The sequence below is a fragment of the Medicago truncatula genome, chromosome 7 (assembly GCF_003473485.1).
Source record: "Medicago truncatula cultivar Jemalong A17 chromosome 7, MtrunA17r5.0-ANR, whole genome shotgun sequence".
Classification (NCBI taxonomy): domain Eukaryota; kingdom Viridiplantae; phylum Streptophyta; class Magnoliopsida; order Fabales; family Fabaceae; genus Medicago; species Medicago truncatula.
The window spans coordinates 33,889,126-33,961,214 of record NC_053048.1 but is presented as its reverse complement, the minus strand read 5'-3'; the positions used below and the strand labels follow the sequence as shown (position 1 = coordinate 33,961,214).

At 31.2% G+C, this 72,089-nt stretch overlaps 6 protein-coding genes and 1 long non-coding RNA gene across 9 annotated transcripts; 1 reads left to right on the top strand and 6 right to left on the bottom strand.

Moving 5' to 3' along the window:
* Positions 1–4,378: 4,378 nt before the first annotated feature.
* Positions 4,379–5,379, bottom strand: LOC11432560 (non-specific lipid-transfer protein 2). Its single transcript, XM_024771580.2, has 2 exons — positions 4,951–5,379; positions 4,379–4,741 (listed from the first exon to the last, which is right to left on the bottom strand). Exons 1-2 carry the CDS (start codon positions 5,298–5,300, stop codon positions 4,732–4,734), a joined length of 360 nt encoding a protein of 119 aa, XP_024627348.1. The 5' UTR covers positions 5,301–5,379; the 3' UTR covers positions 4,379–4,731.
* A 10,781-nt stretch (positions 5,380–16,160) lies between these two features.
* On the top strand, positions 16,161–18,440 carry LOC120576869 (uncharacterized). 3 transcript variants are annotated; one of them, XR_005642951.1, is made up of 3 exons: positions 16,161–16,356; positions 16,752–16,984; positions 17,889–18,440. It is a non-coding gene; the product is annotated as an uncharacterized lncRNA (long non-coding RNA). The 3 variants fall into 3 exon arrangements; XR_005642950.1 differs by having other exon boundaries at positions 17,157–18,440; XR_005642949.1 differs by having other exon boundaries at positions 16,752–18,440.
* An 8,579-nt stretch (positions 18,441–27,019) lies between these two features.
* LOC25498835 (non-specific lipid-transfer protein) lies at positions 27,020–27,860 on the bottom strand. The gene is made up of 2 exons (XM_013593790.3): positions 27,423–27,860; positions 27,020–27,274 (listed from the first exon to the last, which is right to left on the bottom strand). The coding sequence occupies exons 1-2, from the start codon at positions 27,776–27,778 to the stop codon at positions 27,265–27,267; spliced, it is 366 nt and encodes a 121-aa protein (XP_013449244.2). The 5' UTR covers positions 27,779–27,860; the 3' UTR covers positions 27,020–27,264.
* A 5,073-nt stretch (positions 27,861–32,933) lies between these two features.
* Positions 32,934–33,810, bottom strand: LOC11432069 (non-specific lipid-transfer protein). Its single transcript, XM_003623553.4, has 2 exons — positions 33,395–33,810; positions 32,934–33,218 (listed from the first exon to the last, which is right to left on the bottom strand). Exons 1-2 carry the CDS (start codon positions 33,745–33,747, stop codon positions 33,209–33,211), a joined length of 363 nt encoding a protein of 120 aa, XP_003623601.3. The 5' UTR covers positions 33,748–33,810; the 3' UTR covers positions 32,934–33,208.
* Positions 33,811–48,049: 14,239 nt separating this feature from the next.
* LOC11428691 (non-specific lipid-transfer protein 1) lies at positions 48,050–48,989 on the bottom strand. Its single transcript, XM_003623548.3, has 2 exons — positions 48,640–48,989; positions 48,050–48,158 (listed from the first exon to the last, which is right to left on the bottom strand). Exons 1-2 carry the CDS (start codon positions 48,987–48,989, stop codon positions 48,050–48,052), a joined length of 459 nt encoding a protein of 152 aa, XP_003623596.3.
* Positions 48,990–55,533: 6,544 nt separating this feature from the next.
* On the bottom strand, positions 55,534–56,692 carry LOC11435832 (non-specific lipid-transfer protein). The gene is made up of 2 exons (XM_003623545.2): positions 56,264–56,692; positions 55,534–55,683 (listed from the first exon to the last, which is right to left on the bottom strand). The coding sequence occupies exons 1-2, from the start codon at positions 56,611–56,613 to the stop codon at positions 55,674–55,676; spliced, it is 360 nt and encodes a 119-aa protein (XP_003623593.2). The 5' UTR covers positions 56,614–56,692; the 3' UTR covers positions 55,534–55,673.
* Positions 56,693–68,119: 11,427 nt separating this feature from the next.
* On the bottom strand, positions 68,120–69,368 carry LOC120577114 (non-specific lipid-transfer protein Cor a 8). Its single transcript, XM_039828114.1, has 2 exons — positions 68,929–69,368; positions 68,120–68,309 (listed from the first exon to the last, which is right to left on the bottom strand). The coding sequence occupies exons 1-2, from the start codon at positions 69,279–69,281 to the stop codon at positions 68,300–68,302; spliced, it is 363 nt and encodes a 120-aa protein (XP_039684048.1). The 5' UTR covers positions 69,282–69,368; the 3' UTR covers positions 68,120–68,299.
* Between the last annotated feature and the right edge of the window lie 2,721 nt (positions 69,369–72,089).

The window sequence follows — 72,089 nt, the reverse complement described above, 5'->3', positions numbered from 1 at the left end:
TTTCTCTATTTTTATGTGTTCGCTGAATCAAATGAGATAGATCTAAATATCTCGTGAAGAACATTCTCTTTGAAACATTCATCAACAAAGAAACTCAAATACCCATAGTTCATACAAACAAATAAATGGAAATTCAATCTCTAACTCTTGTGTATATAGAAAAAAAAATATGGTTGTAAGGGAAGAACTTATTCTAAGTGTCCTACCTAGTAAATAGTAAAACGAAAATCGTGCAATGTTGAATAAGATTTGGGTTATACGCTCCCAAGTTATACAATTCCACATCAGCCGTCTTCATTCATTCATATGGAAAGAGGATCTCTCCACTATTATTTCCCATAGTTTTATTTGAAGGATATTATTTCCCATAATTACTTTTGTTTTCCTAAGACAAAAATTTATTAAAGATAAAATAAAAAAAACAAAAAAAGTAAGAGATAAGCCTCCTAACCCATGAAAAGAAAAAAAAACAATGAAAAGAAAAATAAAAAACTAAAACATTCAATTCCTCAATAGATTTTCTACCATTTTTTAATGAGTGAGTATTACGAATTGGGTTTCCTTTTGCATATTATTTTCCCTATTATCTTAAAAATCTTTTATATCTAAGGCTTCACTTGCAGTGAAACAATTATTTAAATATCTAATAGTTGTCGCTTTCTCTTTCTCATCTTTATATATTGTAAGGTTAAATATGATTTTGTTCTGGGAGTTTTTATGATACATCCTTAAATTAAAGTATATCGGTACACCTATTTCATAAATCAATAAGTTATCGATCATTTTTCTGTAATAAAGAGATATTTATCAACTTTTATATTTTAGAAAATATTATTTTATAAGAAAAAATGTCAATTCATCCTTTATAAGAATCATACTAATTTTTTAACATTTTATCCAAAAATAATAATCAATATTCACTATTATGGGTATTAAAAATTAAAAAAATTTGAATTTTGATTTGCCGACACTTTTGAGAAATAAAATATAATTATTATAATTGTAACCAATAGAAAATATATTTTTTTCTAAAAAAAATAACTCATTAAACTATTCATTTAACATATGGGTGTGCTGGTACACTCAATTTTATTGAGTGTACCATAGAAATTGACTTTTGGTCTTTATAAATATAACAATTTTTCGTTTTAGTCCCTCTTTTTTATTTAAAAGTCTTAGTCCTAAAAGTTTTCAATCATCATTTTTGGTCCATACTATTAAATCAACTCGTATATCTAGCCTTCATATTTTTGAATGAAAATTTACAAAGAGGTTTAGAATATTATAAGAATTTTTTAACAAAATATAAATTAAATATGAATTAATATGAAATATTTATGTTTTGTTAGAAATTCATATTTAATTTATGTTTGTAAAATAATCAATTATTTGGTGAGATATTCTTATAATATTCTTAATTGGCACAATTTCCAACACATAATTTATACATTTGGTCCCTTAACATGTGTCTTATGACGCCTCTTTTGGAATAGGTTGCCTACGAAGGGTAATTTGTTTCGACAGGGGATCATTCACCATGATGATCAGATGTGTGTCGGTGGATGCGAAGTGCAGGAAACTGTTGATCATTTATTTTTAAATTGTGGTATATTTGACCAACTTTGGCAAATGGTTCGACATTGGCTATGGGTTTACACAACTTTACCGTCATCAATTATGAATCTTTTTATGCAGTTAAGTTCAACTTCAGGCTATGGAAATCGGAGGAAGTCTTTTATGTCTTTGATTTGGTTTGCGACATCTTGGGTCGTATGGAAGGAAAGAAATAACAGAATTTCCGTGGTGATGAGAATACTCCTCTTAAGCTATTGAAAAACATAATTTTTTTCCTTCTGGTAGCATAAGGCAAAATTTACAATTTTCCCTTATCAGTTTCATGATTGGTGCCTAAACCCTATGTCATGCTTGGGTGGTGCTTAATTTTTGTTAATATTTTGATTAAACTCTCATTGTCAAAATATTAACACCTTGTGCTGGAGTGTTTAATCAACATATCCCTCCAACCCACAAAATACAATGAGAGTTTAGATGCAACTTTTGATTGTCCTCACAAGTTAATTTTGAAATACGATAATTAGTTGACGATCAAACGGGAGTCAGGCAGTGGCGGATCTCTTTGGTGGTCGGCGAGAGCCACGGTATCCCCAAGATTAAGTTATATAGTATAATAGATGTACTATATTAGTAAGATTTCACTATTGCAATGGTAAGGGGGTGCGAGAAATTGCTTAGGGTCGCGGGTTCAACCCTCCACTCTCTTCTTTTTTACATATTTATTTCCTACTTTTAGATCAAAAATATGGTTAAAACAGAAGAATATTGAAACCTTATGGATCATAGCGGTCATGTTGCTGGTGAAGTAGAAACTTGATGAAACTTTTTATGGTTTTGAGCTTAAAGGATTGTTGTGACATGTTGATTTTTTCAATTTGATTTATTTTGTTGAAGTTCTTTAAATAGATGTATATAATCGGGGATCATCTATATTGGATCAATTGTGAAGGTTGGTGACTTTTTTTATAGGTAACATGGAACTTACTCTTATATAGTTATCATGATGTATCTTAGATGATGACATAAATCTATCTATACAATTTAGCCGGGTCAAGGAAATGTGCTATGCTTATGAAGATTTGTAATTTTTGAAATCAAACATGGATATTGTTTAGTCGCTAAAACTACGCACATTGTACTCGTATTATTATTTTTCAGATGAGGGATGAAATCCTTATGAGTGCTTATTTTTCTAATGAATGAAGCCATCATACTAGAAGAAAAAAGACGGGGAGGGTCTCATAAAATACAAAATTTGCATACGCACTCTTAATTTCTTTGATAACTCAATGGATTTTGGTCTTTAAATGAACCTTCATCCTTCCATGACCGCATCAGGCCACAATTGTGTGTAAACCCACATTACGATGCTGCAACGATTTTAACATAGTCGGTGCAAGAACCACATCACACCGAGTCAAGATGCAGCAACCCGATGTAGTGATCATACAAAGTACTTATCTATCTGACTATCTTCCATTTTTCAGTTTTCTGTTTGGAAAGGAATTAAGAGAGGGTTCAAATTGGAGAACATGAAACTGTGGTAAATGGTTAGTGATTTACGTCATTACTTCAAACTGTATCTTTTTTGAGAGAACTTTAAACTATATTTTGTCTCTTTATTTTTCGTTAATTTTTTTCTGTCCAATTCTTCTATTTTCCTTTCTTTTCATACAAGCGTTTATTTATTTAGGTTAGACATAACAAGTAGAGCATAACATGGCTTTGAGAGAATTAGGATTTGAATTCAAGGTGTTTTGACTAGATTTAATTTGATTATTGCAATTCTCAAATGTGTAACGTATGCTTGCTCCCAACAACTACAACGAATAACTATCAACATCGAAGTAGAGTTCTTTGTATTTTAGTTTTAGTTAACAACATGACGTCGCACTCTATAATGATATACCGATGTAATTCTTTTTCTTTGCTTTCTTCTTCTACTATGAGACTATTTTAAATTTCCTGAATTTAGATTGGATTTTTCATCTAAATGTCCTTTTCAATTCAAACTGTTCAATTGTAGTATTCATTAATGCACTTTTTTTTATCTTATTTTGTTAACCTCATGAATCTTCTTTTGAAAAAAAATCACATGAGTATGCTTTAACAGGGTGATTTATGGCAGTTTCACTCTCTTTCTATTTTACAATTGCTAATGAGAATTGAGGATTGAGCGGCTCTATTGTTTTTCTTCTCAGGACAAAAAAAAAAAAACCAATGAAAATGGGAGTATGGACGTTCCAAATTACAATTGCAAGAGACGTTTCATCCACAGATAAAGACGAAAACATGACAGGGTTTCATCAAGTTTCTATCTTTCTTATCCCTTTTATCATCTCTCAAAGGAATAATGAAAATGCTTGAGAAAATCAAACAAGGCACAATTAAAAAAAAAATGTTGGTCCATTATAATGTAACCCGACCCCCTTTTGATCTTCTTCCCACTAGATAATCCGATTAAGATTGTTAATCTCTTAATTTGTCACTATTTTATAATCTATTAAATATTATTCTAAATAGAATTAACTTGGTGCAACACACAGGTAGGCACTACAGTGATAATTACTGTAAAATGTAACTAATTCAATTCAATGTAAGAATTATGAGAGATGACAGTACATCCTAATGTCCATGATTATTTTGAATTGAAATATTTCAGTTTTTTTTTTAACCTAACAAAGTAGCTAGAAAATACAAAGGAAGGAGGGGATGAAACCAAAACCTCCTTAATGAGGAACAAATCTAAACAAGGGTAACCCTAGCCTATTTTTGCCGTATTCAGCCCTAATGCAATCAGGGATTTCCGTCCAAACTTTAAAATTGCTAACATTAAAGCCGAAACTAGCTAGAGTGTTCGCGCATTGATTACCCTCCCTATAAGTATGAGTAGCCATAAAATTCATGCTAAGGGTTAAATGCAAACAGTTCAGCCATATGTTTCTTAATCTCCAAGGCACTAAAGAGGGATTTTTGAGAGCCAAGAAAATATTTCAGATTTTATTTAATTATATATTTCGGTTCGACTTACAATCGGAGAAATTAAACCATTTTTTTGTAAGAGTAACTTCATCTCCTTTATTCTGTCTATATTGGTTTTACCACAAACCAAGTATTACTTATTCATTAAGCACCAACCCTTCAAGCTGCTCAATACTAGGGTACCCTGCAATTAGTATAGTGAAATTGATATTAGTTTTCGTTATAAATGGTTCTAAAACACACGCGCAAATATATATATATATATATATATATATATGCACACTCATGCATGTGTGAATCTTTTTTAATCACTAACATATATTGTAAATGTATATCAACACGGCATATTGTATATATGAAATAGAAAAAGAGGGTTGATGGTGAGAGATGTACGAGTTGCAGTCCATGTTAGGGCGAATAATATAGCCTATGTTAGCAGCACAGAGAATAGGGACGGCAGCAAAGGCGGTAAGATCGAGCCCAGGTATGCCATTCATAAGGCCTAAAAGGCATTTGCAAACCGCTTGACGATCTTCGCGAGTTACAGCTCGGGCAGTTAGGCCGAGAACCGCAGTGCAACATTCTAGAGGGGGCCATTGAGTTGGGTGTGCTACGTACGGAAGGCATGACTTTAAAGTTATGTCCGCATCAGGACATGTAATGACAGCATTGGCTAGTGGAATGCTCAAAACCAAGCATATCATAGCCAAACAAGTAACCTTGACAAGGATTGAACTAGCCATGATTTGGAAATTTTGGAAGAGGAAATGTAATTCAACTATTTTGGAAGAGGTGAATGGTTGTGTTATGGTGGTGCCTATCTAATTAATGGCTATTTATAGAGATTAGAGAATAGACGGCAACTTAGCTTTCAATATTTAACATTTACTTTGCAAGGTGTGTTTTACCCAAGATCAATATCTCAAGAGTAAACAATCATCAAAATAAAAAATAAAAAATATATTCCCTTTGTATTTTATTGAATGTCATTTTGGATAAAATATTTTTGTTCGTTATATTGATAGTTTTAAAAATCGGCTGGTCGAATCGGTGGGTATGTTGGTTCTATTAAACTGGTAAAAACTACTTGGAGTATAAATTATTTGAATCTATTAATTGGTTACGCAAATCCATAATTGATAAAATATGTAGTTTCTAAATATGGACTAAAATATTATAAAAATTATAAAAAGACTATTACTCTTTTTTATGTTTTTGTTAGACGTCATTTTTATATTTTGACAAAAAAAAATTGATTTTCTTTTTTACATTTTTCGAAGACTAAATAAGTTTCCTTATTTTAGACTAATGTGAAAATTTACTCAAATAGTGAAATCTAAAAAAATAAAATAAAAAATGAAATAGCCCCAATTGAATCTCCTTCATTGGTACAGCAGTCGTCTCCCCCAAGTTATATTGTATATCCATATAAGTGGGAAGGGCCCTCTAGCTAAGAAACACAAAGTGGTTGATCCTCCTCCATCACAACATGCGTACTTAAACTCCATATAAGTTTAGGTTAAAAATCCAATTGAATTAATTCCCTCAAACCCGTGGATATGTCCGCAAAATTAAAAAAAACTAATCAAAGGATAATGAGGTAAAGTAGTGAAAATAATATAATAATAAATCTCCCTTGAGGCACTAATCAGAGTGAGGGTAAACAAATCGCCAATAAAAAAGAAATATTTCGCACTATGAGCTCCACTTTATAACTAGATATGATAAAATAAACATACAATTAAACATAAAATAAAATGGTAAAGACAAACATGTTAGTAGTCGTTTTGATTTGAATCTTCTATGATTTCTTTGTTGTGTGTTCTAAGATCGGTTAACGTATGAATGAATTGGGGAGTGTAGATTTTCTCAAACACGTGTGAATTTATTGATTCGACTAGTATCTATAATACTCTATGCAATTTTATTTGGGTGAAAAAATATTATGCTAATGTTTTTCTTGAAATCAAAACCTCTTAAAAGATTTTTTTTTTTTTTTTTATGGTGGCTGAGGTTCGAACTCCGAACCTTGCATATATTATGCATTGTCCATACCAACTGAGTTAAGTTCACGGGGACACTGAAAGAAATTTCTTATCATCTCAACAAAATATTTAAGGTGAATACATCTTTTACTTTTATTTAATTGTTTTTAATTTATAGGAAGGGTGAATACCAATAACTTCTCATAGCATATTTATTGACCAAATATTGTGTCATACTTGAACTGAACATGAGCGATATATTTTTTTGAGAATTAAATAATAAGATAAAAATTAACGTGATCAATTGCCTCTTTACATTTATGGAGATTTTTATTCACAGGTAATACTTGAAATTTTTATTGTAAATAGTAAAACGAAAATCGTGCAATGTTGAATAAGATTTGGCTTATATGCTCCCAAGTTATACTTCCACATCAACCGTCTTCATTCCTTCATATGGAAAGAGGATCTGTCTACCATTACTTCCCATAGTTATTTTTGTTTTCCTAAGTCAAAAATTTATTAAAGATAAAATAAAAATAAAAATAAAGTGAGAGATAAGCCTAATCATGAAAAGAAAAAAACAATGAAAAAAAATAAAAAAAAAATTCAATGGATTTTCTACCATTTCTTTCCTCTTTTTTTTTTTTTTTTTTTTAAGGAACCATTGTTTTCCTATGAATGAGTATCAAATAATTGGCCTTCCTTTTGCATATTATTTTCTCTATTGTTTCAAAAAATCTTTTATTTATAAGACTCTTCACTTGCAGTAAAATAATTATTTAAATATCTAATAGTTGTCGCTTTCTATTTCTCATCTGTATATATTTTAAGGTTAAATATGATTTTGTTCTCTATAAATATAACAACTTTTTGTTTTAGTCCCCCAAAGTTTTCAATCAGCACTTTTAGTCCCTACTATTAAGTCAACTCATATCTAGTCTTCATATTTTTGAATGAAATTTTTTCAAAAGGTTTAGAATATTATAAGAATTTCTCAAAAAAAAAAAGAGGATTTTTTTAGAAAATATAAATTGAATATGAATTACTTATGTTTTGTTAGAAATTCATATTTAATTTATGTTTTGTAAAATAATATTTTTTTTTTGTTAGAGATTCTTATAATATTCTAAAATATGAAATCTACACAAGAGTTGACTTAAAAGAATGGACTAAAAGTGGTGGTGAAAATAGAGGGATTAAAATTAAAAATTTGATATATTTATAAAGATAAAAACATATTTAACACATAATCTATATGCTTAGTTTCTTTTACATTTTTATAACTCAAAACTTCTTGTTTCTGAAATATCACTAACAATAGCATTTGATAAGGTCATACTAGCTAGCAACCTGCATAGCCATTGGATGTGAATTTATTTCCAAATCAGAATAGAGTTGAATAGCATTCAACACTTCATCACTCCAAAAACCTATAAGATGCATATTTTGTTATTCTTCTCACTATTTTTATGTGTTAGCTGAATTAAGCGAGATAGATCTAAATACCTCATGAAGAGTGTTCTTTTTGGAACAGTACTCTTCAACAAAGAAACTCAAATATCCATAGTTCATAAAAACAAATAAATGGAAATTCAATCTCTAACTCTTGTGTATATAGAAAAAAAAAATCGGTTGAAAGGGAAGAATTTATCCTGTGTGTCCAATAGATTCCTAGTGGAAATATTATGATTGTGGAAATTTAGTAATTATAATATGGTAATAATTTTTTTTATTAGTTTGAATATTAGGACTGTGATAATTTCCCACACACGCATATATATATATATAATTTTCTTTTTGGCAAAGGTGTTTATATATATATATATATATATATATATATATATATATATATATATATATATATTTCTTAATGACAAACGTATATATGTATAACTTTTTTTTTTCGAGGGATAGTAAAAATGGTATATATGTATAACTTTTTTGAAGGAAGGTATATATGTATAACTTAAAAAGTAACTTTTTGGATAATTCAATAATATGTAGGAGTTTGATACAATAGATCCACTCATTTTCATGAAGGTCTATTTTAGCAATCAGCACCTTTTCACTTGGACATAAAGACCTTTATTTTTATTTTTTTTGACGAATTAAAATTAAAGGACACAACTGTAATTGTCAGTTTTTCTTTTTTTTTCTTTCTATTTTTTTAATATCCCTTCTCATCTCGTATATAACGCGTTTCTCTTAGTTTTTGTTATCCCTCTTCCCTCACCATTTTCTCTGTGTTTTTCTTTTCTAATCAACAATCTATCTTCTCTTGAAATCTCCTGAGTTTTTTTTATTTCTTTTGTTCAATCGTATTTTCGATTTCATCTTTACACAGAAAAGGAACCGATGAAACCCTATATTCCAAAATGATATCTAGATTCAGTCGCCGCCATGGGCTGTTTTGGCTCCGCCCATTTCAGCTGCGTCATCTACGCAGAAACGTGTTGCCTTCCTCAACTTCCACAACTCGATTTTAGTTGGTTGGTTGAATTTTATTCAATTGGTTGTACAATTTTTGGAAATAATTCTAAAGTTTGGAAACAAGATCGTGATTTAGGAGTTGCAGTTTGATACTTAACTTTTGATTGATAAAAATAGTGAATACGAAGAATTAGCTAAAGTGATGAATCCTCTAATATCTGTTACAACACCACAACACCTAACAAAGATGCCACCACCTAAACATAAAGCACCAAACAAATTACATGCATGTCACCCATACAATAAAGAGGATGTCTCCACAAATCGTGAAAAGACTCCCAAAAAAGAATAATGAAAAGGTTAGAGAAAAACAAACGAGGATCGTTAAATTTTTTGCTTGTTCAAAACCTATAGAGAACGGTTTTCCTCTCTATATTTATATTTTTTATTAATATAATATAATTGTTCTATTTTATCACATAGAAAAGAGAACAATTTAATTAGTATATGTCATTTAAATAAAAAGAAATTCAACGAGAACGATTTTAAGGTGTAGCTTTAATGGATAAATTATAAAAAAAATCCTATTATAATTTCTCCCTGTAAGAACGAGTATCAACCAATGTGCTGCAAAAAAAAAAAAAAAAAAAAAAAAAACTAAAAATTGATGTATTACAACAATGAAATTTATAACTTTTGTCTTGATATATTATATCAAAAAAAAAAAAAATTACACAAGGAAAAAAAAGGCGTTGTCATATGGTTAAAATGTTGCATGCCACACTGTCACTTTAATTTTAGCGACCTCCACCACATAAACTACTACGTTGTTCAAAATCTTGTCATTTCTAACTTTTCATGTCTCTCGTAAGATTGTTTGCCAAATTAATATCACCCCTTCTTTAACTCTTTTTCGAATTCCCTTCTTCATATAGTGGGTCAAGTGCCCTTACAGTTTTCGCTAGTTGTGGGTTATGCAACTTTTATTATATATTCAATACATTTTTTTTTTTGAGAAGTTAAACTAACCCCCTCAATTTGACATCAGAGAGAATCAAACCTGAGATTTTGAGAATGAGCATACTTTCAAATTCCAAGTCAATATTACTAAGTCAATCCAAGTGGGTTATATCCAATACATTTTATTGTTAAAAAATATAAAAGCCTATATTTGTAGGGAGTATGTCAATAAGGTTATTGAAATTAAAAGCAATATCTAGCAAAGAAGTGATGTTGAATTTGCTATTAAGTTGGGTTCGATTGAAATAGTTACTAGCTATAGCTAAAGCCATTTATTGCAAACGTTCACACTCAAGGTTAGCTAATAATTTTTTTTTTCTGACCCTATTGTTAAAAAAAAAACATATCTGACCCCCTATGAATATTATTCACCAAAATGACCCATTTTTTTTTTTGTCCTTTTCCCCATTCCCGACATTTAAAACGGCGGGAATGAGCCGCCGCTCTGACACATGTCAAATCATGATTGATCGACTGTTTTTTTTATTTTAATTTTTTTCCATTACCGCCATTTCAAATGGTGGGACTGATTTTTTATTTTTTTTTCATTTTTTGTTTTTTTGGGCAACATTTGTTTATTTAAAACACAAATAATAATGATAAATAAAAACATATTAATTTATTTGAACACATAATACATAATGTTATTAACTACCGGTTATTTATACTCGGACAATTTCTCCTAATATGACCGGTATACTGACACAACCCACACTGTCTCGGTGTCGGAGTCATCTCTACCACCTCCTCGTCCATTTCAGTCCTTATGCGGGTACTATTGGGTCGACCTTTCTTTAGTCTTCGCATGTTTGGATTATGACAAAGCACGGGACCGTCATATGGGAGTCAATAACTTTTGTCCTGGACTACTTTGAAGGATGTGTTGTAGATGGAGTAAACACTCTCGTTTTTGAACACAGCTGGAATAAGGGTTGTGTAGTCATGGCAAAATGAAGAACACGCGGCTATGACATGGGAACAAGGCAAATGTAAAGCTTAAAATTTCCCACAATCACACCACCCCGCTCGTAGGTCCACCATGAAAGTTCCCATTGGCCTTCCCTCCCTGTAGTTGACGGTCTCACGGACTGAGAAGGTATACCTTTCTCGGTCAAACTGTTCGACATAATGGATGTTAGACTTAACAGTGTCATCCTTAATCGCATTTTGGCAATATTCACTGAACAAATCTCCGAAACCTGCCCTTGCAAACGCTTTTTGAGTCCTATCAGCAAAGAGACATGCCAGCCTATAGTAGGTTGATTGAACTATAGGTGTAACAGGTAGGTTGTGTGTTCCCTTAAACACAGAGTTCCACGACTCAACGATGTTGCTTGTCATGTGGCCCCATCGTCGACCCTCGTCATATGCTTGAGTCCATTTTTCTTTCGGAATATTGTCCACCCAATCTAATGCACGCTGATTTTCCTTATAGATTACACCACGATAGTAATCAAACAAGGGTACGTTTAGGGCATGTTTTGCACGTTAAGAAAAAACAATTAGTTAGATAGTGAACCTATTTAATAATAACACGATATAAAAAAAAACTGTAACATAATATCCTTACCCATATTATTTACAACATCCTTAAGATCTCCATCCTTGATTGTCCTCATGAAATTCTGCTTAATGTGTCGAATGCAGTACACATGAGCTGTCGGAGACCATGCAGACAGATATTCCTTTTGTGACGTGCCGCCTTCTTAGATTTTTCCAAAAAAACTCCAGCCCTCCTTTGTCTCACCTTCGACAAGCGCAAAGGCGATTGGAATCGTTTTGTTATTTCCATCTTGTGCTACCGCAAGCAACAATGTCCCTTTCTACTTGCCATACAACCACATCCCGTCGACATGGACAATTGGTTTGCAATACTTAAACCCATGGATGCATGGATAGAAGGCCCAAAATAGACGATGAAATTGTGTCTCTCCATTCTCGTCAATTTGCGTTGTTAAATCAAAGACGGTCCCTGGCATTGTCTCTTTCATCACATTCAACCATTGCGGAAGATCATTATATGATTCCTCCCATTTCCCGTAAATAGATTTGATGACAGCGTTCTTTGCTAACCACGCCTTTCGATATGTGGTTGTGTAGTTAAACTTTTCTTTAATGTGCGCAATGATCAATTTTGGTGTTACCGAGGCATCTGCATGCACAAGTGTTTTGATGTTTTGGCTTATAAGTTTGTAGTTGAGCTTGCGATGATCTTGTGACATTAAAGTCGATGTGCAATTGTGTGGACCCATCATGGTCCCAATCTTCCATTTGCCACTCCTTTTTCTAAAGGAAGCTTTCAACTTAAATAGACAAGTCTCGAGGGTACATTGAATGACATATCTTCTTGGATCTGAGTGTATAACATCGTAATCCAGCGATTGTCGGATGTGGAAAGACTTGATTGCATGCGAACAATCTTCTTTGATGTGAAATGTCATTCATTGCTCAATAGCCCCATCGATGCGAACAATCCGGCTGGTCGAATCGGTGGGTATGTTGGTTCTAGCTATATATCTGATCGGCCATGTAATTAAACTGGTAAAAACTACTTAGTATAAATTATTTGAATCTATTAATTGCTTACGCAAATCAATAATTGATAAAATATGTAGTTTCTAAATATGGACTAAAATATTATAAAAAAGACTATTACTCTTTTTTATGTTTTTGTTAGACGTCATTTTTATATTTTGACAAAAAAAAATTGATTTTCTTTTTTACATTTTTCGAAGACTAAATAAGTTTCCTTATTTTAGACTAATGTGAAAATTTACTCAAATAGTGAAATCTAAAAAAATAAAATAAAAAATGAAATAGCCCCAATTGAATCTCCTTCATTGGTACAGCAGTCGTCTCCCCCAAGTTATATTGTATATCCATATAAGTGGGAAGGGCCCTCTAGCTAAGAAACACAAAGTGGTTGATCCTCCTCCATCACAACATGCGTACTTAAACTCCATATAAGTTTAGGTTAAAAATCCAATTGAATTAATTCCCTCAAACCCGTGGATATGTCCGCAAAATTAAAAAAAACTAATCAAAGGATAATGAGGTAAAGTAGTGAAAATAATATAATAATAAATCTCCCTTGAGGCACTAATCAGAGTGAGGGTAAACAAATCGCCAATAAAAAAGAAATATTTCGCACTATGAGCTCCACTTTATAACTAGATATGATAAAATAAACATACAATTAAACATAAAATAAAATGGTAAAGACAAACATGTTAGTAGTCGTTTTGATTTGAATCTTCTATGATTTCTTTGTTGTGTGTTCTAAGATCGGTTAACGTATGAATGAATTGGGGAGTGTAGATTTTCTCAAACACGTGTGAATTTATTGATTCGACTAGTATCTATAATACTCTATGCAATTTTATTTGGGTGAAAAAATATTATGCTAATGTTTTTCTTGAAATCAAAACCTCTTAAAAGATTTTTTTTTTTTTTTTTTATGGTGGCTGGGGTTCGAACTCCGAACCTTGCATATATTATGCATTGTCCATACCAACTGAGTTAAGTTCACGGGGACACTGAAAGAAATTTCTTATCATCTCAACAAAATATTTAAGGTGAATACATCTTTTACTTTTATTTAATTGTTTTTAATTTATAGGAAGGGTGAATACCAATAACTTCTCATAGCATATTTATTGACCAAATATTGTGTCATACTTGAACTGAACATGAGCGATATATTTTTTTGAGAATTAAATAATAAGATAAAAATTAACGTGATCAATTGCCTCTTTACATTTATGGAGACTTTTATTCACAGGTAATACTTGAAATTTTTATTGTAAATAGTAAAACGAAAATCGTGCAATGTTGAATAAGATTTGGCTTATATGCTCCCAAGTTATACTTCCACATCAACCGTCTTCATTCCTTCATATGGAAAGAGGATCTGTCTACCATTATTTCCCATAGTTATTTTTGTTTTCCTAAGTCAAAAATTTATTAAAGATAAAATAAAAATAAAAATAAAGTGAGGGATAAGCCTAATCATGAAAAGAAAAAAACAATGAAAAAAAAAAAATTCAATGGATTTCCTACCTTTTTTTTTTTTTTTTTTTTTTTAAGGAACCATTGTTTTCCTATGAATGAGTATCAAATAATTGGCCTTCCTTTTGCATATTATTTTCTCTATTGTTTCAAAAATCTTTTATTTATAAGACTCTTCGATTGCAGTAAATATATAATAGTTGTCGCTTTCTATTTCTCATCTGTATATATTTTAAGGTTAAATATGATTTTGTTCTTTATAAATATAACAACTTTTCGTTTTAGTCCCCCAAAGTTTTCGATCAGCACTTTTAGTCCCTGCTATTAAGTCAACTCATATCTAGTCTTCATATTTTTGAATGAAATTTTTTCAAAAGGTTTAGAATATTATAAGAATTTCTCAAAAAAAAAAAAAAAAGAGGATTTTTTTAGAAAATATAAATTGAATATGAATTATTTATGTTTTGTTAGAAATTCATATTTAATTTATGTTTTGTAAAATAATTTTTTTTTTTGTTAGAGATTCTTATAATATTCTAAACTATGAAATCTACACAAGAGTTGACTTAAAAGAATGGACTAAAAATGGTGGTGAAAATAGAAGGATTAAAATTAAAAATTTGATATATTTATAAAGATAAAAACATATTTAACACATAATCTATATGCTTAGTTTCTTTTACATTTTTATAACTCAAAACTTGTTGTTTCTGAAATATCACTAACAATAGCATTTGATAAGGTCATACTAGCTAGCAACCTGCATAGCCATTGGATGTGAATTTATTTCCAAATCAGAATAGAGTTGAATAGCATTCAACACTTCATCACTCCAAAAACCTATAAGATGCATATTTTGTTATTCTTCTCATTATTTTTGTGTTAGCTGAATTAAGCGAGATAGATCTAAATACCTCATGAAGAGTGTTCTTTTTGGAACAGTACTCTTCAACAAAGAAACTCAAATATCCATAGTTCATAAAAATAAATAAATGGAAATTCAATCTCTAACTCTTGTGTATATAGAAAAAAAATATCGGTTGAAAGGGAAGAATTTATCCTGTGTCCAATAGATTCCTAGTGAAAATATTATGATTGTGGAAATTTAGTAATTATAATATGGTAATAATTTATTTTTATTAGTTTGAATATTAGGACTGTAATAATTTGCGTGTATAACTTTTTTTTATGATAGAGAGGGCTTCCTCCCATATATATGTATAATTTTCTTTTTGACAAAGGTGTTTATATATATATATATATAGGGCAATGCTACAACACATCCACCCTCTTTTATGAAGGTGTGTTTTAGCATTAAACACCTTGTATGTTTGGACAAAAAACCCCAACATTTCCTTTTTAAAAACAAGTAAAATGAAGGACAATTTTGTAATTCAACTTTTTAATGTCAATTTTTTATTTTTTATTTCACGTCTTCTCCTCCGATCTATTTTCATTTTCTTCACAATCAAATTATTTTACTGCAACGGCACTCCAAAAAAAAAATGTTAGTTTCTGTTTCACTCTCACATCCTCCTTCTCAACTCTCACATCAACATCCTCCATTTCCATCTGCTTCCTCGAAACCGTGAAAAGGCAATTTCTATTGGATTCAATCTCACGGTCATGAGAAAAACGAATTAGTGATCTGCCGAATCCTCCGTCTTCAACGATAAAAACTGGCCTTTCCGATGGCTTTTGTCTGCGATTTGGAATCAGTCCAAGGAAACGCCACCACCACCAACCGGTGATCCATGAAATTGTTCAAATTGCAAACTGTGTGTGTTTTTGGAATTAATAAATATATAAAAAAACAAATTGTGTTTATTTTCATTCAAATGAAAATCGAAAGAAATAAGTGAAAAAAATATAAGATTGTTGAACCTAGTTGGTTTTAGCACATGATATTGGCAGAAATAGATCGGAGGAGAAGAGGTGAAATCAAAAATAAATAAATAAAAATTGACATTAAAAACTTGAATTACAAAATTGCCCTTCATTTTACTTGTTTTTAAAAAGGAAATGTTGGGTTTTTTTTGTCCAAACATGGAAGGTGTTTAATGCTAAAACACACCTTCATAAAAGAGGGTGGGTGTGTTGTAGCATTGCCCATATATATATATATATACCTATTAATAAAGGGAAAACTTAGTTTTGGTGTAGCCTATTTTTTTTCCAATTACACCCTCCCTTTTTAATGAGAATTTCACATTTTACCCTTGAAAACTAAACAACAGTTTAGTAAATTTGAGATTTCCCTTTCTTAATTTTAGTAACCGACTACATCTCCTTCTCTCCTTTCACGTTTAATGTCAAAGACTCAAAGTCTCAATCTTTTCCCTAGAAATTTCTGGTTTGTTCTTTTAATTGATCATTTTAATTTTATGCTGATTCAATTGGCTTCTCATTTTGATTAATGCAATTTTTTGTTATGTTTTTCGTTTATGCTTCTCATTTTAACATATTGTGTGTAGTTTTTCCTTTATGCTTTGTTGATTATGGGTGATGGGTATATGTGTGATACAAACAAGAGATATGAAAATAGGTAAATAGTTTAGAACATGAAAGGGTGTTTGAAATTATGGATCTCTGCAAACTTTTTCTCATATTTTTTAATGGACATAACTGCAGTAGGGTATCAATAAACAGTTTATACAAACTATGAACCATTTATCTTCTTCATTTTCTAGGCTATTGATATGGCTTATTGGTTTAAACTTTTGATTTTTTTTTTTTAATTTATAACAGAGGAGGATTCAGGATATGGTGATGCTAAGTCAACATTTACACCACTCAACAACCATAAATGTCTTGCACTTTGTAATGTTAAAGAGATAAACGAGGGTGCAAGAGAAGAAGATATTATAGAGAAGACAAAAGCAGAAGGATGACTGCGGAACCAGCGAACGCGCATTGGAAATCTGTAGCAGTGAAGGTACATTAGGAACCGCGAAAACAATAAGGGTTACACAAGGAAAAACGTATGTTCCCTCTGTTCAATTTTTTCAGTTGCTTTTTCTATATCCCTCCCTTTTCATTTTTTTTCTCTCTAGACAAATACTCAAATTGCTGTTACAATATACTAATTATACCAAATACGCCATTGAAATTACTTTGTTTTTTCTGTTCTAATATTTACTTTTATATTTGTAGGGATAACTGATATGAGGCCCTTAATCAAACAAAATTAAATTGTCTCACATACAGAATAGAATGTGAAGTTGAAACATAGAGTTTAATCATAAAATTGATTTTCTCATCATGTAGAGGTAGCAATTATTCAAAACATTAATAATCATATGCAACTGGATATGATTTCCTGTATATTTCTCTCCCCAACAATCTCTCTCACTTCTTTCATGTGTTGCAATTGAAGTTTGAATGATAAAGAAATTAGTTCTACACTTAATGCCCTCAGAGACAATCTGCATTCTCAATTTTTCTTAAATATTTGAATCTGAACCATAGTTAAATCAAGTTTGGTGTTAAATTGCATTTCTATTTGCCATTTCGTTGGTTTATTATTCCATTATTCTCAATTTTCCGAGAGCTATACGGGAACCAGTGTGTTTATTTATTTTAATCTCTTGAAGTCATTTACATGATTTCGTTTTCTCGGTAAACATTATCAAGATTTAGTAGTTTGATTGCCACAATCCTTAGAGTAATTTTTTAAGTAATAAATTGCTCACAAATATAGCAGGCGTGGGCGTAATTTTATCACAGGTAAATTAACGACTTCAACAAAAAAAAAAACAATCACATTTTATTTATACTAATTCATCTACCATTATTTGCTACCATGTGTTTTATTTTGTTTATTGTTTACAAATATGACATGCTTCATGAGTGTTATCTTTTAGAAATTATTTGTTTCTATATCAGGTAAATGTCCAGTAACAAACATGTTAAGGCAAAGTATTCATGGACCATTGGAGCTCAATGCAACACGTGTCTGTTTTGATTCATTGTCGTTGATCAAATTCATCTCTATCATTGGATCATTATTGTTTTTTCTTTTCTATTTTTTTCTATAGGTTGTTTCTATGAGAAAATTAAGGTTTGGAAATTATGTAGATTATTTATATGGGACTGCACAATCTCATGGCCTAGGATCCATGGAATAAAATGCGCAAGCAGCAGTCAACAATCAAGATAATAGCAAAAGGAATAAGACGAACACAAAATGCAAGAGATAGAATACAAATAAAGCATTTCGAGTATTTAAAAGAACAGTTATGTGTACATTTGTGTTAGAATCAAAATTGTATAAAGAAGATTGGTAAAATATATACACTTAAGTGCAATAAGGAGATGACAAAGACCCAAATGAATCTTAGCCAAGTGGGGGATGGATAGCTCACTTAGTTGAGTTAAGGGATTAAATGAATTAAAGATATATCATGATCTTCAATATTACTCTATGTTTCTTTCTAATGGTGTTAAATAAATTATTATAGTATTTGTGTATGACATACTATATATCAATTTATACAAAGAAACATAGTCAAGTATATACATACATTAACACGGTAGAAAAAGCGGACAGACGGGCACGAGAGTGTCCGTCTGGATGCTAGTATTTCTTAAGGACAAAGGTATATATGTATAACTTTTTTGAAGGAAGGTATATATGTATAACTTAAAAAGTAACTTTTTGGATAATTCAATAATATATAGGAGTTTGCTGCAATAGATCCACTCATTTTCATGAAGGGTCTATTTTAGCAATCAACACCTTTTCACTTGGACATAAAGACCCTTATTTTTTTTTTTGACGAATTAAAATTAAAGGACACAAATGTAATTGTCAGTTTTTCTTTTTCTTTTTTATTTTTTTAATATCCCTTCTCATCTCGTATATAACGTGTTTCTCTTAGTTTTTGTTATCCCTCTTCCCTCACCACTTTCTCTGTGTTTTTCTTTTCTAATCAACAATCTATCTTCTCTTGAAATCTCTTGAGTTTTTTTATATCATTTGTTCAATCATATTTTCGCTTTCATCTTTACACAGAAAAGGAACAGATGAAACCCTATATTCCAAAATGATGTCTAGATTCAGTCGCTGCCATGGGCTGTTTTGGCTCCGCCCATTTCAGTTGCGTCATCTACGCAGAAACGTGTTGCCTTCCTCAACTTCCACAACTCGATTTTAGTTGGTTGGTTGAATTTTATTCAATTGGTTGTACAATTTTTGGAAATAATTCTAAAGTTTGGAAACAAGATCGTGATTTAGGAGTTGCAGTTTGATACTTAACTTTTGATTGATAAAAATAGTCAATAAGAAGAATTAGCTAAAGTGATGAATCCTCTAGTATCTGTTACAACACCACAACACCTAATAAAGATGCCACCACCTAAACACATAAAGCACCAAACAAATTACATGTCACCCATACAATAAAGAGGATGTCTCCACAAATCGTGAAATGTTGGAACATATGTGGAAATTGAGTAATTGACTAAACACAAATTCCCACAATGGGTAGAACTAGTGTAGTGTGAATTGAAAAAAGTGGAAGTCCCACATCAGATGGATCACACATTAGTAGTGTTTATATAGTGGGGGTGTATCTCTAATTAATGGGGGTACATAATTATGTGAACGAAGTAAGCACTAGAGAAAAATATATATTGATATATATTTTATTATATAGAAATGATAAATTAAATAATTAATTTAATCATTATTAGAAAGTGTTTTCTTAGTCCCCAAGTTTTGCTAAAAATATTTTGGAACGCAATCTAGAATATTTTAGAACCCAATCTAAAATATTTTAGTACATGATCTGAAATATATTTTGATACTCAATAATATATTTATGTATTGAATAATATATTTTTGTACTCAATATGATATATTTTGAGACTCAATTTGAGATATTTTTGTACTAGATCTAATATGAGAATTACTTGCTCCCAAAGTTTCTCACTTATTAGTTGTGAACTTTCTCTATAAATAGAGAGCTCACATAGTGCTTTCGATACACCGAAATTCACAGTTGATGCTTCCTGTGCTTTTCCTCTCTTCTCCCTCCTTCAACTTGTGTTGACAAGTCCTTCTCCTTTTTTCTACTCCTTTCTGTCCCTTCAGAATTAAGAGTGTTCTTAAGACCATAGTCCATCGTCGGTTTATTATCCTTTCGGAAATAAGAATGGTCTTAAGAGCATAGTCCCTTCAATTATTTATGTCTCTTTAGAATAAATAATATTTTAAGATCATGGTCCCTTTTTCGGTATAATAAAGATGATCTTAAATATATATTCTTCTTCAATTCTTGGAGAAATTGGATGTTAGAATGGTAGCAATATCATATATGAGTGGTCATAGTACCATAGTTGGAGAAGTTAAAATTAGAATGGTGGTAACACCATATTTGAGTGGTCTCAACACCATAATAGAATGGTAATAATACCATATTGGTTTCAGTATTAAATAGTGGTCTTAGTACCATATTAGAGGGTGTTATTTCTCGAACGATCATATACGGTGCAATATTTAATCGAACAGGTGAACTGGGCTGTTTTATCCTGGAGGCACACGGTTGTTAGTCTACCTTGCACAATTTCGGGTAGTGCCGTGATTTGTCTTAAAGAAAGCGACCTGGTCGTGACTCAACCCGGTAGAACTTCAAGAAGACTCAACATGGTAATATCTTCGGTGGTGATTTCGACTTTATTAAAAAGGTACGCTTCTGAACTCGAAAAACAACAATTTACAACATGAAAAGACTCCCAAAAAAGAATAATGAAAAGGTTAGAAAAAAACAACGAGGAACGTTAAATTTTTTGCTTGTTCAAAACCTATAGAGAACGGTTTTCCTTTCTATATTTATATTTATTATTAATATAATATAATTGTTCTATTTTATCACATAGAGAAGAGAACAATTTAATTAGTATATGTCATCTAAATAAAAAGAAATTCAACGAGAACGATTTTAAGGTGTAGCTTTAATGGATAAATTATAAAAAAATCCTATTATAATTTCTCCCTGTAAGAACGAGTATCAACCAATGTGCTGCAAAAAAAAAAAAAAAACTAAAAATTGATGTATTACAACAATGAAATTTATAACTGTTGTCCTTCATATATTATATCAAAAAAAAAAAAAAAATTACACAAGGAAAAAAAAGGCGTTGTCATATGGTTAAAAATTAAAATGTTGCATGCCACACCGTCACTTTAATTTTAGCGACCTCCACTACGTTGTTCAAAATCTTGTCATTTCTAACTTTTCATGTCTCTGGTAAGATTGTTTGCTAAATTGATATCAACCATTCTTTAACTCTTTTTCGAATTCCCTTCTTCATTTTAATTCATAAATATAGTGGGTCAAGTGCCCTTACAGTTTTCGCTAGTTGTGGGTTATGCAACTTTTATTATATATTCAATACATTTTTTTTTTTTGAGAAGTTAAACTAACCCCCTCAATTTGACATCAGAGAAAATCAAACCTGAGACTTTGAGAAGGAGTATACTTCCAAATTCCAAGTCAATATCATTGAGCCAATCCAAGTGGGTTATATCCAATACATTTTATTGTTAAAAAAATATAAAAGCCTATATTTGTAGGGAGTATGTCAATAAGGTTATTGAAATTAAAACCAATATCTAGCAAAGAAGTGATGTTGAATTTGCTATTAAGTTGGGTTCGATTGAAATAGTTACTAGCAATAATAGCTAAAGCCAATTATTGCAAACGTTCACACTCAAGGTTAGCTAATAATTTTTTTTTTCTGACCCTATTGTTAAAAAAAAAAACATGTCTGACCCCTATGAATATTATTCACCAAAATGACCCAATTTTTTTTTGTCCTTTTCCCCATTTTCGACATTTGAAACGGCGGAAATGAGCTGCCGCTCTGACACATGTCAAATCATGATTGGCCGACAGTTTTATTTTTTATTTTTTTTCCATTACCGCCATTTCAAATGGTGGGATTGAATTTTTTTTTTTCGTTTTTTGTTTTTTTGGGCAACATTTGTTTATTTAAAACACAAATAATAATGATAAATAAAAACATATTAATTTATTTGAACACATAATACATAATGTTATTAACTACCGGTTATTTATACTCGGACAATTTCTCCTAATATGACCGGTATGCTGACACAACCCACACTGTCTCGGTGTCGGAGTCATCTCTACCACCTCCTCGTCCATTTCAGTCCTTATGCGGGTACTATTGGGTCGACCTTTCTTTAGTCTTCGCATGTTTGGATTATGACAAAGCACGGGACCGTCATATGGGAGCCAATAACTCTTGTCGTGGTCTACTTTGAAGGCTGTGTTGTAGATGAAGTAAACACTCTCGTTTTTTAACACAGCTGGAATAAGGGTTGTGTAGTCATGGCGAAATGAAGAACACGCGGCTATGACATGGGAACAAGGCAAATGTAAAGCTTGAAATTTCCCACAATCACACCACCCCGCTCGTAGGTCCACCTTGAAAGTTCCCATTGGTCTTCCGTCCCTGTAGTTGACGGTCTCACGGACTGAGAAGGTATACCTTTCTCGGTCAAACTGTTCGACATAATGGGTGTTGGACTTAACAATGTCATCCTTAATCGCATTTTGGCAATATTCACTGAACAAATCTCCGAAACCTACCCTTGCAAACGCTTTTTGAGCCCTATCAGCAAAGAGACATGTCAGCCTATAGTAGGTTGATTGAACTATAGGTGTAACATGTAGGTTGCGTGTTCCCTTAAACACAGAGTTCCACGACTCAACGATGTTGCTTGTCATGTGGCCCCATCGTCGACCCTCGTCATATGCTTGAGTCCATTTTTCTTTCGAAATATTGTCCACCCAATCTAATGCACGATGATTTGCCTTCTAGATTACACCACGATAGTAATCAAACAAGGGTACGTTTAGGGCATGTTTTGCACGTTAAGAAAAAACAATTAGTTAGATAATGAACCTATTTAATAATAACACGATATAAAAAAAACTGTAACATAATATCCTTACCCATATTATTTACAACATCCTTAAGATCTCCATCCTTGATTGTCCTCATGAAATTCTGCTTATTGTGTCGAATGCAGTACACATGAGTTGAACCAGTTTCTTGTCAACCATTCCTTGGGTCATTGAATGCGCTTTTAATTGATTCATGTATGTCGGAGTCCATGTAGACAGATATTCCTTTTGTGACGTGCCTTCTTAGATTTTTCCAAAAAAACTCCAGCCCTCCTTTGTCTCACCTTCGACAAGTGCAAAGGCGATTGGAATCGTTTTGTTATTTCCATCTTGTGCTACCGCAAGCAACAATGTCCCTTTCAACTTGCCATACAACCACATCCCATCGACATGGACAACTGGTTTTCAATACTTAAACCCATGGATGCATGGATAGAAGGCCCAAAATAGACGATGAAATTGTGTCTCTCCATTCTCGCCAATTTGCGTTGTTAAATCAAAGACGGTCCCTGACATTGTCTCTTTCATCACATTCAACCATTGCGGAAGATCATTATATGATTCCTCCCATTTCCCGTAAATAGATTCGATGGCAGCGTTCTTTGCTAACCACGCCTTTCGATATGTGGTTGTGTAGTTAAACTTTTCTTTAATGTGCGTAATGATCAATTTTGGTGTTACCGAGACATCTGCATGCACAAGTGTTTTGATGCTTTGACTTATAAGTTTGTAGTTGAGCTTGCGATGATCCTGTGACATTAAAGTCGATGTGCAATTGTGTGGACCCATCATGGTCCCAATTTTCCATTTGCCACTCCTTTTTCTAAAGGAAGCTTTCACTTGAATAGACAAGTCTCGAGGGTTCATTGAATGACATATCTTCTTGGAAAGACTTGATTGCATGCAAACAATCTTCTTTGATGTGAAATGTCATTCCTTGCTCAATAGCCCCATCGATAGGAACATTCGTATTCTAGTGATCGTCGGTAGGCAGAGCATCATATGCATCCACGTCAACGTTACGCATATGCAGCGGGGGACAGTGAGCGGCTCTAATCGGCACTGCTTATAGCGGTGGTTGTGGTTGTGGTTGTGTGCCATACATAATGTTCCTCCAAATATCTTCTTCTTCATTTCTGTTTTCGTGTTCGTCTTCTTCATCTGCATCATGCTGAAGTGTCTCGTCTTCGTCACTTTCACTACTAGCTTCTTCTTCTTGTTCTTGAATGTTGTCTGGGATGTCTTCAAACTGACGAGTGAAAATATCTTCTAGGCGGGTTTGTGTTTGTGGCATCATACAGAGTAAGGCTTCAATTTGGCTTACCATAACAGCCACTTTCCTTACCAGATAATTTGAAAGATTTCCACAAAATTAATTTGACAAAAGATAAAATTAAAGGTTCGTGGAGAGATAAGCATCATCGTCAAGTTCAAAACTGAAATCAACGTCATCAATTAGCACTTCAATATTTTGCATGGTATTGAGAATTTTTCGGAGATCATCTGATTTCTAGAGAAGTATTATTGTCAAACCCAAGACAAGCATTTGCAAGAATTTTACTAGGATTGTCGCGTGACTAGCCTGTAGTGCCAGAAACTTATACGGTGCCAGATGAAAATATATGGTTAAATACACCTCCACCCTATAACCAATTCATGACACCTCCACCCACTAACTTTGACCAAAGCTTTAACCTATCCACCAACTACAACTACAACCAAACTTACCAATTACCGCCACAACCCACAAACCAAATCTTACATAACACCGCAATCTCATATCCAAGCTATTCTTAACAAAGTCATCATGGAGAAAGCTCCCGAACATCAAACTATTCATTTGATGACTTCAATCCAACTCAGTACACCACACAAACCAGTTACCCATATCAATCACAATACTCCTCATTCAACCTACCAACCCCTCCACACATTGTAAACTATCCCCAAACAAGCTACGCACCTCAATGGCCAAATTCACAAACTAATACCATAGAAAGTCTGGCAGTAGGGTTTAATGACGATGACTTCGTTAATGAAATCTGGACCAACTCAGCTTCATAAGTTCAAAATGAAGTCACTATTGAAACTAATGATGATGATGTTGAAATTCCTGACGAGGATGTGGAACAAGAAGAGAAGGAGGAAGAGCAAGAGCAAAATCAACGACCCGTACGAAATAAAAAAGATAAATTATGTGCTACGGGAGGTCTTCTTATGAATAAAATAATTAGTGTTTTTAAATTAAATATATCATCATTATCGTTACTATGTTTTTATTTATTATTATTTATGTTTTTAATGTATATATGTTGCCCAAAAAAACAAAAAACGAAAAGAAAAAAAAATTCAGTCCCGACATTTGAAATGGCGGTAATGGAAAAAAAAATCAGTCGGCTAGTCAGGATTTGACATGTGTTAGAGCGGCGGCTCATTCCCGCCGTTTCAAATGGCGGGAATGGGGAAAAGGACAAAAAAAAAAAGGGGTCATTTTAATGAATAATATTCATAGGGAGTCAGACATAGAATTTTTTTTTTTGACAAAAGAGTTGGAAAAAAAAAATTCTCAAAAAGGAATAATAAAAATGTTACAGAAAACCAAACAACAAATTTCACTGGTTCATTATAATGTAAACCCCCTATCTTCTTCCCTCTAGACAATCCGATTAAGATTGTTAATCTTTTTTTTTTGGTCGCTATTTTATATATTTTGCCTAAAAGTACATTGTATTATAATTTAATATAGGGTTAATATGTCTTTACCCCCCTATAATTTGGGCGAGTTCCGGTTTTCCCCCCTGTAAAAAAAAAAGTTTAGATTCCAACCCTGTAAAATAAGATTCTTTGATTTTAGCCCCTGACCCATGTGACTGTGCATAATTGCTGACGTGGCGGGCTGAGTGGCATGCTGACTGTGCATATTTGATTATGTGGCGTGCTGACTGTATAATTAATTTTTTTTTTATTTATTTAAAAAAATATATAAAAATTAAAAAAAAATCAGGATTTTCTTTATTACGAAAAATATTTTCTGAAATATTTATTTTTCGAAAATTCCAAAATTTATAATTTACAAAAAAAATATTTCAAAATTTTTTAAAATTATTTTCGAAAATTTGGAATATATATTTTTTGAAGTTTAAAACAGATTTTTTTTCGAAAAATAAGTTTTTAAAATTTTCTCAACAAAAAAAAAATCTGGATACAAATTTATTTAAAAATTTAGGAAAATTTAGATTTTTATTACGATGTGGTACAGATTTGAGAATATTTTTTAATATTTAAAAATTGAGGATAAAAAAATCTGGAAATTTTTTTAATATTTAAATTTATTCTTATCTATTTGTTATATGTGTTATTTGTATTGAAATTTGTGGGCATTTTTGAAAAGAAACAGCCAACCCAAAAGCTGAAAGGGGTTGTTTTCTTTATATATATTTCCAAAAATATTATATATAAAAAATTCATACACTTACTATATTTTGAAACTTTCAAAAAATTAAAAAAAAAAATCCAAATTAAATTAAAATTTTAAAAATATTCGAAAAAAATAATATAAGCTAATTTTTGAATGTTTTGGTAAAAAAATTAATATTTTTATTTTTTGAAAAAAAATCCATTTTTTTTTCGTTTTTTAAAAAAATTGTTTTTTTTCTTGATTTTAAATTTTTGAAAATTAATTTTCAGTTTTTTTTTATCTTTTTAAAAATAATTTATTAAACCATTACACACATGTCAAATTTAAAAAAAAATAAAAATAAAAATAATTACACAGTGGCGTGCCACATCAGCGTCTGAATGGGGTCAGGGGTGTTTTGTGAAGAATCTTCATATTACAGGGGTGTTTTGTGGAGAATCTTTATATTATAGGGTTGGAATCTAAACTTTTTTTTTTACAGGGGGGAAAACCGGAACTCGCCCAAATTACAGCGGGGTAAAGACATATTATCCCTTTAATATATTAAATATTACTGTCAATATAATTAACTTCGTGCATCATACAATTACAAGTACACGCTAATGTGATAATTATTGCAAAATGTTACTAATTCAATTCAATGTAAGAATTAAGAGAGATGATTGTAAATCAAAATGTCCATCATATATTGAATATTTCGATCTGAAAAATTTAAGGTTTAAATTTAATTATACACAGTGATCCATAGTGGGGATTCAGTTACAACTTACAACCGTAGAAATTAAGCTATCCTTTTTTTTTTTTTTTTGTAAGAGTAAAGTCATCCCTTTATTCTGTCTGTATTGGTTATTACCACAAACCAAGTATTCCTTATTCATTAAGCACTAACCCTTCAAGCTGCTCGATACTAGTTTACCCTGCAATTAGTAAAGTGAAATTGATATTAGTTCCTAAAAAACACACAAACATGTAATCTAGTCCCTACAACACAGCAGATTATATAAATTTTACGCGTAATAATGTACATATGAAATAGAAAAGGAGGGTTGATGGTGAGAGATGTACTTGTTGCAGTCCATGTTAGGGCTAATAATATAGCCTATGTCAACACCACAGTCTTTAGGGAGGGAAGCAATGGCAGGAAGATTGAGTCCAGGTATGCCGCCCATCATGGATTTGAGGCAACCGCAAACATCTCGACGATCTTGGGTAGTTTTGGATTGGCCATTTAAAGTCTTAACCGCATTGCAACATGGTGGTGGGGGAGAGATGGGTGGACCTGGGTGTGTTACGTACGGAACGCATGGTGCTAAAGTTTGTTGCACTTCAGGACATGAAGGAGCAGCATTAGCTAGTGGAATGCCCAAAACTAAGCATATCATAGCCAAACAAGTAACCTTGACAAACATTGAACTAGCCATGATTTGGAAATTTTCGAAGAGGAAATGTAATTCAACTATTTTGGAAGAGGTGAATGGTTGTGTTATGGTGCCTATCTAATTAAAATGGCTATTTATAGGGAATAGGTGGCAACTCAACTTCCAATGTTGTACTTTGTAAGGAGTGTTTTACCTACGATCAAAATCTCAAAAGATTCTTTCCATCATATAATAGATGACCTATTTAAATATGTGTAATATTGAACTAACATACTTTGATCAGATTTTTCTACTAATATACAAAAATAATTAATATCATATAAGATATTGTTGGATTCGTCTCGATAAATATTTTCAAAATATCAAATTTTTATAATTTTTTCTAATAGATTAGTTAAGTTATTTAAGATCAAAATTGTGCATTAGTATATGTGACAAGGTCAACTGTATCACTTAATATGGGACGAAGTGAGTAAATAGTAACCAAAATACTCGTGTATCCCTTAGAGAAATGCTAACAATACTCTCATTAACACTCATTTTTATTAGTTAAAATCATTGTATGTCCCACCATTTTATGTGATTTTATTAATTTTCAAAATGTAGACCCACATCAATTTAAACAAATAAGAGAATGAATATTTGAAATAGAGTTTAAAAGATATTGTTTTATCACTACTCATATCTCTAATCATAAGACCATTTACAATAAACTATCTTGTCACTATCATATGTAAATTTCTAGATGCTTTTATTTAGGGTGTGTTTGTTTCAAGTTATAATTGTTGATTCCCGGGAATAAAATGATTGGAATGTATATGCCTATGTTTGTTACAAGTTTACTAAATTTTATTCCCAGGTATAAAATGTTACTGGGAATAGAAAAAATTTCCCAAGGAAAAGGGTGGGAATAAAGTTCCCATGGAGATGGGAATAAATTCATAAATAGTTTACCTATTATAATCCCTATTTTTATAGTTCATAGGAATATTATAAAGCTAACCAAACATATTTTTCCTAAATTCCTTGGAATAAAATTCCCATCTTTATATTCTAAGGAATGTTATTCCTAGGAATAAATTTGGTAAACTTGAAACAAACACATCCTTAATACTTGTATGAGTATATGAAAAGTTAACATTAGTTGTATTTTTAATTAAGGATAGTTTATTAACAATAACACATTTAAGACAACTTTATTACTCTAACAACTTTTCTTAATACCACAATTCTTGTAAAGAAGTATTCCTATAGAAAGGGACTCATTAAATGCTTAATTGAGGAGGTTTGTTAAGAATTGTATGTGAAACTTTGGAAGCATTCAGCAACTTTCAACCATATTAACAGAAAAGGAATTGATCAAATAATGTGTCGTATTTCAACTTAACGTGAACGATATATTTTTTGGTGAATTAAATAATAAGATAAAAATTAACGTGATCAATTGCCTCTTTACGTTTATGGAGACTTTTATTCACAGGTAGTACTTAAACGAAAATCGTGCAATGTTGAATAAGATTTGGCTTATACACTAATGAAAGCTACTGTGAATGTTACTTCCACATCAACCGTTTTCATTCCTTCATATTGGAAAGGTTCTCTCCACCATTATTTCCCATAGTTATTTTTGTTTTCCTAAGCTAAAAATTTATTTAAAGATAAAATAAAATCAATAAAAGTGAGGGATTAGCCTAACCCATGAAAAGAAAAAGAAAAAAATTCCTCAATAGATTTTACCATTTTTTTTCCTACCATTTGAGTGAGTATTAGGTAATTGCGCTTGCTTCTGCGTATTATTTTCTCTTTGTTTTAAATATCTTCCTATGTTTCAGGCGGTTAGTAAAATAATTACTTAAATATCTAATAGTTGTCAATTTCATTTTATCATCAATATATATTCTAAAGTTAAATATATTTTTGATCTCTATAAAGATACCAATTTTTCGTTTTAACTCCGTTATTGTTTTTTTTTTTTTTAACTTATAGTTGCCTTCATATTTTTGAATGAAATTTTTTAGAAAGGTTTAGAATATTATAATAATTTCTCCAAAAAAGAATTAATTTTTTTTTTAACAAAACATGAATCAAATATGAATTGTTTATGTTTTTGGCGCGTAGAAATTCATAATTAATTTATGTTTTGTTAAAAAATTCAATTTTTTTGGTGATAGAATCTTATAATATTCAAAAATATGAATGCTATAAAGAGGTGACTGAAATGTAGTGATCAAAAGGAAACTTAACCACAGATCAGTTCAACAACACATGCGGATAAGATAAAAAAGAAGCAAATCCACAAAAGTGGAGGAAACAAACTTATTGGATATGAATGAAAGAAAGATAGGAAATTCGCTTAAATTCTTATTTTTATCGCAACCAACATAAGCTAAATTTATGAGAAGTGATATCCACGAATAAAAATAATAATGATTATTAGTTTTATCATTATCAAGTATTTATGAATAAATAGCGCAATTTAAACACTATTAATGTGTGTTCTATTTTATGTGAGACCTCACCTCTCTATTTTTTTTAATTCACATCACACTAGCCCAAAGTCTTATTACTTGTGTTTAATCTTCCAATTTTCTTCCAACTTTACACCAATGTTCGAACATATACATACGTGTTGCAGTCAATGGTGGGACTAATTTTATAGGGCAAGTTGACACAACACTTTCTAGGAAGAGCAGCAGCGCGGCAGGAAGATTTAGACCAGACAAGCTGAGTGCAGTGGACTTCAGACACCTACAAACACTTTGACGATCATGAGTGGTTTTAACTTGGTTATTTAGACCCTTAATCCCATTGCAATATGGTGCAGGGACAGATGGACCAGGGTTCCTAAGATACCCAAGGCATGGTATGGTACTATAGTGAGTTGCACCTGAGGACATGAAAGGGCAGCATTGGTCATGGATATGCCCAGAACCAAGCATATCACAGTCAAGCAAGTAACCTTGACAAACATTGAGGTAGCCATGATTGTTTTGGAAATTTTTGAAGAGGGAATGTACTTCAAGTGTGTGAATGAGTGTGGAGGTGATGATTGTGTTATGGTGCATATAGCTAAGGACTATTTAGAGAATGTTATACGAATTAACTTTGCTTCCAATGTTTTTTAACATTTAATGTGTGAGGAGAGTTTGCCACCTAACAAAATCCCAAGAACATATTTCCTAAAAAAAAATCTCAATAATAAATATCCAACACGATAAAAGCTTGAATACCTATTTAATTTACACAAAAAAAAAATAAAAAAAAATAGGCGTTTTCATATGGTTAAAATGTTGTATGCCACGCCGTCACTTTAATTTTAGCGACCTCTACTGCATAAATAAATTACTACGTTTTTTCAAAAAAAAAAAAAAAAACTTAATTATACTTTTGGTCTTACCATTTTGATCAACTCACGAAAATGGTCCTATCTTTTTTAAATCGAACAAAATCGTCCTTAAATTATATGTATTTTGCAATTTTAGTCATATCTCCCTATTTCCAACTCCAGAAACGCACAGAAATCATAGTTTTAGTCCAACCACCTATGCTCAACCATGAAATAAACAAATAATAAAACATGTGGGTACAAGGAATCTACTTTATTGAGCACACTAACCTAATTTCCGAGACATGTTACATACTTGAAACATGTCTTAGAAATTAGGGTTTTTCTTGGTTTGTGTGCTGAACAAAGTAGATTCCTTATACCCACATGATTTATTCCTTGTTTATTTCATGGTTGAGCATAGGTGGTTGGACTAAAACTATCATTTCTGTGCGTTTCTGGAGTTGGAAATAAGGAGATAGGACTAAAACTGCAAAAAAACATATGGTTTGGGGACGATTTTGTTCGATTTAAAAGAGGTAGGACCAATTTCGTGAGTTGGTCAAAATGCAAGGACCAAAAGTGTAATTAAGCCAAAAGAAATAAAAAATAAACTACTACGTTGTTCAAAATCTTGTCATTTCTAACTTTCCATATCTCTCATAGAATTATTTGCCAAATATCCCCGTGAACTTAGCTAAGTTGGTAGAGATATTGCTTTTATATGTAGAGGTTGAGGTTCGAATCCCGGACACCCCAATTCTCCACAATTAAATTATAAGAGTTCTAACCCCTAAATTACTTCAAAAAAAAAAACAATCGTTTGCCAAATTAATATCACTCCCTTCTTTAACTCTTTTACAAATTCCCTTCTTTATTTTAATTCACAAATATAGTGGGTCAAGTGCCCTTATAGTTTCCGCTAGTTGTGGGTTATGCAATTAAGTTTTGATGTTAAAAAATATAAAATAAAATCCTATATTTGAAGTGAGTGTGCCAATGAGGTTATTGAAATTAAAAGCAACAGCTAACAGAGAAATAATGTTGAATTTGTTATTAAGTTTAGTTCGATTGAAATAGTTACTATCTAGCTAAATCCAAATATTGCAAACGTTTACGGTTATGGTTACCTAATATGATTGAGGGGCAAAAACATAAACGAAAAAGATGATTGCTCACAAGTACACGTTTCGAAGAAAAGACTAGAACAATGGGAAACGACTCTCAATAACGATTAATGAAAACCAAACAAGATAAGATGAAAAAATTTCGTTGATCTTCTTCCCTCTAGATAATCCGATTAAAGATCGTTTAATCTTATATTTTGTCACTATTTTATATATTTTGCCTAAAATTATATTGTATTTTAATTATAATCTATTAGATATTACTCTCAATATAATTAACTTCGTGCATCACCTAGGTACACTCTATAGTAAAATGACTCGGATGGGAACCATGTCCGCTCTAAAATCATGTGGTTTACTCCAGTTTGCTCTGCCGATGTTGGGGAGGCCCTAGCGTTACATCATGCGATTCGATGGATACATAAACTTCAACTCTCAAATATTGATTTCGAGGTTGACTCAAAAAGAGTAGTTGATTATTTCAACAATGGTCGTGGAAATGTCACCGAGTTTGGTTCCATTATGGATAGTAGTTTACAATTTTGTAATACTTATTTAACAAACTCTCATGTCGAGTTTATTAGGAACCAAACAAATGAGGTTGCACATATGTTAGCTAAGGCAGCCACATCTAGTACTAGCTTCCAGGTCTTTGATGATATTCCAACGTGTATTTCCGATCTAATTTTAATGAAATGATATAATTTACTTTCTCTAAAAAAAAAAAAACTAATACAATTAAATGTAAGAATTAAGAGAGATGGCGCTAAATCCAAATGTCCATCTATATTGAATATTTTGATTTCATATGAAACATTTCAGATTTTATTTAAGGAAAATTATATATTGTGATCCCTAGTGGGGATTCAGTTACAACTTATAACCGGAGAGATTAAGCCAAACTTTGTTTTTTTAAGAGTAAAATCTTCCCCTTTACTCTGCCGGTATTGGTTATTACCATAAACCAATTATTACTTTATTAATTATTTATTAACCGCCAACCCCGCAAGCTGCTCAGTACTAATTTACCCTGCAATTAGTAAAGTGAAATTGATATTAGTTTTCTTTACAAATCTATTACTGTTTTTCTTCTAGTTCCTATAAAAAAACACACACATGTAGTCTAGTTACACAGCATATTATATAAATTTTACGAAATAGTGTGCATATGAAATAGAAAAGGAGGGTTGATGGTGAGAGATGTACTTGCTGCAATCCATATCAGGGCTAATCTCATAGCCCAAGTCAACACCACAGTCTTTAGCCATGGAAGCAGCGGCAGGAAGATTGAGTCCAGGTATGTCGCCTATCATGGATTTGACGCAACTGCAACAATCTCGACGATCTTGGGGAGTATGGGTTTGGCCATGTATAGCCTTAACCGCATTGCAACATGGTTCAGGGGGAGGGGGTGAACCTGGGTGTGTTACGTACTCAAGGCATGGTGTTAAAGTTTGTTCAATTTCAGGACATGAAGCGGCAGCATTGGCTAGTGGAATGCCCAAAACCAAGCATATCATAGCCAAACAAGTAACCTTGACAAGCATTGAACTAGCCATGATTTGGAAATGCAATTCTAGTTTGTTAGTGAGCGTAGGTTGGTGAATGGATGTGTTATGACTAATTAATTGTTATTTATAGAGAATAGACGACAACTCAACTTCCAATGTAAGGAGTGTTTTACCCACGATCAATATCTCAAGAGTAAACTATCATCAAAATAAAATATACTCTCTCCGTCCCATTATAAATAAGTATTTTATTATAAAATTTTGTTTTAAAATAACTGACTTATTTCACTTTTCAATGTAGTATTAATTACCTTTTTCTAATTATAACTCTAATTAATTTTATTTTCATCATTCTCAATTCAATATATTTTATTTTGCATTTATGTTAATGGTAAATGCACCAATACTTGAAAAAAAGTATTTAAAATCATGTTTCTCTATCCTCACTAATAAATTTTTCTTAATAAGTACACCATCTGGGCACTATTATAAGCAAAAATCTACATTTTGAATTCAATCTATTAATGTTGTATGTGATCTTTATTATAAACCACATACATCATTCAATGAATAAATGTAAAATGTAAATTTTTGCTTATAGTGACCGGAGAGTGTATGAAATGAGCAAAAATCCATGTTTTAGATTCATTCAATAAATGATGCATGTGGTCTTTATTATAGACAACATACATCATTCATTGAATGAATCTAAAGTATAATTTTTTGTTTAAATTTGTGACTGAAAGGAGTATATATTTCCTTCGTATTTTATTATATGTCATTTTGGATTAAATATTTTTGTTAATCATGGCAAGTAAGTTTTGTGAAAATTTGTGCATTCAATTCATCGAAAATTAAACCGAAGAACTAAGTTTTTTTAATAAATAGTTTCTTAATTAGAAATTCTTAAAGAGTGTCCTTAAGGTATTCGTTAACAAGACTCTTATGTTTTTTTATTGTTTATTATTTGTTTAATTTCTCTTTCACATGTCATTTATGAAGGATAATTTTATAAAATCATACATAATTTCATGTTCTAATACAAAATTAACTATATATTTTCTGATATATGTGAAAATATGAAAACAACTTATAATAATATACAAAGAAGTAGATATCTAACGCGGTTTTGTATTTTGGAAAAATAAAATTCATTCTTCGGAAATTATAATCAGCCTACAATGTCTGCATGCACCAATCAAATAAAGTCAGACAAATGATTTTTTGGATAAATTTTTAATTTTGATTCCCTGAAAATTATTCTTTAATTAAAACTCGTTATCTATGTAAAAAACAAAAACTCGTTATCTATCGTAGTATAATTTTATTTTTTTTACAAATATTTGAATATATAAGGGTGAATGCTGCTTTATCCCATGTAATATAGGTCATTTCTGATTTTTCTCCCTGTGAAATATTTTTTATGATTTACCCCCTGTAAAAAATAAATTTGGAATACCCCCTAATAGGTCATAAAAAAATGAAAAATTTTTGCAAAAAAAAAATTGTTTTTTTATGACCTATTAGGAGATATTCCAAAAAAAAAAATTATAGGGGATAAATAAAAAAAAAAAAAATTACAGGGAAAAAACAAAAAATGACATATATTACAGGGGGTAAAACACCTTTAACCCAATATATAAATTGGTTACAGAACAATAATTGATAAAATATTTCCCTTGAAAAAAATAATTGATACAATATTCAGTTTCTAAATTATAAAAATTATCTATACTATATATAAATAAAGCTACCACTTTCAGCATTTTCAGACTGACTTTTTCTCTTTCCAAAAATGCCCTCAATTTTCAATACAAATAACACATGTAACAAATAGATATATATTGTATATAAAGAAATCTATCCCTTTAAGCACTTTTAGGCTGACTTTTTTTCTTTCCGAAAATGCACTCAATTTTCAATACAAATAACACATGTAACAAATAGATAAGAATAAATTTAAATATTAAAAAATATAACAAACACGAAATGAATATATATATATATATATATATATATATATATATATATATATATATGTCTGTTTTTTTCTTTATCATTTATAAAGTGTAATAAACGAAATGAGTATATTTATATTTAATTTTTTATTATCCCAATTATAACCTTAAACAATTTTTTCTATAATAGAGATTGTTGTTGGTGTTATTGAAATAGATAATCATGTTTAATTTAGTTTGTTATAACTATAAAGCAACGAACATTTATATTTTTAGTTTTAATCAAAATCAAAATTTCATAAAAAAAAAAATAACATAATTCATAATTTTCAAATTTTTGCGCAGTAAGAAGAGCGGAAAGACTGGCACATGAGTGCCCGTCTTTTCGCTAGTTTTGACAAAAAATAATATTACTACTCATTTTTATGTTTTTTTTTTACGTCATTTTTCTTTTTTGACAAAAAAAAAAAACCAATTTGATTTGATCATTTTTCATTTTTGGAAAACTAAATAATTTTCCTTATTTATTATAAAGATTAATGTGAAAATTTACTCAAATAGTCAAATCAAAAAATAAAATAAATTTTTTTTGAGGGAAAAATAAAATAAAATAAACCTGTCTCAATTGGATCTCCTTCAGTAACTTTGTATCATTATCCAAAAAATAGTCTTAATAGCAATGTTACTTTTTTGAAATGTGAGATCAACTTATACATTTTTTTATTTTTTTGATCGTATGACCTGTTAGCTGATTAGATGATGAAAATAGTGAATCTTTTATATAGTTGTCTATTAATTATAGGTATCTATTTTTTCTTCCTCTAATAGAGGGTGGGTTCTTTATAAGTAAATATTTCTGAGCACCGACATCATGATACATGAATAAAATTTACTCATTGAAGGCTTAATTGAGAAGATTTGTTAAGAATTGCATGTGAAACTTTGGAAGGATTCAGCCACTTTCAACCATACATTAAGAGAAAAGGAATTGACCAAATAATGTGTCGTACTTGAACTTAACATGAACAATATTTTTTTGGTTGAATTAATTAATAAGATAAAAATTAACGTGTCAATTGCCTCTTTACATTTATGGAGACTTTTATTCACAATGTAGCACTTGAAATTTTTATTGTAAATAGTAAAACGAGAATCGTGCAATGTTAAATAAGATTTGGCATAGCTACTATGAATGTCAATTTCAGAAATTCTAAATTATTCTACGTCAACCGTCTACATTCCTTCATATGGAAAGGTTCTCTCCACCATTATTTCCCATAGTTATTTTTGTTTTCCTAAGCTAAAAATTTATTAAAGATAAAATAAAAAACAAAAAAAAAGTGAGGGATAAGCCTAACCCATGGAAAGAAAAATAAAAATAAAATAAAATATTCCTCGATAGGTTTTTTACCATTTTTTTCCAACCATTTGAGTGAGTATTAGGTAATTGCACTTGCTTCTGCGCATTATTTTCTCTTTGTTTTAAAAATCTTCTATGTTTAAGGCTCTTCCTAAAATAATTATTTAAATACCTTGTTTTCGAAGGACTTGTGGGTTGGTGAATTACCGCTTGAATTATGATTCATAAGACTTTTTGATTTAGCAGATAATAAATTGGTTTTTGTGGCTAAAATGCATTTTTTGGGGTGGGGCGTTGGTGGAAATGTGTGGAAGTGTCGAAGGAGGTTGTTGACGTGGGAAGAGGAATTGGTGAGGGAGTGTGCGGCTCTTTTATCTAACGTGATTTTGCAGGTTGAGGTGTCGGACCAGTGAGTCTGGAAGCTTCATTCTTCCCATCGTTACACAGTGAAAAGTGCTTATAACAACTTAATTGTTGCTGATGTTGATTTTGGGGAGAGATTTAATCATGTGCTTTGGATCAAGGTAATTCCCCTCAAAGTTAACATTTTTATTTGGCGTCTGTTGCTAAATAGAATCCGTACGAAGGATAATTAATTTGCTTAGAAGACATATTTTACTTCTAATGATATTTTTTGTTCAGCTGCTTGTGGTTGTGTCGAAGATAGAGACCATTTGTTCTTTCAATGTCATGTTTATGGGTGCTTGCGGAATTTCATGTATGATAAAATAATAGTAATTATTATTTTTATTCGTGAATATCACTTCCCATAAATTTAGCTTATGGTTGTTGTGATAACAATAAGAATTTAATTGAATTTCTTATATTTCATTCATTCAAATTCAATAGTTTGTTTCCTCCACTTTTGTGGATTTGTTTCGTTTGGTCATATCCACAAGTGTTGTTGAACTGATTAATGGATAAACTCAATTTTAATCTTATCCATTAAACTAACTGCTATTGCAATTTTTGCTAAAACAGTTACAAAATCTCTATATAAATAGAGGACTCCACTCAGTTCAATAAACACACCAAAGAGTTTCATTGAGTTGTCGGGAACTCTTTCTCTCTTCTCCCTTTCTTGACTTGTGTTGACGAGTCTTTCTTTTCCTCATCTCCTTTTCTGTCCCTTCGAAATTAAGAATGTTCTTAAGACCATAGTCCCTTTTTGAAATAATAATATTTCGTCGGAAGTAAGAATGATCTTAAAGGTATATAAATATTCTTTCAATATTTTTCTAATTGAGGAGAAATTAAAAGGTGGAAATGGTGGTATCACCATATTTGAGTGGTCGTAGTGCCATATTGATATTTTGGAGAAATTACAATTAGAATGGTGGTAACACCATATTTGAGTGGTCTCAGCACCATAACAAAGTGGTAACATTATCATATTAAAGTGGTTTCAGAATTAAAGAGTGGTCTTAGTATCATATTTGAGGGTGTAAATCTCGAACGATTTTCTACAGTGCAGTAGTTAAGCACGCAGTTGTAGCTGGACTTGTTTTATCTTGCAGGCGGCGTGATTGATAGTCTGCCTTACACAATTTTGAGCAGTGCCACAAAACGTCTTAAAGAGAGCGACCTGGTCGTGACTCAACCTAGTAACAACTTCCATAGATAATAGAGTTTGAAAAATCCAAATACAATAGTTTAGAAATCCAAAATCATCAGAATATGTTCTGCCTAACCGGCTATACACCGGATTTGCCGCAATGTATAGGATTTATAGGTTTCTTTTCACTCAAACATTTTGGGTTCAATAAGCTTCTTAATTATACTACAAATCTACCAACTTAGTATGAATCTACCTTCTCTTCTCAACGATACTGACTCAACTGAGTCTTTTGAGATGTTCAATGTTTAAAATCTCTCTAGGACAAAGGTGTGACCTTGAATGTAACAATAGATCAACGTATTAAGGCGGCGACGCCTCATCCTACGTATACATAAACAAACCCAACCCTCCTGCACGGAGGAGGGGAAGTTGAAACATGTAAACACAATAGATCTAGTCAGGGCCGGACTTTGGGGTGTGCAAAGAGCTCAATGGAGTTGGGCCTCCCTGAGGTATGGGTCTAAAAAAAAACTATAACTCAATAGCACTAATAAGTACTACCCCACTAAAAAAAAATTAATTTTTCTCTATCTCTCTGATACCACGCGTTCCATCACCATCACTCCATCGGACTTTCCTTTTCTTCTTCCCCGATTTGATTTCCTTTTTCTCTTTTGTTGTCTTGTTTTAGGCCTATTAGAATTGGGTCATCTTGCTTATGGTGTTAGGTGAGTGTTTTTTTGGGAGGGTGGTTTGAGGTTCCTCATGTATACGATAGTGATTTTCACCTTTAGATTCATCACATATATACAACACCTTGTATTTATCTTTTAAAAAATTTAAATAGAACATTGTTCTTTTAAAAAAAATACTTGTTATTTTATTACGGATCTCTTTTCACTTATAGAGACGAGCCTCCAAATTCACAGGAACGGCCCTGGATCTAGTGATGAATCACAAACAACCAACCAGAAAACACCAAACCCAACACAACAACGTGACCTCTGCAAACCTTTAAACGACTGCGAATGAGGATGACCGAAACATGCTGGAAGATCTCGTCGCACCACCACCCTTGTTATCTGCATCTCGGATGTTGAATTTGTATTAAAGAAGAAAAGGGTTTCGGAAGCAGTTTTAGGTTTTAAGTGAGCAGACAGAGATATGGTTTCTTAGAGAGAGATAATTCCTTCGTAAAATTAGTACAAAAAATATAACACTTTTTATTTTTGGTCCTTCATGTTTTGTTTTGTTTTAGTACTTGCAAAATTTGTTCATAGTGAATTTGGTCCATGTAATATTCATTTTAGGTCTTATTTAAGAGACTAAAATCAAATATTTTACGTATTAAAATTAAAAATAGTAAATTTGTATTGAATTCAACAATTTTTTAACTTTTAAGAAGTCAAATCTATCATTTTTCATCATTTTCCATTACAATATTTATAAGTTTGTCCTCTTAACCAATGCTCTAAGGACAATCCTTAGCATTTTCCTAATTATTATTGAAATGCATAGTATATAGTGATCCCTAGTGGGGATCCAGTTACATCCATAGAAAGTAAGCCAGCTTCTTTATTGTCTTGCTTTTATTATCACAAACAAGGTATTACTTATTATTCATCAATTGCAATCCCTTCAAGTTGATCAGTACTTTACCCTGCAATGAGTAAAGTAAATTTGACATTAGTTTTCTTTTCATTTCACAGATCTCAATTGGTTTCATTCACTGATTTTGGTTTCATATGTTTTTAGTGATATAGTCTCATTACACAATTGGTAAGTTGGGGGGAAATGAATTCTACATTACCATAATTCCATAAAAGTTTAGCAATTAGTATTATTATCCCCTACTTAGTTCGTAAACAAATTTTTGTCTCTCTATGCTAATTTTTTTATTTGACAAAATTTTACAAAGTGTATATATATATATGAAATAAAAAAAGAGGGTTGATTTTGTGAGAGATGTACATACGTGTTGCAGTCAATGGCGGGACTAATTTTGTAGGGCAAGTTGACACCACACTTTCTAGGAACAGCAGCGGCGGCAGCAAAATTGAGACCAGACAAGCTGAGTGCAGTGGACTTCAGACACCTGCAAACACTTTAACGCTCAGGAGTAGTTTTAGCTTGGTTATTTAGAGCCCTAATCCCATTGCAACACGGTGCAGGAACAGATGGACTAGGGTTCCTAAGGTACCCAAGGCATGGTACTACAGTGAGTTGCACTTGAGGACATAAAAGGGCAGCATTGGTCATGGATATGCCCAGAACCAAGCATATCACAATCAAGAAAGTAACCTTGACAAACATTGAGGTAGCCATGATTGTTTTGGAAATTTTTGAAGAGAGAATGTACTTCAAGTGTGGAGGTGATGATTGTGTTATGGTGCATATAGCTAAGGACTATTTATGGAGAATGTTGTACCGAATCAACTTTCCTTCCGATGTTTTAACATTTATTGTGTGAGGAGAGTTTCCCACCTAAAAAAATATCAAGAACATCTTGTCAAAAAAAATAAAAAAAATATCAAGAACATATTTCCTAAAACAAAAAATATCAAGAATAAATATCCAACACGATAAAAGCTTGAATACCTATTTAATTATGAGAAATGGAACATCTATCTATCGTTGATAAAATTAAAAGATTGCCATGTACAAAAACAATAAATAAAAGGTTGCAGATATATATGTTGGGGGGAAAGTGCCGATCCACAATTTTCCATGTACTTTCTAATATACTCCCTCAGTTTCTTTCTAATTGTCGCTTTTCTATAAATTTTTTATTTTTAATTAATTAACTGTCACTTTCAAAGTTCAATAAAACATTAGATGTTGTTTTGTCTATATACCTCTTACGGAGAGAGAAATATAAAGAAAACATTTTTATCTCTTACTACCTCATTCAAGCTACCTAAATCCCCCACTTTAAAAATTTTGTCTTGGAAATATAAAGTGTTATTTTTTACTAAATAATGATTACATCATTTTTGTGTGAAAACTTTCTTGTTTTGGATGTTTAACTAATACCTCTAGAGGCACTGTTTAGCATTCCCCTATTAAATATTATTGGTTTTGCTATATCTCTCAACATGACGGTAACCCAAACAAAGAAAAACCTCTCTTGACACATATTTTTTGTCAAGCGCATCGATTAACCATCGAACCATTATTAGATAATTACGAGATTAAAACATCTACCACCTCTATAGCGCTAAATTGATAAAAGTATAGTAATGTGAAATATAGTTATGTGAGGAATAGGTGATAAATTGGTACTCCCTCCGTTGCTAATTATAAGTAAATTTGACTTTTTAGGTTCATTCAATTAATGATATATGTGGTTCATATTGTAAACCACTTACATCATTAATTGAATGAACCTAAAAAGTAAAATTTGCTTATAATTAGAAATGGAAGGAGTAAATATCAATTGGCTTCATTTAATGCACTCTAATGATCGTTAACTACATGTATTTTCTTTTTACAAACCGGTTACGGATCAAACCATTATTAAATAGTTAAGAGATTAAAACATCTACTACGTGTATCACACTAAATTGATAAAGTGTAGTTATGTGAAATATACTTCATCCGTCTCATATTAACTGAGTCATTTGTTCATTTCACACATATTAAGAAAAATGTATAAATGAATGACAGAGAAAATTGTTTTAAGTGTTTTTGTTAAGTATTGATGCATTCTCCACTATCATAAATGCAAAACGAAATATATTAAATTGTGAGTGATGAAAATAGTATTAATTAAAGTTATATTTGGAAAAAAATAATTAAAAAGTGAAATAGGTTACCAATATTTTTGAGACGATATTTTATTTTTTAAATAACTCACTTATTATAGAACGGAGGGAATAGTTGGTATTTTTCTTTGAAATGATGCGAAATATAGTTATGTGCGGTAGGAATTCTTGACAAATTGGTAAATGTCAATTGGCTTCATTTAATGCTCTATTTCTGTATATGTGATCCATCCATGTGGTTTGGAAAATCTTTGAATGGTTTCTGCTTTCCCCAAAATGGTTATTGGGGGACCAAAGAGCAGTTGCCACTTTCCGCTGAGTTAAAAGCTTTGAGCAAAACGAACGTTTTTAGACAAAAGAAGAAAGATAAGTTTTTTCTTTTTCAATTAAAAAAAAGTAAGTTATAAACGTTGGAAAATAACATTTATTATATATTGCACTGAAAAACAACATTTTTTTTTATAGTTAATCTCTCCAAATTTAAAATGGATAAATAGTCATTTTCATCTCTAAATATGTAATGATTAGTTACAATAGTTTCTCAAAGTAGCAATAGTCATAATAATTATTTTCATCTTTGAATATGCACCAATAAGTCAAAATAGTATTTGCCGAGAATAAATAGAATATTTCCGATCAAGAAATGCTTACATCTTTCATCTCGACGCTCTGTTTTAACCTTTCACACATTAACCCATCACACTTCAACCCTCCAAGAGCTCCAAGGGCATGACTTTAAAAGAAACATTTTAAAGTCAAAGGTTATTTTGATCGATAGAGTGCACAATTAGAGACTATTTTGACTAACATAATGTATAATTAAGGACTATTTTATAATTTTGCTACGTCGAAAGACTTGTACCTATTCATTACACATTCAGAGACGGAAATAATTATTTACTAAATTTAAAAATAGTTTTTTTGTTCTTTAATGTCATCTTGTTAGATCATATGGAGTGATTTTATTAGCCTGTGTAGGAAATCGGGGGTGAAAAACAATATCTTTTATATTTGCAAGGATTGAATATGAACAAAAACAATTACAAGAGGTTATTAATCACTCTTATGGGACTGTAATATCATAGGATCTTTCCATGGGAATGGCTTATCTAAGGTTTGGGTCTTGAATTGGAAGTGCACAAGATAAAAGCGGTTATTTTAAATCATAGTCACATAATTCGCGATTTGCCCTGGTATGGGTACAGGTTTGCAGTACGCTACATTAGAAGAATTCGGTACGTATGAGAGTATAGAATTTCGGTAGAGTTCGGTACGTTCTAATATATTAATCGGTACATTATGAAAATAATAATTAAATAAACAAAACAATGATTAAAAATATTGATATCATAAATAAAATTCAACTTTGACAAACATATTTTTATAACAACATAAACAAAAAATAACAATTAGTATTTTAAAATGTAGATAAAATAAAAATAATAAACTTATATTTTAAATTGTCAAAGATTTTTTTTTTATTCCAACTTTAGCACCATCATTCAAGAGAAACAACAATATTGAACACACAACGTAGTTTATTCTAATTTTTCACCATGTGCAGTCATACCGTTATCAATTGCAAGAGTTCTTGAATTCACTGCTTCACCTTCTTTCATATCAAGAACTTCAAATTCTCTTCGTAAAGTTTTCAACTGAGCCCGTTTTACCTTTGTTGAGCCTTGATACTTCCTGTGCATGGAATGCCATATGTCTTTTGCAGTGTCACGAACAAGAATAGTTACCATAATTGATCTGTCTATGGATTGAAATAGGTAGTTCTTTGCTTTCAGATCACAAAGCTTGCTTTCCATCTGCAAGCTCTCTCTCTCTCTCTCTCTCTCTCTCTCTCTCTCTCTCTCTCTCTCTCTCTCTCTCTCTCTCTCTCTCTCTCTCTCTCTCTCTCTCTCTCTCTCTCTCTCTCTCTCTCTCTCTCATATTATTGCTTAATGACTTGGCTATATACATAACCTTATTAGAATGACTTGCATATAGGGCTGGAAATGAGTCGAGTCGAATCGAATCTGTCTGAGCTCGATTCGAGCCTCAGTTCGAGTTTGACACGAACTTTTTTTTCGGCTCAAGTTCGGCTCGTTTAAAGTTCACGAACAATTTGGTTCGGCTCATTAGGTTCAATTCGTTTGTTCAAAGCGCATAACTTTAGGCATGGAAATGAGTAAAGCCACTTGAACCACGTATCTCAAAAGTCAAAGAATTTAAATTTTTGACACATAAATATATTGGAATTTATACCAATTTTTAATGGACTCGATGAAGCTATTATTACACTTAGTAATTAACACTGGTATGTAACCACCAAATCCAGTTTTGCCTTCTTGTGTCATGTGTTTCTCTTATTATAGATAATCGTATCCTCCATTTTTCATGCATGTTTCGATGCGGGACTATTTTAGTTTTGAAAACCTTAAAAAAGCTACAACAACATTGTGCATAGCTTTGTCTATCAATTTTAATGTAGCTCATTTTTATCCTATTATTGATAAGTGTTTGTCTTAGTTTTTAAAGTACTATGTACTACCTCCGGTCCTATTTATAAGAAAAAGTTAACTTTTTAGATTCATTCAATAATTGATGTACCTAGCCTAGAAATAGACCAAATACATCAACTATTCAATGAATCAAAAAAGTAAATTGTTTCTTATGTATAGGACCGGAGGGAGTATATATATATATAATCCATTATCTAATGGTATAACATCAATTATATATAAATTTTAAAATATTTTTTAAGTGTTTTATATATATATATATATATATATATATATATATAATCGAGTCATCTCATGAACCAAACGAGTCAAACTACATATAGCTTAAGTTCGGTTCAATTAGTTGACGAACTTAATTTTCAGTTCAAGTTCGGCTCATTTGATACATGAATCAAGTTCGACGAATCAATTATCGAATCGAATTACGAACTCTAATTAAGCTGGTTCGGTTCATTGTCAGCCCTACTTGCATACCAAGTAAACTCATATGTTTATCTTACACCCTACAAACCCAACCCTCCTGCGCGGAGGAGGCGAAACTGAAACATGCAAACACAATAGATCCAGTGATCGAATCACAAACAACCAACCAGAAAACAAAGACCCAACACAACAACTATGACCTCCGCAAACCTTTGAACGACTGCAAACGAGGACGATTGAAACATGCCGGAGGTCGGATCGCTGAAAAGAGAAGGGTGTGATGGTGGTGTGGAGATAAGATCTCATTGCACCACCACCCTTGATATTTGCATCTGGGATGTTGAGTTTGGATTAAAGTAGGAAAGGTCACGGTAGCGGTTTCAGGTTTTTACTAAGCAGAAAGAGATATGGTTTCTTGGAGAGATATAGTTCCCCCATAAAATAAGTTAATTGCTAGTCCGAAATATATAACACTTTTTATTTTTGGTCTTTGATGCTTTGTTTTAGTACTTGCAAAATTTGTTCATTCTGAATTTGATCTATGAAATATTCATTTTAGGTCTTATTTAAGAGACTAAAATCAAATATTGTACGTATTATATAGATCAATTTCAATATAAATAATGGGTGCTGCTAACCAGTGCCCTGGGGGCACTAGATAAAAAATAAAAAATAGGCAATAAGTAAATGAATCTCAATTATTTTACCTAAATTAAAGTGAGATATAAGTCAACTAATTAAAATAAGATATAATTGTATTTATTGTTTGTTTTTGTAGCACTAACATCAACAATTATGTTATTTATCATCTACAAATAAAAACGATAATATAAAAAAAATAATAAATAAAGACAAGATGTACAAAAAAGAACAATTTTTTTTTTTGAATAATACCTAATAAATTGAACGTAGCGTAAAAAAAAAAAATTGAATATTTTATTTTTTGAAAGATAAAAAAAAAAAAGAGAAGAAGAGTGAATATGGTATTGATGATGGAGAGATATTGAATATAGCATTTATTAATTTTAATTAGTTGAAATATTTTACACTTTAATTAAGGTAAATCAAATGAGATTCATTTATTTATTGTCTATTAATTGTTCCTTTCAGAATAACAATGACCACCTTGTAAAAAAAAAAAAAAACGATGACCAAAATATTTTTCTCTAATAGCAACAAATTTCTAAAAATATATTTATTGTAAAGTGTAACAACTATAGTAATACAGAGTAATAATCACGAGATATGATAATATATCTATATGACACGGTGGATAATGAATATTTTGAACAGAAACATTGGAGATTTTATTATAATTATTATTGAAATGCATAGTATAGTGATCCCTTCTTTCAAAAAAAATAAAAGGTATAGTGATCTCTAGTGGGGATCCAGTTACATCAATAGAAAGTAAGCCAGCTTCTTTATTGTCTTGCTTTTATTATCACAAACAAGGTATTACTTATTATTCATCAAGTGCAATCCCTTCAAGTTGATCAGTACTTTACCCTGCAATGAGTAAAGTAAATTTGACATTAGTTTTCTTTTCATTCACTGATCTCAATTGGTTTCATTCACTGATTTTGGTTTTGTATGGTTTTATATGATATACGGTTCATCCCCTGCAAGTTAAATCTGCAATCAAACAACAGTTAAAGTGTCGTTTAACTGTGGATTTAACGTTCCTATTTAACTGTTGTTTTTGGTATTTTAAAGGCATGATTTCTCACTTATATGCTTTCTCAACTATTTTTATCTTTTTCAATAAAACTAATTTTTTTTTAACAAACAAAAATGGATTATATTAATACCAATTGAGAATCCTTAATAGCACAAGGTGTACCATAAAGAACCTCAAAAGTTTACAATCATCATATAACAAAAAATAAATGAAACAAAAGGACTCAATAAAACTAATTAATGCTATCAATTTGGAAAACTAAAGTTTGTTATTTTTAAACAAAGTTTGTTTTGTCCACAAGTCCTAACTCAACTGACAAATGTCGAAATTGCAAGGCCGGACGTCGTGACCTGGGTTCGAACCCGGGACCTCACAGTTGTGTGTGAGTTTTAATTTCAGTGGATTACCACTTCATATACAAAAAAATAAAAAATAAATAAAGTTTGTTTTTTGTTGCCTTCAACATTCAAATCTATGTCACATAATGTAAATCTAGTATTGGTTGAAACCTATGAAACACGGATACGGACACGGACACAATAATTTGTAAAATCACATAATTTAGTGTAATTATAAGTATCGGTGTCGTGTCACTGTCAGACACGATACGTGTTCGACACTAGGACACGCCTAATTCGAGGAATGTCCATGCTTCTCAACTTGAAACCAATTATGAGTAAGGGAGTTGGAGGGTAGTTAAATTTTCCTTTACTGTTATTAAAAAATATGTGTGTAATATAATATTTAGATTATTGATAATTGTTTGTGATGAAAGAGATAAAGTGTTTTATAAAATCAAGAATTTGTTGAAGAAAAAGAGAGTAACTAACAATTGTTTGTTATGTGATAAAGATAACACATTAAATTTGGAAAGAGAAAGTGTTTGCAAAAAAAAAAAGGAATTTATTGTTGAATTAAAATGATGGGTATAATAGTAAGAAAATGTTAAACACACTTCTTTAATTTGATGTTACTTTTCCAAAACGACACTTAAAAAATTAAGGGATGGAGTATTTAATATAAAATGTACAAGTTTCATTACAAACTTACTATAGGAAGTTACTCTAGGGAAGTCGCTCAACGGATAAAAGTTACTCTAGGGATAACAGGCTGATCTTCCCCAAGAGCTCACATCGACGGGAAGGTTTGACACCTCGATGTCGGCTCTTCGCCACCTGGAGCTGTAGTATGTTCCAAGGGTTGGGCTGTTCGCCCATTAAAGCGGTACGTGAGCTGGGTTCAGAACGTCGTGAGACAGTTCGGTCCATATCCGGTGTGGGCGTTAGAGCATTGAGAGGACCTTTCTCTAGTACGAGAGGACCAGGAAGGACGCACCTCTGGTGTACCAGTTATCGTGCCAACGGTGTGTAAATTTACACATGATAAAAAAACTCACAATTCAAACAGCTTATGCAATTTATGTGAGGTATGAAAATATCTCAAGTAAAAAAACGAATATTCCATCATGGTAATTTTGAATTCTTCATATTTTAACTTTTTACAAAGTGAATTTTGGATTCTTCGCCCAAATATTTTTACAAAGTGAATTTTAGATTCTCCATATTCCACCATTCTTTGCCCATAAATCAAAGTGAATTTTGAAAATAGTGTGGGAATTTCCTCAACAAAATATAAAGGGTATATGAAATCAAAAAAGAAGGTTGATTTAGAGAGAGATGTACATACGTGTTGCAGTCAATGGCGGTGCTAATTTTATAGGGCAAATTGACACCACACTTTTTAGGAAGAGTAGCAAGAGCAGGAACATTTAGACCAGACAAGCTTTGTGCAGTGGTCTTCAGACACCTACAAACACTTTGACGCTCAGGAGTAGTTTTAGCTTGGTTATTTAAACCCCTAAGCCCATTGCAACATGGTGCAGGGACAGATGGACCAGGGTTCCTAAGGTACCCAAGGCATGGTACTACAGTGAGTTGCACCTGAGGACATGAAAGCGCAGCATTGGTCATGGATATGCCCAGAACCAAGCATATCACAGTCAAGCATGTAACCTTGACAAACATTGAGGTAGCCATGATTGTTTTGGAAATTTTTGAAGAGGGAATGTACTTCAAGTGTGTGAATGAGTGTGGAGGTGATGATTGTGTTATGGTGTAGCTAAGGACTATTTATAGAGAATGTTGTACCGAATCAACTTTGCTTCCAATGTTGTAACATTTATTGTGTGAGGAGAGTTTGCAACCTAACAAAATATCAAGAACATATTTCCCAAAAAAAAATCTCTAGAATCCACAATTTTCCATGTACTTTCTAATATACTCCCTCCATTTCTTTCTAATTGTCACTTTTGTAGAAATTTTTTGCCAACATGACGGTAACCCAAACAAAGAAAAACCTCTCTTGACACGTATTTTTTGTCAAGCGCACCGATTAACGATCGAACCATTATTAGATAATTACGAGATTAAAACATCTACTACCTCTATGGTGCTAAATTGATAAAAGTATAGTTATGTGAAATATAGTTAAATGAGGAATAGGTGACAAATTGGTAAATATCAGTCCTGTAAGTGTAGCTCAGTTGGTACCTACCAGAGATAATTTGTATAGGGGTTGTGTTTCGAATCCCAGATTCCCCACTTCTCCACACATAATGTGTTTGAATCTAGCCACTAGACTACTTGACATAAAAAAATTGGTAAATATCAATTGGCTTCATTTAATGCACTAGTTAGGGATCGAACCATTTTTAAATAGTTAAGAGATTAAAACATCTACCATGTGTATCACACTAAATTGATGAAGTGTAGTTATGTGAAATATAGTTGGTATTTTTCTTTGAAATGATTAGGGGTGTAAGTTGTTCGGACAAAACCGATGAAATCAAAAGTCCAAACCGAAACAAACTTAAAAGGTATCCCATCTTGTCTGGTTTGGATCAAAGCCGAACCGAACCAATCTAAACCGACCTTGTTTGGTTCGGTTCTTGGTTTTTAATTTTAAGATCTAAGGAACCGAACCGATGGTAATCTCACTCTCCATTTTACTAATATTATCCCTCCTAACACACTTATGATTAGGCCTAAAATTAAGTCCCAACATAAAGTACTCTTGAATCCATTGATTTCTCTCATCATCATCTCATCTAATCACTCAGACTCTATTTTATTTTTCTAAAAAATAAACCTTAGTCGTCAACCGCACCTAACCGTCGTTCCTCGCCACCATTGAGATCGTTCATCTATTGGTTATAAAAAGGTTTTTGAAAAATAGAGAACATGAAAAACTAAAATATGAAATACAATGTTCGATGAAATATTTTAGTATGATGTATGTTGTATGCATGAAGTACAAATTTGTGAAAAATGAATTTTATAATTCTATTTTCAAATAAACCGATCAAACGAACCGATCCAAACCGATTTTTTTGGTTTGGTTCCTTTTTTAAACAAGAGTGAAATCCGAACCAAACCAAACCAACGAAGAATTCATCAGTTCGGACACTTTTTTGACTGAAAATCAGTCCAAACCGAACCGTTACACCCTAGAAATGATGTGAGATATAGTTATATGTGGTAGGCATAGTTGAAATATTGGTAAATGTCAATTGACTTCATTTAATACTCTATTTCTGTATAAGTGATCCATGTGGTTTGGAAAATATCTGTAAGGTTTCTGCTTTCCCCAAAATTGGGGACCAGGGAGCAGTTGCCACTTTCCGCTCAGTTAAAAGCTTCGAGGAAAATGAACGTTTTTCGACAAAAGAAGAAAGATAGGTTTTTTCTTTTTCAATTAAAAAACAAAAGGTAAGTTATAAACTTGGAAAATAACATTTATATTTTATATTGAACTTAAAATCAACATATATTATTTTTTATTTTTTTTATATTTAGTCTCTTCAAATTTAAAATGAATAAATAGTCATTTTCATCTCTGAATATATAATGATTAGTCACAATAATTTCTTAAAGTAGCAATAGTCATAATAATTATTTTCATTTTTGAATATGCACTCATGTATACGCTCTGTTTTAACCCTTCACATGTTAACCCATCACACTTCGACCCTCCAAGAGCTCCAAGGCCATGACGTTAAAGGAAACATTTAAACGTCAAAGGTTATTTTGATTAATAGAGTGCACAACTAGTGACTATTTTGTCTAACATAGTGTACGATCAATGACTATTTTGTAACTTTGCTACATTGAAGGACTGTTGTACATACTCATTATACATTTAGAGATGAAAATGATCATTTGTTAAATTTAAAATTAGTTGTTTTTATTCTTTAATGGCATCTTGTTGGATCATATGGAGTGATTTTATTAGACTGTGTTTGAAATCGGAGGTTAAAGATATTATTTTTGTATTTGCAAGGATTGGATATGAACAAAAACAATTACAAGAGGTTATTAATCTTATGGGATTGTAATATCATAGGATCTTTCCATGGGAATGGCTTATCTAGGGTGTATGTCTTGAATTGGAGGTGCACAAGATAAAAATGGTTATTTTAAAATTTCCATGCCCGGCCCATGTGATTTGGCGGAAAAAGTCAATGTGGGTTTATATTTTGGTGAAGAAGAAAGGGATGGTGAAGGATCTTTGGTGTTGTGTAGGAGATTTTCATTTGGTGATGGAAAACGAGGAGAGAATGGGGAAGTTTGAGTTTTTTTAGAGAAGTGTGGCAAAAGAATATACTAGATTATTTGATCATTGTCCAAACCTGTTGAGATCTGTAGATTTAAGGTTTCAGGTTAACCTCTAATATACATCAGTCCTTACTATTCAACATGGATTATTTGGGGCTCCAAAGGTTCATTATTGCGTGTAGTTCATGTTGTTGCAGGGAGTTGGATGGAATGTGATCCATTCTTGTGTTGACAGACAGTTCATCCGTCCAAATATAGACCCAGTTAGTTAACAATTAGGGTTTAGTCCACTAACTGTTTGGGGCTCGAATATTTGTTATTGCCTATAATTCATGTTGTTGCAGGGAGTTGGATGGTATGTGATTCGTTCTTGTGTTAGTAGTCGGTTCATCCATCCAAATATAGACCCAGTTGGCTAGCAATTAGGGTATGATCCATTATGTTGTTCCTATTGTGGTATTATACGTAAGGTTGATTCACTTGGACCTATTGAGTCAGGTTTTATGTTCCCCCAGTTTATGAATTTTTCCTTTTTTTAAATAATATATATAAGCAGTTGACATTGGATTAGAGTGGCGCGACAGTTCAGTTTGGACGTCCTTTAATCGTGTCAATTTGCTCTTGATTTAGAAAAATAAATACTAAATTAATTGATCTTCATTTTAATTTGGGGAGGAAATTTACTTGTGTGCAACTAAACGGTAGATGTATGAGTTTCAGGGTCGTTCTTTGAGGAGTGCAAAGAGCTCAATCGAGTTGGGCCTTCAAAAATGATGGGCCTCAAGAAAAAAAATCATTGCTCAATATCCCCCACCCCCGCTCAAAAAAGAAAAATAAACATGTTTTATGTTTCAATTTCTAAGTAAAAAATCATGTTGCATGTTTCTATTTCTAAGTTAAAAAACATGTCTTCAGTAAAAATAATTGCTAATTTTGATTTCGGTGACTAATAATCATTATACGAGTGTTATTTTCTTTAAATAGAAGATTAATCTTATAAAAAAATTGTGCGTTTTTTTTTTTATTAGAGACCTATTTTTACTATGAGAGCTGAGCTTCCAGTTTTATAGGGACGGCCCTGATGAGTTTGATGGATATGGTTTTGGTCTCTCATTTGAAGGTGTTGCGGGCCCACACCTTATTTGTAGTAGCACATTCTTCTACTCATTCACTTTCTTGCATACTCAAGCCAAGTGATAAGATTAGATGTGCTTTTCCATTCAAGAGAACTTTTTCTTGTTCTGCTCTTTTCCAGGTGTCTTCTAGTTTTTCAAATTGATTTTCATCCTCTTAAGTAACCATTGGAACATAATCACCATTAGTTACTATCCTACACATGCTTGTATCTTGAGATTTGATGTAGAGTTGCACATTTCCTTTCTAAAAGCTATATTTTAACCCATTGAAGAAATGTGGTCTTGATTGAGAACCTTCTTATATGTGATAAAGTTTGCTGGTGAAATTCTTTGATCATCTATTTACTTCTTTCTGAATCTTTCCTCTAACACTTGTTAGGTGCTCAAACCCTCATAGTTTAAGCTCTGATATCAGTTGAAGTAAAAATAATCATAATTAAAAATAATCTAATAATATAAATTATGTATCAAAGTTAATTTGATAGAAGAAGAAATTGGATGATTGTGTTTTCTTATGAACTATCAAATAAAGGAGTGAAGGGACAAAGAAGATGACACAAACAAGTTATTATGGTTCACCCTAACTAGACTAGTCTAGTCCCATAAACACTGGGATTTTCCAATATGCTACCTGAGATACCCACTCAGATTTTGTACACTTTTCTTTTCGGTCTACCTGACCGTACAAGTTTTAGACAACCTCTTTAGACTTTAGATACCACACAATCCACCTTTATAGCGTAAATAAGATTAGTGAAGCTTTGCAACTGAATACACAATTCCTTTATGATCTAGATTTTAACAATGATCAATTTGATCTCAAAATGATTTTTCGCTATTTCTCTATAAGTATAATCTATTCACACTAAAGTGAATTTGAACTTTTCAAATACATTGTAAAATATGTGTCAAAGATATAGTGGATGCTTGAGTATATTTGTAATTGCTATCTAATGTTGAGAATGAATCTTAATTTTGACGATGATTATGATCTTTTTAAGCAACCTTGATTTTTCCACATTTGATCTTTTTGCGATTTGATTCTGATGCAGAATGAGAGAGGTTGGATATGAGATAGACTATACTTTTCATTTGAATGATGATACCTTTTATAGAGGTTTGTCTTGGTAAGAAAGTAAAAACTAGTTGTTTTTGTCTTTTAATGGCTCACCTTGATGATAAAGTAACTCTTGAAATAAGTTGTTATTCTTGGTGCTTTGCTTTCCAACTTCTAGTTGTTCATTTTTTTTGTTTTCTGAATCTCTACTTCTGGTATCATTTTGATCTAACATTTGATCTTGAGAATTTCAATCCTTTGTATCCATTGACTTTCAATTCTAATCTACCTGATCCACAACCTCAAGTACAATTGATTTCCGTTACTTTCATCAAAAACTTTTATCTTGACTTCTAGACAAGGTAAAATGTTGAGACACCAATTCTGAACTTCTTGGTTTAGTCATTTTGAAGTGCTTATGGTCTATAATTCTGATATTCTGATATGCAATATGAAGTAATTCTGATGTCTGTTATGAAGTTCTTTTTAATTGAAGACTTTTGTTATTGAGATCAACTTCTGATCTCATATTTCCTTGGTAAATTTTGTTCTTCAATATTGTAGTGCACATGAGATGATTCTGAGCTAATTATGAAGTCCTTTTGATCATTCTGAAGTCCTTCTTAGCACTTTGTGTTGTTGAGAGTCATGTTATTGAACCACTATTCTTTAGAACACCTCCCTGAACAAATTGGCAACACTAACCAATTTTTGTACTATTTATGTGAATAGTACTTTTGCCAAAAATTAATAGATATACTGAATCAGACATTATGATACCAGTAGTTAGGAAACTATGCTTCCCCGTAGTTAGATTAGTCTAAGTGAAATAAATGCGGAATAATAGCACACACAAAATTGATAACGAAGTTCGACCAATTATGCCTACTGCTGAAAACTCTTCAATTAAAAGGGAAATATATGTGTTTATAAACACTCGCAATCTCTTACTACCCACAACTCAATTACACCCAAGAATTTTCTCTAAAAATTCTCTCTCGAGTTTTTCTCTAACTCTCTGTTGATGTAATACACTAGTTGTATTGTTGTGTTTTTGCTTCTGATAATTTCTTCCTTAAAATGCCTCTATCTATAGGAGAAATAAGGCAATGTGACTTAAATTTCATTTGTCAATTGTTGCTGCAAGTTGAATGTGAAAGATCCATGTATCACATTTCTTTTCTTCAAAATCAGCACCGAGCTATAACATAGCTTTACTACGGTGCAAATCCCACATTCTGAAAATTTTCCACCGTAAGCCAACGATAGGATAGTAATACAACGTTTTGTTCCAAACATCATGCATCGCACAGACATATAGACAAGATTTTCAAAATCGGGACTTTACTTTTAGGTCGAAAGAGTATAGCAAAATCGGGATTCGTAAAATCGCAATCAAAATCGAAGGATTTTACTCGGAGACTTTTGTAGAATCGATGTAGGAAATTGTAAAATCGCAATTAAAATCGACTGATTGTACCAAAAAAAAAACTATATATATGTTATAAATGGTATATAGTCATAAATGACTTAGTTTATAAGAAATCGTAAAATCGCAATCAAAATCGATGGATTTTGCCAATTTTAAGATTCTACTATGTATTTGAGTCGTTGAAGATGAAGAAAGTCGCAAAATCCTGAATTTTAGAATTTAAGTTGGGATTTTAACAACAATGCATATAAGTACGCTCCCTGGTGATAATCAGTGAAAAACGTAACTAATTCATACTGATACTAAGAATCAAGAGATATAACAGTAAATTCAAATGTTCTTTATTTTAATTTTAATATTATCGAAATACATAGTAGATAGATGGATTTGGTTACAGTCGGAGAAATTAAATCATCTCCTTTATTCTGTTTTGGTTATCACCACAAACTAAATACTTATTCATTCATCAAGTGCAAGCCCTGCTAGTTTATCCTGCAATGAGCAAAGTGAATATGACATTAGTTTCCTTTGCATATCAATTACTTACTTATTATGAATTTAAATATTGGTTTTATTTATAAAAAAGAATAAAAAATAACTAAAGGGTATTTATTCAACAAAATATAAAAGATATATAGAGAGCAGAGATCAAATTACATCAAAGTAATGTTACATCAATGTTACACTTTTCAATATCGTTTAACTCGATTCATGTTTTTTAAATTTGACCGTTAGATTATAAGTTTATATCATTTAGATCATCCACGTAAATTTTTACATAAATCTAAAGTAATTTGATATGTTGTTGAGACCCATCAAGATTAACTGTTTACAGAACAACGTTAATCCTTGTGATTCTAAAAAATATATCAAATGATTTTAGATTTGTATAAAATTTTACATAGATGATCTATACTATATAAACTTACATTCTAACGGTTAAAATTGAAAAAATATCAATCGAGTAAAACGATATTAAGCGGTGTAATATTATTATAATATTACTTTGGTGTAATTTGATCCCTCCTCATATATATATATAGCCAATTTTTCCATTTTGTGAGAGATTTACTTGCTACAGTCCGTGTTAGGACTAATAATATAGCCTATGTCAACACCGCAGTCTTTAGCGACGGAAGCAAAGGCTGGAAGATTGAGTCCAGGTATGCCGGCCATAAGAGATTTGAGGCAACCGCAAACATGATGACGATCTTGCGTAGTTTTGGCTTGGCTATTTAAAGTCTTAACCCTATTGCAACATGGTTGAGGGGGAGATGGACCTGGGTTTGATACGTGCGGAAGGCATGGTGTTAAAGTTTGTGCCACTGCAGGACATGAAGGGGCAGCATTGGCTAATGGAATGCCCAAAACCAAGCATATCATAGCCAAACAAGTAACCTTCAAAAGCATTGAACTAGCCATGATTTGGAAATTTTGATAGAGGAAATGCTATTCAAGTGTGTTAGTGAGTGTGTGTTTGTGTGTGTTTATGGAGATGAATTATGCATCTCTCTTTCATGACTATTTTATTTATAGAAAGAATATACGGTTAATTCAACTTTGGTCCCCAACGTTCTACATTTATTGTGTGAGGAGGAGATCATTACCACCATCAAAATCTAAAGAATAAATATCCAACAATATAAAAACTCATATTCCGCATTAATTTTTTCGAAAATGCTAACAAGTGCCCTTAGGATATTGTTTAAACATTCAAAAAGTAGTAATTTTTACATTAAAAATTGTGTAGTTATGATTTTTATGTGTTTAATTTGTATTTTCAAGACAATTTTTTTTGTGGGTTATTTAAACAATGTCCTTAAGCACTTGTTATCACGACTTTTTTTTTTATTGTCCTCGCAAACTTTTTTTTTTTGAAGAAATCAAAATGAGATAAATAACTTCGGCCGTGTAACACTCCTAGGTATAAGGTGTACCAAAGAAGCCACTCCGATAAGAACAGTCATACAAAAATACCTAAAATCAGTCGAGTCCCAAACACTGTATAGGATCCGACCACCAAATATGAGAACCATACACAAACATAGTATTATGGGCCTTTAGCCACCATAAGGAATGATATTTTACCTTTTCTAATAGGTTCTCAATAGATGTCTCTATATGATTAAATAACCTATTATTTCGTTCCGTCCACAAAAGCCAAACGCAAAGCAACCAAATCAATTGAAGAAACGACTTTCGAGCCTTTGAATAACCAGAATAATGAATAAATTGATAGAAATGATCGCCTAAGTTTTGAGGATCTGCTCCATATATACCTAACCAAGACCGAACATGCTGCCAGAGAGAACTGAAGACCTCGCACTGCAAAAACAAATGTGATACCGATTCTGCATTTCCACAACCCGACACACAAGTATTAACCGTAGCTTGAAGACAACCACGCCTCTGCAAGTTTGTTCTGGTCGGTAACCTGTCCTTTAACAACCTCCAAGCTACAATAGAAACCTTTGAAGGTACTTGCTTATGCCATACCAATTCGTCTGTCTTTACAATCATGTTGGAATCCGAGGTTGTCAGAATCTAATAAACCCCTTTCACTGTATAACCATCAATAGTATCTGGATCCCACTGCCACCTGTCTAAAACATTCAAACGCAGAGAAACATTATCAAGTAAAGACCTACACTCCTCTACCATCTCCTCTTCCCAAACCCACAATCGTCTACGCCACACCCACGCCTCCCCCCTCCTCCCAACCTAAACGAGACATATCAGCCACCGTACACATTTTATTCGTCGTTAAATCAAATAAGCGAGCAAAACGTCTATTAAACGGAGTATCTCCTAGCCACCTGTCAAACCAAAACAAAGTGTTCGAACCATCCCCTACTAACTTCGACACCCTCCCTGAAAACCATCCCCCATCATCCTCTCCTACTCCATCCCTAATCTTCGCTACCTCCTTCCACCAAGATGATACACTCCGGCCCCCAACCGCCAACCTCCCTGCCTCCTCACCATATCTCGCCACCAACACCCTATACCAAAATCCACCTCTATCTATCAACAACCGCCAACACCATTTACCTAACAAAGCTAAATTAAATTTCCGCAACTGCCTCACCCCCAGCCCTCCAAACTCCTTTTTTAAACAAACAGAGCTCTAAGCGATCCAGGAAATTTTCCTGTTATCCTCACTACCTCCCCAAAAAAATTTATTAAACAAAGATTCAATGAGAGAAATTATACCTGACGGAGCCTTGAAGAAGGAAAGTGCATAGACATGAAGCGAAGTCAAGACAGACTTAAGAAGAACCAAGCGACCCCCGAAAGATAGAAAACGACTTTGCCACCCCGACACTCAGTTAGTATGGACAATGAATAATATATATAAGATCCGGAGACCTTACTTAATTGATACATAATGCAGAGTGTTGTAAATTTTAATGTTCGCCCCGAATGTAATTTCCATTATTTTGATGGTGGTCGGAATTTGAAATTCGAATCTTATATATACAAGATCTGAAGTTCAAATCCAAACTGTAACGCCCTCTTTGAATTATTAGATTTATTTAATTATTTAATTGAGTCTAAAATTTATTAAGAAGAGTTTAAAATATATTTATTTGATTATGTGATTTATTAAGTGGCTTATGTTGTTATTTAATAAATTAAGATTTGAAAATAGAAATAAGATTGAGTTGAGAGTTTGTTATGAGATTTTAGAGAGTTTTGGGGGAGAAAGAGAAATAAGATAAAATAGAAAAAAGGGTTATAAATAGGAGAAACCTAGTTTAGAAAAAACATAACGTACGATTAATTTTGGAGAAAAGGGAGGAAAAGCCGAGAGGAGGGAGAAGACCTAGGAGTGCTGCGATTTTCATCTATAAGGTAAGGGTGGGACTAACATTCAATAATCTTAAGTCATTGATTCTGAAAATTGGATTTAACATGTTGTAGGTTTAGTTTTTGAGAATTTGGGAATTAGGGTTAAAAGTGATTATTTGATGATTTTCTAAAATAATGTTTTGGGTCAAGTTTTATATGGTTTTGAGTCTTTTTTGATGTATATAAATGTTTAGACAAACTTTGGGATCAAATTTGGGCATAGGGAAGTTAAAATTGGGATTTTGGGGTGAAAAGTGTGTTTTTTCCCGAGTTGCTCTCTGACAGCATGTCCTGTTTCATGTTCTTGCGTCTTTTTCATACGTTTCTGTTTTGAATTAGCCTTTGGTGTAAACATGAAAGTTGTAGATAATTGTGTTAGCTTTACAGTGGCGTCGGTTTGACTTGAAAATGATTTTTGGTTTATGAGTTATGGTCAAATTACTACACGTAGGTCACAGTGAATTTTTATGAATTTCAGCACAACTTTGTCCGAATTTGAAATGAAAACTGGTATTGATTGGTACAGAATTGGTCTTAGGTGTAAACACGAAAGTTGTAGGTATAAATGTTAGCTTTCTAATGCCGTTGGTTTGACTTCAAAAGGATTTATAGAATTTGAGTTATGGTCAAATTACTGAACGTAGGTCACAGTGAATAATTGATTATGATTGATGAATTAGTATATGTATGTATATGTTTGTGAATACGATATTGTCCATGATTGATGAAGTGTTATATGTATATATGATGTTTTAAGATGTTGATTATTATTTGATGTTGTTATATTGTGATATAATTGTATATGCATTACTTGAATTATATGTGAATAATTGAGACGTTGTTGACTTGCATTTGATATTATTATGTCATGCTGTTTTTGTATACTGTTGTGTTGCTGTTGTTATTTAACTAAGCTGCATGAGTTGGTCTAAGTTGATTAAGATGATGAAGTTCCAAATTATTGGATTATATAAGAGGTTGTCGATTTAAGATATTACGAGGTCGAGTCCATGCATTAGCATTTCATTGTTGGGGGCTTGATGCCCTGGAGCCTTTGCTCAATTAAGTTGAGGGCTTGATGCCCTGGGAGCCTTTTTACGCTCAAATAAAGTTGAGGGCTTGATGCCCTGGAGCCTATTTACGCTCAAAGATTGGTACCACATGCATGATTAGAAGATTAAGTTGCATAGTCAAGAGAGGTTAAGTTGTCAAGTTATCAAGTTGTCAAGTTGTTAAATCATGAAATTGTTTAAAGCTGTGATTATTTATATGAACTATTAAAGAAGTGAATTATGATATATTATTATCTATGATGAATATTATGATGATTACATGATGTTGTCTATGAGTTGTTAAATATGATTGATGATGCTTATGTTGTTAAATGTAATTGATGAATTATATGCTTAATATTATTGTTTGTGAAATCTCACCCCTTCTGTTTGCCCACCATGGGTAACTAACAGGTAACCAAGAATAAGTTGATGTCGTGTGAGCTTTCCTTCTCGTGTGTCTTAGGTGCTCTGATACGTAACGGGATGGAAACTTTGTTATTGCTTTTCTATTCCTTACGTATTGTTTTTGAAGATTTATGACTATGTTTTTAGATTGGACTTTTATGAGACATTTATGAAGAGGCCTTCGTGCCAAAGACTGTTTTAGTTATTGAAATAAATTCCGCTGCGAAGTATTAAAGATCTTGTATTTGAATTTTAAAGGATAAATATTTATTTATTCAGTTTATGATTTTAAGAAAAGAATGTGACATTCCGTTTATGTTGAAAAACTCGGATTATTTATGCGAAATTTTTATGTTGGGAAAACGGGGTGTTACACAAACCACCATCAAAACAATGAAAATTACATTTGGGGCGAAATTTTCAACACTCTACATCATGTATCAATTAAGTAAGGTATTATTAATTCAGTTAAGATTTGGATTTGATATTTCCGACTAATTTGTTTCTAACACTAAACTCATTAACCACTTGCAGATTCCATTTAATTGATAACCATGAAATAAAGAAACCTGTTTAGTCTTTGAAAGTGAAATAAAAAATCAAATTTGGTTTCTTAGAATCACCAAAATAAATTAAATTAGTTTTTTTCTTCGAGAATAACCATCTATAAAGGTGTTTTAGTAATTGACACACATTTTACTATAAAAATCAACATTATTAATCATTTCTTTAATAACCATGAAAAATTCAAATATGACACTTATTATGAGACGGAAGAAGTAACTTTTAACAATATATTGGTCCTAAACCAGACATGTGTTCAAGGGTGGATATGGACTCACAATACTGGTGACGCACAATTTTTTTGTCAAATAATTAAATAAAACTAAATTTAATAAGAATGAAAAGTGCTTGCTTCTGTTTGTGTTGTGTGCTTGCTGAGAGAAAGAACAATGAGAAGAGTTTGCTTAAGTGAGAAGTGAGGGGAAAGTGTTTACAATATACTTGCATTTTGGGGTGTTCGTGGTGCAGTTTGGTTCAGTTTTGAAACTAAATGTCACCCGAACCGCAAGATAAAAAAACATACGGTTTGATTTTGTTTGGTTCGGTTGACTTTTAAAATAAAACTCGGACCAAACTAATGCAATTTTGGTTGGATCCGTTGGTACGGTTTTTTTACCAAACAATACAATTTTTTGTTTCCAACATTAAAATTGAGTTAAAAAGTTAAAACACAACATACTTCTATACATGGTTTCGACAATGTTTTTTATTCCATCCAACATTAAAATTTCATTTTCACTAAACAATATAGACCAAGTTAAAAATGTGGACAAAAGTAATTATATTATGTAAGAAATGTAAAAGACTAAGATATCTTCATTCTTTAAAAGTTCAAATTGCACATAAATACATTTTTGAGAAAAAAAGCAAAGAAGAAACTTAACAAAAGATAATATATGTCATTTATAAAAGTTTCCATTGAATTTCTATGAGTATTAACGTAGATGACATATATTTAATTAGCATTTCTTCTAATGTTGCAGTTTGATTTGGTTTAATTTGGTTCGTAAAATAAAAATCGCAAACCGAACTGAACCATGTGGTTGAGTAAAAAGAGTGATCTTAACACATCCAAACCAACTGCAATTTTTTGCGGTTTTGATTGATTCAGATTATGGTTTTTCTATTTGATTGCTTCGATTTTAAACACTCTACTGTTTCGAACTGGGTTGGCCTTGTGGACAAAAATAAAATCAGCTTGGGGTGGTGTGGCACTTGCCACACCATGACCTGTTCAAGTCTGCCCTTGATCTGTTCCAACCAAAGCATAGAACGAAGCATGGGTCTTCTTCACCAATCTTAATTTCTGCACTCCGAGAATTGACCACACAAGATCAATTAACTTGAATGGTTTTCAATTTCATTAAAAAGGGTTTTCAAGTTCATCAAAATCATGAAATTGGTTTTGTATATCTATATATCGTGAATTTGATATGTTATTATTGTCATTGAATTTATGTTTTCAAATTCAATTAATCGGTGAAGGAATATTAAAATAGTGTGTCAGATTCACCACACATGCACTCTCCCCTCTTTCAATTCGGTTTATTACTACCTCTATCTTCAATTAGAAGACCTTTTGGGTGTGTTTGTTTCAAGTTTACCAAATTTATTCCTAGGAATAACATTCCTTGGAATATAAAGATGGGAATTTTATTCCAAGGAATTTATGAAAAATATGTTTGGTTAGCTTTATAATATTCCTAGGAACCATAAAAACAGGGATTATAATAGGTAAACTATTTATGAATTTATTCTCATCTCCATAGGAACTTTATTCCCACCCTTTTCCTTGGGAAATTTTTTCTATTCCCAGGAACATTTTATACCAAGGAATAAATTTTAGTAAACTTGTAACAAACATAGGCATATACATTTCTATCATTTTATTCCCGGGAATCAACAATTATAACTTGAAACAAACACACCCTTTGAGTTTTTTCTTTGTCCCGTTTTAAAAAAAAACCATATTCAAATATCAATGTGCATTAATTACTTCATCACTATACATGTATTTATATTAAATATTTTTATGCAATATGTAATAACTACTCCCTCCGTCCCTATATACAAGGACTCATTTGACTAAAAATGTGTCCCTAAATAAAAATCAATTGTCAAATTACTAGATGCATTTATTATTTTTTTTCTTAAGAATACTCCTAATAAATACTATTAACTTGTCTTGAAATATGAAATGTCAATTTTAATAGACATACAAACAAAGGACAATTTAGTAATATTAACACACAAAATAGACATATTAGTTGCACTAACAACTTTTCTTAAGAAATGTGAAAAATACAAAAGAAGATTATATATAACGACAGAAGGAGTAATAACTACTCCATAAAAACATTAACTAATTATCTCTCATAAAGGGAGTTCATATGTAAAACAATAGCAATTGTGAGCAAAATTAATTCAACAATCAACTTTTTTTAATTCCTATGTTTTAATTTTCTTAAAATGGTCTTATATTTAGAGACGAAGTTTAATATATTTTTATTCAAAATGTAAAAATCAACAGATTTAATATAGTGTAATGAGTTTAAACATCATAGTCAAGAATCATAAGCTGAGTGATTTCGGTGTTGCTAATCATTTGATAACATCAACAGCCATGACGAGATTGCAATCGAATCATTACACTATATTAAATCTGTTGATTTTTACATTATGAATAAAAATATATTAAACTTCGTCTCTAAATATATATATATATATATATATATATATATATATATATATATATATATATATATATATATATATATATATAAACACACTCACAGAGAGAGAATAATCATAGTTACATGTGATTGAATGGATCCAACTACACATATTTTGTGTAAGTTTTTTGACATAATCTAATGTCAACGAATCCTAATTCTTAAATAAATTAAATTGTATATTTTTCAGAATAACCATCTATAAGGGTGTTTAAGTAATTGATACACATTTTACCATTAAAATCAACATTATTAATCATTTCTTTAACAACCGAGAAAAATTGAAATAAGACACTAATTATGAGAAGGATGTAGTAACTTTTGACAATATTTTCATCCTAAACCATGCATCTATTCCAACCAAAGAATAGAAGGAAACATGGGTCTTTTTCACAAATATCAATTTCTGCACATTGAGAGTTGACCACACAAGAACAATTAACTTGAATGGTTGGCTATTTCATTAAAAAGGTATTTATAATTCATCAAACCCATTAAATTAGTTTTGTATAACAATATATCATGAATTTGATATGTTACTATTGTCATTGAATATATGTTTTCAAATTCAATTGACTGCTGAAGGAATATTAAACGAGTGTGTCAGATTCACCACACTTGGACTCTCCAATCTCTTTCAATTAGGTTTATTACTACCTCTATCTTCAATTAGAAGACCTTTTGAGTTTTTTCGTTGTCCCTTTTTATAAAACAATGTGCATTAATTACTTTATTACTATAAATGTATTTATCTAATATTTTTGTGTAATATATAATAACTACTCCCTCCGTCCTTATATACAAGCACCAATTTGTCTAAAAACTTGTCCCTAAATATAAACTCATCTTTAAATGACTAGATGTATTTATTATTTTTTCATAAACATACTCATAATTAATACTATTAATTTGTCTTGAAATATGAAAAGTCAAATTTAATAGACATATGAACAAATCACAATTTGGTAATATTACACACAAAATAGACAAATTAATTGCACTAACATGTTGTCTTAAGAAATGTGAAAAATACAAAGGGAGCTTATACATAAAGACGGAGGGAGTAATATCTACTCCATGAAAACATTAATTAATTATCTCTCATAAAAGGTAAACATGTAAAACAATAGCAATTGTGAGCAAAATTAATTCAATAATAAACTTTTTTAATTCCTGCTTTAATTTTTTCAAAATGGTGTTATATTTAGAGACAGAGATAATATATTTTATACAAAATGTAAAAATCAATAAATTTAATATAGTGTAATGAGTTTTAACATGAAAGTCAAGAAGCATAAGCTGAGCGATTTCGGTAGTGCTAATCATTTGATAACGTCGACAACCACGACAAGATTGAAAACGAATGAGAGAATATATATATATATATATATGGGTCGTACATGAGTACCACCAAATTTAGATGGGTCTCACATGATTCGATGGGACCAATGTAAATTTAAATCAATAAAAAAGTGTGTGTTAAAAGAGTGTTGCTAGTATTCCTATATATATATATAGAGGGGAATATTTTGACTTCAAGAGTAAGTATAATAAATTACTCCAAATCTTGACCATTAATTACAATTTTGATTAATGGTTTAGATTAATTGCTATGGTAGACTTTAATTCCATTTTCTATTGTAGTCTACACTTATCACTACAAAATAACAAAACAAAATGTCATTTAATTCATTGATTTTTTTTTGTTCTTCTCCCATTGTTTGTTTTTTGTTTTCACGTTAAAAGAGTTTTTGAGGATCAATTGTAAAATAAGCATTTTAATTTGTCGTTACAATCCTTCTTTTTTAACATGTATGTTTTTCCTATGTGTACAATTTTTTTACAATCATGAGCTCTTTCTCAAATAACATCATCATCTACGTATGTCCTTAACATCAAAAACTAATTAGAATGGAGATGATTATTTTAATTTGTCGTTATTTATATAAGAAAATACACCAACTTATTTATTTTTTATGCAATTATTGTAAATGAATTGGATATAAAAAAAGACCAGGGTTACTTCCTCTATCATTTTTTTTCGTGACAGATTAATACAAAAATTTGTGTTTACAAAAAATATAAGAAAAGATCAGGATTATATTGAAGAAAGAAAATAAAATATATCGTATAAAAAATAGTAAAGGGTGAAGAATAAATAAACAATTCTTTAAATTTTACTATTGTTTCCTTAAAAAAAGAAGGGAGAAGAAAAAAAAATTGTGGTCAAATAAAAAACTTTGATGTTCTTGACCCAAAAAAAAAAAAAAAAACTTTGATGTTTATTTTACCATTAACTCTCACAAATTCTTTTAACGTGAAAACAAAAAAAAAAAGCAATGGGAGAGAAAAAAAAAATCAATCAATTGAATAACATTTATTGTTTTGTTATTTTGTGGTGATAAGTGTTGATTACAATAGAAAATGAAATTAAAATCTACCATATAAATTAATCTAAGTCTTTAATCAATATTGCAATTAAAGGTCAAGATTAGGAGTAAGTTATTACACTTACTCTTGGAGTCAAAATATCCCCCCTCATATATATGGGATTTGCTAGAACACACCCACTAGTTTTTATGTGTGAGTGTTTTAGCAAGCTACACCTTAAGGTGTATTTAACTACTTTTTAGTTATAACTTGCTAAAACACACCTTCTAAAAAATAAGTGGGTGTATGTTAGCAACTCCTATAGGCATTTGGTAGGATACACCCACTTATTTTTTAGAAGGTGTGTTTTAGCAACATTCACCTTAAGGTGTATTTAAGAACTTTTTAATTATTGCTAAAACACACCTTAATAAAAACTAGTGGATGTATCCTAACAAACCCATATATATATATATATATATATATATATAGACACACACACAGAGAGAATAATTAGGGATATGTTTAGTTACATGAGTGTCTTTGCTTTCGATGTATGTTAATGCATAATGATGAATGATTGAATGGATCCAACTACACATATTTGGTATAAGTTTTTTGACATAACTTAATGTCAATGAATCCCGACCCTTAAAAAAATTAAACTAATTTTTTTTTCTTCTTCAAAATAACCATCTATAAAGGTGTTTTAGTAATTGATACACATTTTACCATTAAAATAAACATTATTAATCATTTTTTTGATAACAATGGAAAATTCAAACATGACACTAATTATGAGACATAACGAGTAATTTTAAACAATATTTTGGTCTAAAACAATGCATCAGTTCCAACCAAAGAATAGAAGGATACATTGGTCTTCTTCACCAATCTCGATTTATGCACTCCGAGAATTGATCACACAAGATTAATTAATTTGAATGGTTTTCAATTTCATTAAAAGATGGTTTTCAAGTTCATCAAAACCATGAAATTAGTTTTGTATATCAATATATCGTGAATTTGACCACTGAAGGAATATTAAACACTATTGTCATTGAATTTATGCATTCAAATTCAATTTACCACCGAAGGAATATTAAACGAGTGTGTAAGATTAATCACACTTAGACTTTCCACTCTCTTTTAATTAGGTTTATTACTATCTCCATCTTCAATTAGAAGACCTCTTGAGTTTTTTTTGTCCCTTTTTATAAAACAATATTCAAATTTCAATGTACATCAATTACTTTATCACTATACATGTATTTATCTAATGTTTTTGTGCGCTATGTAAAAAAATACTCCTTCCGTCTCTATATACAAGCACCAATTTGATGGATCTGTGTTTCTGTTATTTTTCCCTGTTGTAGCTTTCTTTATCTGTTGTTGCTCTCCTTTGGTGTTGTTTTTGGTGCTTCTTTGGTGGCCCCCGAGGGTGTTGTCGTCCGGCTCTTTTGGTGAGTGGGAGGTGGCCTTACCGGGCTTTGAGCGTCCTTGGGTGGTTCCTTTTAGTGTATTTTGTACAATTTATCTTTTTATTTATTTATATATATATATATATATATATATATATATATATATATATTTTCATTCAAAAAAAAAGAAATAAAGGGGGCTTCTATATAAGGACGGAGGGAGTATTTATTTTGTTTTTTTATGTATGTTAGTTACATGTAAATTTTATTTGAACTTTTTCTATTTATCAAAATTTATTTTCTATTTAGCATTAATATATTAACAAAATACATATATTAATTTGATATTTTCCGTTAAATATTTCAATTAATGGACATCTGGTGACACCAAAAGCCTGCAGGTATAGCACTAAATTCCCACCTACAGATTTGTTCCATCACTTATCCTATGGTGACAGAATTTTGCCTACGGATTTAGCCGTAGGTATAGAGCTTGTTAGAGTAAAATGTAACTAATTCATACTAAAAATCATGAGAGATAACAGTGGATCCAAATGTCCTTTATTTTAATTATTATGATCAAAATACATAGTAGATAGATCCCCAGTTGGGATTTGGTTACAGTCGGAGAAATTAATTCAATTCCTTTATTCTCTTTTGGTTATCACCACAAACCAAATATTTATTCATTCATCAAGTGCAAGCCCTGCTAGTTTATCCTGCAATGAGCAAAGTGAATATGACATTAGTTTCCTTTGCATATCAAATTACTTATTATGAATTTACAACTAATAAAATGTTTGATATTAGTTTTAGTCCCCAAAGTATTTGGTTTATGTTGAATTAGTTCTTATCAATTTGTAAACTCATATTTAAGAAATTAAAAGGAAAAGTTTATATTTTGAATGAATTTTCAATTTACTTTCTCAAATATCATATTCTTCTAGTTCCTAAAGTAAGTGGTGACTTGAGAGTGTCAACTTAGTTGACGCCATTCTGTCATATAACGATGCCTATGCACTCTATTTTTGCTTTTAAAAATAGTTCCTTATCATATCAAAATAATATTGAAAACTTTTTGTAAGTAGCTCATCATAAAACAAATGATATATCTTTTATGTTTAGTCCCTAACAGATTGTAAATGTATAAAAATATGATAGATTAGTCGTAGGTAAATGTTATTTTCATGTGCTTTTTGAAAATTAATTTAAGGGTTTTATTTTAAAAAATTGATAACTAAAGGCTATTTATTCAACAAGATATAATATATATATATATATATATATAGACACACAAAAAAAAAATTGAAAAAAGAGGGTTGATAGTGAGAGATGTACTTGTTACAGTTCATATGAGGACTGATCGAGAACAGTAAGTTGACACCGCACTTATCAGGGAGGGTAGCAAAGTTATCAGGATTGAGTCCAGGTAAGACGGGCACAACGGGTTTGAGGCATTTGCAAACATTTTGACGATCAAGGGTAGTTATAGCTTCGTCATTTATACGCTTAATCCCATCGCAACATGGTGAAGAGGGATCAGAGAAACCGGGGCTCGTAATAAACTCAACGCATGGATATAAAGTTTCTAGCAGGTCATTACAAGCAATGGCAGCATTGGCTAATGGAATGGCCAAAACCAAGCATATCACAGACAAACAAGTGATCTTAACAAGCATTGAGGTAGCCATGATTTGGAAATTTTGATAGAGGAAATGCAATTCAATTGTGTTAGTGAGTGTGTGTGTTTTTATGGAGATGAATGAATATGTTATGGTGTCTCTCTTCAATGACTATTTATAGAGAGAATATATGGCTAATTCAACTTTGGTCCTCAATGTTCTACCTTTATTGTGTGAGGAGATCTTTACTACCATCAAAATCTCAAGTGTGTAAATATCCAACAATATAAAAACTGATAAATATATAATTTATGGTCACTATTATAAATAAAAATTTACTTTTTACCTTTATTCATTCAATAAATGATGTATATGATCTATTAAATAAACCATATACATAATTTATTAAATGAATCTAAAAAATAGACTTTTATTTATAATAGTGATTGGAGATGAGAATTACATTATGTGCATACATTAGAATTTACAACACTCTGCATTAAACATCAATTAAATAAAGTATAGATAAGATTTGGATGTTGATCTTTCACTAATTTGTTTTTAACGCAAAACTCATTAACTAAATTGCAGATTCCATTTAATTGGTAAGACCATCTACAATAGAGCTCTCTTTATGGGTGTTTAAGTGGGACCCACATATACACAACATTCATTTTATAATTTTTTAATGTTAATACCTAAATAAGTAGAGAAATGATATTTGTACAATCAATTTGTGACAACTTTTGTATAACTTTCTCTCTCATACTCACATGATGGTCTTATCCTCTCTCTTCCTTTTTCTTTTTCCATTGTTTTTGACCAATAAGAAGAGAGAAAAACAAAGTTGTCACTAAAATTGTCATGGAATGGATGTACAAATATCATTGCTCAAATAAGTACTCAATTTCTCAAACCCAATACCACAACAAAATTTACTAATAGGTCTCGCTAATAACTTTATATTGTTACATTTCTAAAATACTCATTTATTTCATTAGAAAATATTAAATGAAATTTACACAAAATGAAGCGAGAGAAGGTCCTTATATAGGCACCCTTCTCTATACTACCAATAAATATTACTCCACAATGAGGATGCCTATTTAACTCGGTGCTAAATAGGTGAAACACTCATTGGTCTAAGACCATCTACAATAGAGCACCCCAAATTGGGTGCTTAAATGGATCTCATGTGTCTGCATCATTAATTTTATAGTAATATTTAATAAACACCAATTTTCTCCAACCCAACACCTCAAAAGAAATTACTAAATAGGTCTTACAAATAATTCTATATCATTACATTTCAACAAAATTTATTATGATTTATTAAATAGGACGACCAACAAAAAAAAGAAGAGAGAGAAGGTGTTTCCATAACCACCATTCTCTATAGGCACTCATATATTTTACTCCATAATGGATGTGCCTATTTAATGTAGTGTTAAATAGGTTAAGCACCTATCATTATAAATGGTCTAATAAACCTGTTTAATTTTCAAAAGTAAAATAAAAATTAAACCAAAATGAATTAAAGTAGTCTTTGTGTTCAGAATAATTTTTAACAATATTTTGCTCCTAAACCATGCATCTGTTCCAAGCAAAGAGTAAAAGGAAGCATGAGTCCTCTTCATCGATCTCGATTTCCGCATCCAGAGAGAATTGACCACACAAATTCAATTAATTAAATGATTTTCAATTTCATTAAAAAGAGTTTAAAGTGTATCAAAACCTTTTATATCATATATCGTGAATTTGATATGTCACTTTTGTCATTGAAGTGATGTTTTCAAATTCAATTGATTGGTGAACGAATATGAAACGAGTGTGTCATACTCACCTCACTTGTGTTCTCCCCTCTCTTGCAATTAGGTTTATTTTTTTAAGAAATTATATTTGAACATTCATTTAATGATAACTTTTGCAACAACTTTCTCTCTTATACTCACATTATTTTTTTACTTTATCTCTACTGCTATTATTTCCATGCCAATACCATTTTTTTCTTTGTAAAATATGGTTGTCAAATAAATTGTCACCAAATTGATTGTTTAAATAACATTTTTCATTTTTTAAATATCAACTGTGCTAACAACCAAAACATTGTGTGGCAAATGTAGCACTACTTCTGTCTTCAATTATTCATAAGACGTTTTGAAGTTTTTTCTTTGTCTATTTTTATAATAAAAAAAATAAAAATTGCAATGTATATTAATTATTTCTTTTATCAATATACCTGTATTTATGTTACATATTTTTCTGCAACATATAATAACTACCCCATGAAAACATTAACTAATTATCTACTTCCATCGGTCTTATTTATAAGTAAATTTTCACTTTTTAGATTCACTAAATAAATGATGTATGTGGTTTATAATATAGACCACATACATCATTTATTCAATGAACCTAAAAAGTCAAAATTTATTTATAAATGAGATTGTTGCGAGTAAAAATGTTAAACAATAGCAATTGAGAACAAAATTAATTCAACGATCAACATTCTTAATTCCTTTATTTTTCTCAAAATGGTCCTATATTTAGAGACGAATGTGGTAGTTATTACTCCATCCGTCCTTATATATAAGCCCCTTTGTACTTTTTCACATTTCTTAAGTAAAGTTGTTAGTGCAATTAATGTGTATTTTGTGTTTTAATATTGCCAAATTGTCATTTGTTTGTATGTGTATTAAATTTAACTTTTTCATATTTCAAGACAAGTTAATAGTATTAATTAGAAGTATGTTTAGGAAAAAAATAATAAATGCATTTAGTAATTTGAAAAGGTGTTTATATATTTAGGGTCAAATTTTTGGTCTAATGGATGCTTGTATATATGGACGGTTGTAGTAGTTATTACATATTGCACAA

Excerpts from the sequence above, each read along its gene's own strand:
- LOC11432560 (XM_024771580.2), bottom strand. The coding sequence starts at position 5,300 with ATGGCTAGTTCAATCCTTGTCAAGGTTACTTGTTTGGCTATGATATGC.
- LOC11428691 (XM_003623548.3), bottom strand. The coding sequence starts at position 48,989 with ATGGCTACCTCAATGTTTGTCAAGGTTACATGCTTGACTGTGATATGC. Across the intron at positions 48,159-48,639 it reads ACCGCCATTGACTGCAACAC|CCCAACCCTTGGAACATACT; the intron begins GTATGTACATCT and ends ATGGGCGAACAG.
- LOC11432069 (XM_003623553.4), bottom strand. The coding sequence starts at position 33,747 with ATGGCTAGTTCAATGCTTGTCAAGGTTACTTGTTTGGCTATGATATGC.
- LOC11435832 (XM_003623545.2), bottom strand. The coding sequence starts at position 56,613 with ATGGCTAGTTCAATGCTTTTGAAGGTTACTTGTTTGGCTATGATATGC.
- LOC120577114 (XM_039828114.1), bottom strand. The coding sequence starts at position 69,281 with ATGGCTACCTCAATGCTTGTTAAGATCACTTGTTTGTCTGTGATATGC.
- LOC25498835 (XM_013593790.3), bottom strand. The coding sequence starts at position 27,778 with ATGGCTAGTTCAATGTTTGTCAAGGTTACTTGTTTGGCTATGATATGC.